The sequence below is a fragment of the Carassius carassius genome, chromosome 1 (assembly GCF_963082965.1).
Source record: "Carassius carassius chromosome 1, fCarCar2.1, whole genome shotgun sequence".
Lineage (NCBI taxonomy): Eukaryota > Metazoa > Chordata > Actinopteri > Cypriniformes > Cyprinidae > Carassius > Carassius carassius.
In genome coordinates this window covers 32,905,932-32,977,436 of record NC_081755.1, presented here as the reverse complement: position 1 = coordinate 32,977,436, position 71,505 = coordinate 32,905,932, and the positions used below count along the sequence as shown (strand labels likewise).

Here is a 71,505-nt window from a genome sequence, read left to right as displayed (position 1 = left end):
TTTTTATCTACAATACAGACATTTGGACATTACTCACATTATGCTTTGCCTGCGGTCGAGGGTGAGGCAGAGGGCTATCACTGCCAATCAAGTTAATGTCCTCCGTGGGGAGGAATTTGATTGTGCGGTGAGAGCTTTCAGTCGGTCCACATTTGATCCTCAGTCCAGGCTGGATGTGGTGTTTGTGGATGAGAGTGGAGTGGGTGAAGGGGCTGTTGATGAAGGTGGGCCAACAAGGGAGTTCTGTCGTCTCCTCATGGTCCAGCTCCAGGAGCACCATATTTTTGAAGGGCCTTCCGAATCACGAGCTTTGGCTCTAGACAGTGTTGGTATGTTTGCTTTCCACACAATCATCTTAAATGTCACTTTAATACTATTATATTAATATATTAATATTATTATATTATAACATTAGTCACTGGGTATCCTACACTAAACACTAATAAATGGTAATGCATCAAGACCTTACATTTTAAACAATTTTCCTCTATAGCTCTGCACAACGGGATATATAGGCTTGTGGGCCAAATGGTAGCAGTTTGCCTAATTCAGGGAGGGGTTTCTCCACACTTCTTCTCCGATCGGCTCTTCAGGCAAGTCTGTGGCCTTCCACCGCTTGCCCCTTCCATAGAAGAGGTGGCAGACCCAGAGTTGAAGGACAAATTGCGCAAGGCAAGTTTGTAAATTACTTTATACTGTAATATCATTAGAATGTTAGAACAGTCAAGCGGCAATGTACTGGTTTGTAGATATGACTCTTTTTATGAACTGGACCTGTAACTCTCACATCACACATGTAAAGAGGTTAAAGTGTTTCCATGCATTTATTTTAATAGTAGTAATTACTAATTAAATATGTAGTTTTAATAGATATATATCCATTGTCTATAAAGGACAAATGGATTTGAGAGTTTGTTATAACTTCAGAAATTTCCCATTAGTGAAGCATCAAATTCTCCTCTATTGTTAACATGTTAATAACATATTAAGAAGTCTATAAAAACTCCATAATAACCATTTGTGTCAACTACAAACTGTCTAGCACCCCCCAGCAACCGTTTAGAGCCACCTAGAAACCATATTGCAACATATTTCAGCCCTACAATATCGTACAGACATGGTTGTTGGCTCGTATGCAATCATGTAAAGCACCCTAACAAACGATTGCTGAGTTTTGCCACAGCAAGCACCACTCACATTTTCTCCAGAAAATGTAGATATCTGCCTTCCAGTTGTGCTTTACATTCCTTTCCTTCCTTCCTTCTCATACTAGATAGCAAGTGCTGGTACATTAGAGGAGGCCAGAGAGGCAATCACTGGAGCCACAGATGAGCTGTCTCTTATGGGAGCTTTATGCTACCTAAACTCCATGGCCCAGAGAGACGAACTGATGACAGCAATCCTGGAGTTTTACACAGAGGGCCGTATTCATGCCGCACTCCAGCAGTAAGTTATGGTTTAAGGAATGAAGAAAAATGATGAAGAGGAATTCTTTTGTGTGGCAGATGCATCAATAAGTCTTTATTCCAACTAAGAGACGTAATGAAGCTTGTAAAGCATTCAGATTCAGGGTGTGTGGAGCTTGTTTTTACCATGATAAGATTTCTTAATTTCGTACAGCAGTAGTGTGATTTTAATAAGTGTAGTGCTTGTGAAATGGACTAACTGTTTTTATAGTACATGCAATTCTATGAAAATACATGAAAATTTCTTCAATTGTGTTAATATTAAATTATTCTCAAAGAATTGCACATTGTACTTTCTGGAACCCAGATGTCATTGAGTGGTCAAATAGGTTTAAAAATGTTTACTCTGTGATATATTTAGTATTTACACAAAATATTTTTCCTACTACCATCTTTACTTTAGGTTCAAAGAAGGTCTAAATGCCCTTGGGCTCCTAGATGAGCTTGTGGCTCACCCAACAGTTTTTCAAGAACAATTTCTGAAAACTGATGCCCAAATTACTGCTGCTGACATTGTGGAGCTGTTCAAGCCACAATTCAGCTCAACAAGAGGCTCCCATAAAAGGAGACAAGAGACCAGGACCATTGCATTCTGGCGGGACTGGCTTCTGGAGGTGGAGGGTAAGACCGTTTTCAAACTCAGAAATTCACAAATTGTATTTTTCAACCACACCGTATAATTATTTTTGTTAAAATAATTCAAATGATCATAGATAATCGAAGAACTGCGATACAAGTTTTTAGTTTGGATAACAGTGATAAAAATAATAGAGTAAATCACTTTTTGAAAGTAACTTCAAATAAAAGTGCTTCAAATAAAGATTGTATCAATTACGTTGTTACATCAGCAGACAAGCAACTGTTTAAAGGTGCTATCAGTGATCTCGGTTGGCATAACCTCTTGTTGATGTTTGAATTATTATCAAACATAAGCTAGCTAGACCCTCCCTCCTCCTCATCCGTGCAATAACCCCCTAAACCCCACCCCACATCATTCTTGTCGGTTATTGGCTGGAACAGTCTGTTATGTTTCGTGATACAGGTCGAACTGTTTGTTGCTCAGTTTGTTTGAGCTGTGTTTGTGGAGCCTGGGCTGTCTACAGAGACCACGTTTCTTTACAGTGTGTTCAGAGGACAGGCAGCTAGCGGATAGTGATGAGATGTTTGCGGTATGTGAAAAAAATGTTTTAGCCTAAAAAACGCGTGACATCACTGATAGCACCTTTAATGTATTTGTCATTGTATCATTAATGCAAGAGATTGTTCAAAAATGATGATTCATCCAGTGATTAAACAAGTGAAGTCTTAATAAGAGAGTCATTGAATCATTCATTCAAACTTTTTCTTTTTTAATTTTTAAACTTTATTAAATTGACTGCAGCAATAAACAGTTTGTCAGAACCTTGAGTAAATTACTTTTATTTTTATTTTTTTTATTGTCTTTTCAGAATTGTGTGAGAATTGTGATCTATTTAAAAGAAAAAAAAACGTGATTTCAGAATCGTGCAGCTCTACTAAGTACTTAAACGAAAGAGTTTATAATCATACATATTTCTCATCACTTGACAGGTGGAGATGCAGCTCCAATTTCTCTACCTGATATTTTAATATTTGCCACAGGATTGGAGAGGGTTCCAGCAATGGGGTTTCAACCCCAGCCAGAGCTGTCCTTCCTCCATGAGGGTGATGAACGACTGGCAATGTACCCCACTGCAAACACATGTTTACTTATTTTAAGAATTCCAGTCAAGAATACCTATAGGGAGTTTAAAAGTGCAATGGACACAGGGATTGGCTGTTCAGACCAGTTTGGTTTCCAGTAAATGTTTTATTTTTTTGTAGACAAGTTTTGTATTTTATCTGAGTTCCTGTCATGTTTTGGTTTTGTTTCATGTCTGTTACAGTCCTGTTATAGTCATGTGATCCTGCCATGTGTTCCTCATGTGAATGTGTCATGTTGTCCTTGATTGATTGTCTTGATTATGTCTACAGGTGACCCTTGTCTAGTAATTAGTCTTGTGTATCTAAGCCCTCATGTTAGCCGTGTGTCTTTGTCAAGTATTGTTCCTGTATTCACTGTTTGTAAGTCTATGTTCACTTTTTTTTTTTTGAGATCCAGGCCACGGCATGCCTTTTTTTTATATTTGATCTTGTTCTGAATAAATACTTCACTTGGGTTCTTCAAACTTGCCTTCAGTAGATATTACTTACATTTGTTCCTTTGTAACAAATTCATGTTTTTTTTATTCCTGTTTAACGTGTTTGGATGTTTTTACTGAACTGTTTCCCTGTTCACCATTTCACACAATAAATAGGCTGAAATATTTTATATTGTTATAGTTTTATTGACTTTAACACATGAAAGAATTGTCTTATGAATGTTGCAGATATCAAGTAAACTGCATGTAAAATGAAACATCTAAACTAAATTGACTGGATAATAACTAGGATTCTGAAGCAGAAATATTATGAACATTTCAAGGAAAATCTGAATGTATTAGACAAAGCAAAACCAAACCTTAGCGAGATGAATCAGTGCTTAAAATGGGGAAAGAGAGATGTACTGTACATAAATACAATGTAAAAACAGTACAAAGAACAATAAAAAGGTTATTACAGAGAGTCAAGGAACCTAATGGCCTCTCTCAAGAGGTCCACTCCAAGGTTGTCTCTTGGTCCTCCCAAGGGATCAACAAGTTGCTGAAGTTCACCCAAGCGGTCATTGTCCAGGGTATATTCAGTCAAGGGGACCTCAACGCTGTCTGGCCAGTTAAAAGTGGGTACCTGAGGTGAGTGAGGCACTTCTGCATCCAGTTGAGCAGGCTGCTCATCAGCACCAAACACTCCTTGAATCCCAGTCAGATTTTGAGCCTGTAAGCGAAGACAGCCACGCACAAAGATCTGATATGGCGACATGTACCTTGCAGTTCTCAGGTGGTGATGGTTCCACTGATTGACAAAAAGATGTAAGTCCTGGTTAATTCGGGGAAGGTAGATGTAATGGAGTGCCCAAAGGTGCTTCTCATTGTTGCAGTCTACTACTCCATCATCTTCTAAAAGGGTGAAAAGTGAATGGTACACATTAACAACACCTCTCCAAACATCTCCCCACAGTCTCTCAATCCGCTGATTGTGGGTGCTCCTTCCCCTCAAAGCACTCCCCCTGTCAGAACCTCGAAAAACCTCCATGAAAAGACAAACGGCGTTGTTCTCTCCACCTTGGTCACAGCGAACTCTTGATGGCACACCATACTGGTCGACAGCCTCAACAAACTTCTCCATCACAGTGCTGCTTCGGTTGTTGTTTGAAGCTTCCAAAAATGTAACAAGTCTGCTAAAACCATCAATAGCCCCATGAATAACAATTCTCCACCTGAAAATGAAATGCAATATTAATACACTTGTTAAAAAAACATTGTCCTGACCTGAAGTATTTTATATATATATATATATATATATATATATATAAGAGGAAGTTACCTAATTAGCTTGTGGTTGCCATCCAGATGCCATAAAGAATTTGGCCCTGCAACTCGGTATGTCCGCCTGCGTAGTCTGGAAGACATGGCTCTGCGCGCAGCCCCTTCTGGGTTGGTCCGGAGCATACTTTGGCGAACACGCCTCCGTTGCACCAGCAGACCTTCTCCAAAAAGTCTTGCTCGTACAGCTTCTGGACCCAGTAAGTCATTGCCGTTGACCACCTGTTTGACTCTTTCATCCAACTCCGCATCAGAGATGTTTGTGAAACGGCCACGCAGAGATAGATTGAATGATCTGTTTAGGATCAAACATTTAAAGATAATTCTGAGTGTAACATTGATTTATTTTACTTAATTTTAAATAAATCTATATGATTTTAAGTTTGTAAGTAGTGAAGTCAAGCTGACAATTATCATTATGCAATTAAACAAAATTATGACAATACCATTGGGTTCATAAGTAAGATCTATGTTTACCCAAGACGTCGTTTCACAGTGCGACTTGAAGTGCCCAGTATTTCTGCAATCTGGGGTATGGTGAACTGTAAAGACAGTAAAAACTGCAGTTGTTCAGATGTGATGTGGCACTTTGGACGCCCAGTATGTCCCCTAACGCGTGGAACTTGATAACCAAGGAAAGCTGCAATAGAAAACATTGAATTAGATATAACAATGATTAGTGCTTTAACATCCACCTTACTTTGACTGTTTTTTTTTTTTGTTTTTTTTTTACACTTTATCCAAGTATGCTTTACTTTACACTTTATCCAACTGCATGATTTATGTTTTCCATTATAGTGTGGGTACATTGAACATTAAAACCTCTAATGTGAAAGTATATTTCTTTATCCATCAGAGTTCCGATATAGTCCAGCCCATCCACTAGTTTCTCATAGTGAAAAACAACAATACCACCAGGTTGTCGTTGCTGCCGAACATCTGCCACAAACTCGTCAATTAAATTTAAGAGTCCGTCAGCTAGTTGGGATTCACAAAGTCTCCCTCTTGCCCATTGAAGACTCCGTGCCATCATTTCCATTCTAGACAGAATTTAACAAGAAACAGGGCAATCAATGGATAGCCTTACCTTAATTTAAGTCAAATACAAAAATAGAGGAGCTGGAACAGATATTTCTTAATAATCAGTTGCCTTTTAGGTTAACTTACCTTGTAATTATTGTTTCAATAGAGTCCTGGTCGTCTGTTTGTGCCAATCGGGTGCACTCCCGAAATGCTCTATTGCAATCTGACAGAAACTGTCCCAGCGCCATTGTAATCCTCCTGAAAAGAAGTGTATTATAGTGTAATATAGTTACTTAGGAATAAAATAAGTGTAATATAGTTAGGAATATATTTAGGAAATAATGCTGATGTGATGGTTTCATCTATCTATCTATGATAGATATCTATGTAGCCTAGTTATGTCTGTCTGTCATCAACTCTGTATCATAGAATGGTAACTTTTCTTTCTGTTGTTATTTTGTAGATGTTTGTTGTAACAAAATGGCTTGAATGTAATTCTAGATAATTTAGTAAAACCATGGTTACTACAGTGATGGTTACTATGGTTTTACTGTATTGATACAATAGAACTGTAGTAAAACCATGTATCTATCTATCTATCTATCTATCTATCTATCTATCTTTACTTATTTGTTGTGTTATTCAGTTTATAATAAAGTTTATAATAACTGCATCCAATTTCTAGATTTTTTGTGTCATCATTTTATTTGATTAGTTGTGCCATAAAAGTAAAAGCCTTAAAGTATTTATTTTTTTTATATATATAATTGATATCGATTATTTAATTATCTTGTAAATACCATACAAATGTGGGGAAACTCTGGGGGAAAAAATGATTAAATGTGTTAAGACATAGGCTAGCCTATTCTAGTACTATTACTCGCTGTTAATAGACATATCACAGGGGGTTAAATGACCAAATATGTGAGTCGAAGAAAATGCATAACTCTGAAACATCAACTCTTATGGATTCCATGCAACGGTATTTTTGATGTATTGCATATAATGGCAGGCTGTCGCGCTAATTGCGAAGCAACAATCTCATGACAAACTTAAATAAAGTTAAAAAAAAAAACTATTTTCAACCCACCGTAATATGTTTAACAGTGTTTATTATAACCGAAAGCTAGTTTGTTCAAAGTTACCTGTAAAGAAGTGTAATATATAATTTGGAAAAACGATGTATGGATTCCCGTCTCTCTATACGATTCTCATCACGGGCGCTCACGGAACGGAAGATGCCAGGTGACGTAGGCTCATCGTATCCATGAGGTAAGCGCTTTTTCGCAATCTCATGAATAAATACAATAAAACGAAGGTGTGCGTCACCAAATTAATAGTCATGAGAATGATTACAAACAGTAACGACAGGCGGTGTCACCGTGACACAACACCTTTATTTTATTTGAATTATTCATGATAGAGTGACTCAAGCACTACGCTGAACATACCTCATGAGCCATCATGAGCAACGACACTGATGGAAGGGTAACTTCCAGGAAACTGAATAGATAGATCACGAGTGTATTAGCACTCCAAATCTATCCAACATTTTGGCGAGAATATAGATTAATCTCTTGTTCTGTGTAGTATTAATAAAATATTATTACTTTTGGTCCTATATTCATGATTTCACAATGTAATATCCATTGTAAAAAAAGAAAAGCAGAAGTTCTGTTTCATTTCATTTATTAAAAATTCAAGCCAATCACTTTAGATTATTATTATTACGCATGTGTGTGTGTGTTTGTGTTTGTGTGTAGTGTGTGTTGTAATATAACTTTGTAATATATATATATATATATATACATATACATACAGGCGCTTCTCAATAAATTCGAATGTCGTGGAAAAGTTCATTTATTTCAGGAATTCAACTTTACAGGTGAAACTAATATACACTTTTTACATGCAAAGTGAGATATTTCAAGCCTTTATTTGTTATAATTTTGATGATTATGGCTTACAGCTTTTGAAACCCCCAAATTCAAAATCTCAGAAAATTTGAATATTACATGAAATCAACAAAAAAAGGATTTTAAATACAGAAATGTTGGTTCTCTGAAAAGTATAATGCATATGTACTCAATACTTGGTTTGGGCCACTTTTGCTTATAGACAGTTTCACCTGTTAAGTTGAATTCCTGAAAAAATTAACTTTTCCAAGACATTCTAATTTATAACCACCTTTATAGCCTATATATATATATATATATATTATTTGTTATATTTTATTGAGCTTGTTATCTTCGAAAAATACTGCAAAACAATGCATCTCAAATCTCAGATTCTTCTAAATTCTCAGATTCAAGGCTTAATGGTGTTAACAGAAGGGGTTCTCTAACAAATAATGCATAGTGGTTCAATTATAAAAAGATACTTTAGAAATATGCTACAGTATAAGTATACATGTAAATACTGTTTGGAGAAATGTGTAAATATATTACACAATTTCTATTGTGATTGTGAAAATGGTCATGACTTTTAGGGCTTGAACAGTTATAGTTAACTGTCTAAATATGCCCATTTAAAATATGCTGTAATTATTCTGAAAAGTCATTGTTGAACATGTATTTTCACCTTAAAAACTGCTATTTACAAGCTTAATTTAGGTTCTCTGTGTTTGAGCAAGAGCAGCACCAAACCAGTAGGTGGTGCTAATGTCCCAAATTTAGGTACGCGTTAACACGCCATTTACGCGTTAACACGCAATTTACGCGTTAACACGTAAATACGCGTTAACGCGTAATGACGTGTTAACGCGTAAATTGCGTGTTAACACGTAAATACGTGTTAACGCGACAGTTTCACACGTTTTGGCCCTTTTGGCCTTCCATACGAGACGCTCCTCGTCTGCTGTGAGTCTCAGAGTAAACGCCAACTGTTGTGATTGGCTGATCTTTGGATTCGACATGTGGAACCCCTCTCAAAATTTTTTTTTTTTTTTACTATTACAGCTGTCGAGATTAACGAATCGTGGAAGTGTTGATTATATAACTATTTTTTTCAATCTTTTCCCATCACATGAAAGGCTTCGGTGATGAGCATTGAGTAGACAGAGTCTGTTTATCGCGTGAATGCTGTGATCTCATCATTATTGCAACGCGTTTTTCTCTCACAAAGTGCTTTCACCACAACAGCAATTACATGAATACACCACATGAAAACAGTTAGAGCTTCGTTGTGCAAGATAACAGCCTCATTCATTATAACGGCAGTTTGGGCAAGTGTGCAGATATACTCGCGATGTGTGATTGACAGCTCCGAAAAAAATAAAGGGAGCGTTCTTTGATCGCTCTCTGTAGTTAAATCACAATTGAAAGAACAAATTGGTTTCATGCTTCTAAGAGAAACAACGTGAATTTGATTGTTTAGTCACTGGCTTGATTCACTGATGCATAAACGGTATTAAACGATTTAAAAAGAAAGTCTGTGTGAACTTGAATAATTAGCAACACATCAGAAATCACTGATCACAGATCAGGAATTAATAAACACTGTTACTCAGTGTTTGTGGGGGTGCTGTCGAATCCATATTGTAAAAGTCTGTTTGTAACGCCTGTGCTGACATTGTGTCTGAATTATATGTAAATGTTTGGGCAGGCAAAGCAGAGAAAGGGGAGGTAACCTTTCCCCTTATGACGAAATAAAGGGAAGATTCCAGATCGGCCGTCTGAGCTCCATTGTTAGTTTCGTTAACGAAGAAGACGACGACAAATATTTGTTAATGAACAATTTTTTTCTGTTACTAAGATTGTGTTAAATTCTAAGATTCTGTTAAAAAAATTTGTTCTCACATACAGTGCACAATAAGTTCTCAGCGCTCAAATACACACACAGCAGTCTAAATGTGTTTTGTGAGTATCTCACGAAAATACAGTAGGTTATGGATTAAGTGAACGTGAACAGGTGTGTGAAAACTGAATGTGTGTCAGTATTTCATGCATGCCTTCCATCTCTAAAGGACAGCATTCCAAATTAAAGTAAAATATATTGCAGTAAAATATCCAAAAACCATATATTATGTTATATATTTTGTCCAGCTGATTACTAACAATATCTCTAATATTTTCAACTACTTGTAAATCATGAGAAAATTCCCATTCTAAACAGTGACACGGGGCAGTGCAGTCGCCTGTCAATGAGGTTAGTTACCCTTTGTTACCGCCTTTACTGACATAGAAACCATATGACAACAGTGTCATGGACAAATGCGGAAGTAGTGTCTAGTGTCTAGCAAACCACTAGCTTGCTTCAAGCAGTTCCTTATTTACTTCCTCTCGCACGTTTTATGTTGGATTGTGTTACTTATTTATGGAACATAATTACTGCTTACCATCTGCCACTAGTTCTGTCGACAAGGACAGCTCCCATAAACGTACGGGCCAATCAAACTACCCAAGAAGAGTTTGGGACAAGAGGAGACGCATGGTGTCTTTAGCCCCGCGTGAGGACGCGTCTGATCCATAGTCTGATCGCGTCTTTGCATCTGTTAAATCCATGGTTTATCTTTCCGTCTGATTGATGGCCATCAGCAGTTGGGTAGAAGACAAAAAATCCCATCATTCCATGCTCCTTATTATCGTCATCAAACCACGTGATTGTTATTGTTTTGGTAGTGCGTCCTCTCATGGCAGGTCCTAAAACTTGTACCTTTAAGTAAAACCTACAGTATCTGAAAAATGAGAATGAGATCAGATTTTAATTTGTATCTCTATTGTATTTGTGCTTCTTTAAATAATTAAATATATATATATATATATATATATATATATATATATATATATATATATATATTTTATATATATAAATTGCTCCTTTTTCACTTCTGTTAAAGGGATAGTTCACCCAAGAATGACAATTGTCATAATTTATTCAAGATTTTCCAAATTCAGTCCCTGATTCAAATTTCTCATAAGCTTAATTGATTTGGTCAAAAGAGAAAAGAATTAATGATTATTTTAATTTGAAAACTACATATAAAATAGTTACTAAAATAAATGTTGGTAACTACAGTTTGGTTAAAACTATTGACTAAAAGTTGACAAAAATACAATGACTTTTCGTCGACTACAACTAGACTAAAACTATGAAAGACTCAAATGACAAAAATGTGACTAAGACTATTAAGCATTTTCGTCTCAAGACTAAGACTAAATCAAAAATGCCTGCCAAAATGAACACTGTTGAGCTCTCATTTTCTCAAAGGCAGAGCAGGACACCCAGGGCTTGGTTTACACCTATTGAAATTTCTAGCCACTGGGGGACCATAAACAGGCTAGGGAAACTCATATTAATGTTAAAAAAAACCTCATAAAAGGTCATGGGACCTTTAACGGTCTTGGGGTGTAATGTTGTTATGTCTTTGTGCCTTAATTGTGATAGTTCACATATTAATGATGTTGTCAAACCTAAAACATATTTTTTTATATACTTTTATATCCATCCTGCAGTAGACACTATGGAAAAGATGCTGATTGACCATTATAAGTGATCAACTGCTCACGAGACTCGTTGATGTGAAGGAAGATCTCACGTGTGTGTGTGTATATATATATATATATATATATATATATATATATATATATATATATATATATATATATATATATTACAAAAATTATTTTTATGAATATTTGACGGGAAGTCTATATTACAAAAAAATATATAATAAGAAAAAAAAAAAAAAAAAAAACTTGCCAATACTGTAACCACAGCACTTGCTACATGTTGCAAAATACAACATAACTGCAGTACAGGGCATATACTCTACATGAAGACTTTAATGGCAATGAAAAGATCCTCATTGCCATTAAAGTTAAATTATTAAACCTAATTGTGGGGGCTTTTAAAAAAAAATGGTCATTAAAAAAATTAAATAAAAATAATTAATCAGACAGACTCAGAAGTTTTTGCATCTGAAATCTTCACATGCATTTCAGCGTATCAATGAACTGCAGTTACATGGTACATGTATTTCATTATCTTGCAAATCTAAAGTTGCACTTCAATTGGACCGCAGTTTTACTGCTGTTGAAAAAAAAACTGCAGTTATATACTTCAAATCTACAGTTATACTTCGTTGTCCTGCAGTTATACTACAGTTTTACTTCAATGCACTGCAGTTATTTTTTGTAAGCTAGCAGTTAGAAAGTGAAACTGAAAGTCATGGCATTTGCCAAGTATGGTAACCCATACTTGGAATTGGTGCTCTGCATTTAACCATCCAAGTGCACACAAACCGCATTGAGAAGTGAACACACACCCGGAGCAGTGGGCAGCTATATCCAGCACCCGGGGATCAACTGGGGGTTCAGTGCCTTGCTCAAGGGCACTTCAGCCATGGTTATTGAGGGTGGAAGAGAGCACTGTTCATTAACTCTCCCCACCACCTACAACTCCTGCCAGCACCGAGATTCAAATCTGCAACCTTCAGGTTACAAGTCCAACTCTCTAGCCATTAGGCCACAGCTACCTCTTGTTTGAAGGAAAAAATCATACATTGCTAATATATTTACACATGCACATGCATTTGGTGTACAGTCGTTGCCAAAAGTTTTGAGAATTACATAAATATTAGTTTTCAAAAAGTTTGCTGCTAAACTGCTTTTAGATCTTTGTTTCAGTTGTTTCTGTGATGTACTGAAATATAATTACAAGCACTTCATACGTTTCAAAGGCTTTTATCAATAATTACATGACATTTATGCAAAGAGTCAGTATTTGCAGTGTTGGCCCTTCTTTTTCAGGACCTCTGCAATTCGACTGGGCATGCTCTCAATCAACTTCTGGGCCAAATCCTGACTGATAGCAACCCATTCTTTCATAATCACTTCTTGGAGTTTGTCAGAATTAGTGGGTTTTTGTTTGTCCACCCACCTCTTGAGGATTGACCACAAGTTCTCAATGGGATTAAGATCTGGGGAGTTTCTAGGCCATGGACCCAAAATTTCAACATTCTGGTCCCCGAGCCACTTTGTTATCACTTTTGCCTTATGGCACGGTGCTCCATCGTGCTGTTAAATGCATTGTTCTTCACCAAACTGTTGTTGGATTGTTGGAAGAAGTTGCTGTTGGAGGGTGTTTTGGTACCATTCTTTATTCATGGCTGTGTTTTTGGGCAGAATTGTGAGTGAGCCCACTCCCTTGGATGAGAAGCAACCCCACACATGAATGGTGTCAGGATGCTTTACTGTTGGCATGACACAGGACTGATGGTAGCGCTCACCTTTTCTTCTCCGGACAAGCCTTTTTCCAGATGCCCCAAACAATCAGAAAGGGGCTTCATCGGAGAATATGACTTTGCCCCAGTCCTCAGCAGTCCATTCACTATACTTTCTGCAGAAGATCAATCTGTCCCTGATGTTTTTTTTGGAGAGAAGTGGCTTCTTTGCTGCCCTTCTTGACACCAGGCCATCTTCCAAAAGTCTTGGCCTCACTGTGCGTGCAGATGCGCTCACACCTGCCTGCTGCCATTCCTGAGCAAGCTCTGCACTGGTGGCACTCCGATCCCGCAGCTGAATCCTCTTTAGGAGACGATCCTGGCGCCCGCTGTACTTTCTTGGATGCCCTGAAGCCTTCTTTACAAGAATTGAACCTCTTTCCTTGAAGTTCTTGATGATCCTATAAATTGTTGATTTAGGTGCAATCTTAGTAGCCACAATATCCTTGCCTGTGAAGCCATTTTTATGCAACGCAATGATGGCTGCACGCGTTTCTTTGTAGGTCACCATGGTTAACAATGGAAGAACAATGATTTCAAGCATCACCCTCCTTTTAACATGTCAAGTCTGCCATTCTAACCCAATCAGCCTGACATAATGATCTCCAGCCTTGTGCTCGTCAACATTTTCACCTGAGTTAACAAGATGATTACTGAAATGATCTCAGCAGGTCCTTTAATGACAGCAATGAAATGCAGTGGAAAGGTTTTTTGGGATTAAGTAAATTTTCATGGCAAAGAAGGACTATGCAATTCATCTGATCACTCTTCATAACATTCTGGAGTATATGCAAATTGCTATTATAAAAACTTAAGCAGCAACTTTTCCAATTTCCAATATTTATGTAATTCTGAAAACTTTTGGCCACGACTGTATATTGAGCAGCAGACAATGTTATATCCATATACTAGATACATACCTGAGGAAAAATTCATGATCGGTGCCACCTAGCATGCAGGCGTGAAATAGCAGAAGGCTGCGGTCGGTATAATACTGTCTTTATACAGTGTATGGTGTGATAGCACCATTTGTCGGTGATTCGGCTCGCTTTTTCATATCTCACTCAGTGTATGAAACGCCCTTTAGATGAGGTTAAAGCAGGGGTTTCAAACTCAGTACCTGGAGGGAAAAGTCCTGCAGACATTCAACCCTAACTTAATGCACCTGATCCAGCTAATTAAGTCCTTCTGGCTTTTTTGGAAATTGTTGCATGTGTCGGAGAAGTGTTGGAACTATACTCTGCAGGGCCTTAGTAGCTCTCAATGAGTTTGACACCTCTGGGTTAAAGTGAGACTAAAATGAGAGGATGTGTGTGAGGTAGTGGTGAGAGTAGCATTAGATCATCTGCCCTTTTTGGACAGGTTTTCAATGAAGCACACAAGGTTTCTGAAAGTCCTTCTATAAAGTTGGGACCTCCATGTAAGGTGGTGTGGCTTAATGGTTTCAGCTCTGAGTCACAAACTTAAAAATGTAAACTGCCTTGGACTGACAGCTCTGCTAAGAAAAAAGAGTGGAAGTAGGCTGTACTAATAGTCTGTACTGGCCAGTGTGGTCTGTCTTTAAATGTGCACATTTAACCACAAGTTTCAGAAACCTTCAAATGTGTGAACAAAGTAAGGATATGCAGCAGCAGCACATTTAGAGCACAAGCTCTCAACGAAATTTCAAGAAGTCTCACTTAAAAAAGCAACTCGTTAACTTGATTTTACAATAAGCTGACAATGAATTTGTAAAGTGTAGTGCAAAAAAATGACTAGCATGTTACAGTGCACAACAGTTGGCAAAATGCTGAAAAACAAGTGCTAAATATGTAGTACAGAGAATATTTAGTATAGAGGGTAGCGGGTATTTTAAAGTCCTCAGTGGTTGGTTAGTTTCAACATGGACAAAAATATTGAGTCATTTCTCCTAATTCACTCTCTGAGAAGCTGAAGTGTTTAGTGAGAGGGGAAGGATCAGTGAAATGCGGAACTGTCTTAGCTCTGTTCGCACCAAGTTAGTGTCTCTCTGACGCAGAGAACATGTGAAGAGCTACAGAGAAAGTCATCACGCACAACGATCAATGAAAGAACAGAAATGCTGAGACTACTGCTTGATTTTACACTTGGTAAACAGTTTTTATATTAATATAATTTAATTGATCATTATATTAAATTATATTCATTTAATTATTAAATAATCATTCATATAAATTAGAAGGATCCTAATTTGGCTTTTTACAAATAAGTGAACTATTGGTTGGGGGGGGGGGGTGTAGCACTGTTGTCCTGCATAAAAAGCTGATTTTTGTTGCAAACAAATTTGTCATAATTATGTTATCACAAGCAATGTGATTTCTAATGATGTTTTCTAATGAAAGAACTTATGTTTTCTCCTTGACAGTCATGGTTTTGAATCTTTACGTGGTTACTGGTGAGTGATCCTCTCAATGTCACAAAAGCTTTGATCTCTATATTATTGATAAAGGGATAGCCTAGTTAACACAAGTTTGAGCAAATCTGAATTACTTTTTTTTTTCTTTTTTGGAATACAAAAAAGAGAAATGAGAAAAAGGAGAAATGCTCAAGACTGTGCTAGTCTTTTTTCCATGCAATTACAATGAAAGTTGACATTTTAAGCTTTTAAGTACATAAGCTGTCCATAAATGTATTCCAGGTCTTCAGAAACCATGCAGTACCTTTCTGTGAGGATCAAACTGAAATTTAATTCATTATAAACTGAATAAGCTGTTAATTGGCATGATTACTGAGTCAGAACTTGAAAACCGCGTCAGTCAGATTCCTGAGTAAATCGTCCAAGAGAATTTCCTAAACGTCATTTCGGGAGAAGAGAACTAATATAGTATTTCAAATAATTTCCGGGGGATGTAAGCAGCTGCACACTTTGCTACAGCAGTTGTTTTGGCATTCCTTAGCATCCCAAACTTTACCCATACTCATCTCCCAAGCATTAGTCCCACTAGGGCGTATATCTTAGCTCGAGTTGAAGCTGCTTCCTTGAACCCCTCCACTGTGGACAGCAAGCCAAATACATTTAACCTTAATAGCGTGAAGATTATATACAAACTTGTGTAAGCTTTTTTGTGAATTCAGCTATTTATTCAAATGGAACAAGCTGTTATTTCAATTCTATTGTTCCAGAGAAGAAAATAAGTTGTACAGGTTTGCATTGAAATGAGGGTGTGTAAATGTTACAGTGTAACAGAAAGTTCATATTAAGGTGAACTATCCCTTTAAAGCAGACAGCAGGTTGTTTTATTTGAGAATATGTGAGTTGAATATTTGCTTAATTTTCTCTGTTTAACAGGAGATCAAAACATCAAACTGGCCGGTGGTTTAGATGCCTGCTCGGGTAGAGTTCAGATTGACAATGGCACACAACTGTTGGATGTGTGTGGTGGCTCCTGGGACATTAATGCTGCTGCTGTGGTGTGTAGACAGTTAGAATGTGGAAGAGCCGTTATTGCAGATGCCCAGGCTTTTTTTGAGGTGGGAAATAGTCCCTTCTCGATTAATATCAGCTGTAAGGGAACGGAGTCATCCTTCACACAGTGCACTCATCAAAGGAATGAAAATCATTGTCCTCCGAGTAATTTTGCTGGAGTCATATGTTCAGGTATGAGGATTTAGTTTTTCCCTACATTAAAATGTTTATTTTCAAGAGTGCTTGTGTATACTGTAATCTGTGACATTTACAGTAAAAAAAAAAAAAAGTTATTAAAAATATGGTAGCAACATCTTAGGTTTTACAGACTCAATTTAAATTCACAGTAAAAAAACAAAAAAAAACTATTTTGTACATAACTAATTTAATGATAATAAAATAATAACAACATTATAAAGTACTAATATCTGTTTTATACTATTGTAATCAACTGATGACCACTAAATTCAGGTGGTTATGAGGAAGTCATATGATAAATCACAAACAGCTCATACACAAGCTGAGGACGCAATACTAATAAACAGAAGGTGCACAGTGTCATTCACATAAACACTAAACACCATCATGGTAACACTGTGGTTCCCAACCATGTTCCTGGAGGCCCCCCAACACTGCACATTTTGCATCTCTCATTTGTCTGAAACACCCATTTCAGGTCTTGGAGTCTCTACTAATGAGCTGATGATCTGAATCAAGTGTGTTTGATTAAGGAGACATGGAAAACATGCAGTGATGGGGGCCTCCACAGGAACATGGTTGGGAACCATTGTGGTAACGAATGATACTAAAATAATGCAGAAAACATTAATTTATCAACATTAGATGTAAAATAAAACCATAATACACAACTGATAAGAAAAAAGTAAAAAGAAACATAAAATGTAAAGGGAATTCTGGGAATGACAATTTATGTTTTTACTGTAAGTTACACAATGTTATAAGTTATACAATTGTTTTTCACTTCCAAGACTGTATTTTTAACCATATTTTACAGTAAAATTACATTAAATGTTATCACATTTATTCAGGGTACATAGTACAGAAACTTACTATTAACAGTTTTTACTGTAGCATTTTACTGTTAAAATTATGACCATGTTTTACAGTGTAGTTTAACAGCATTGGGTTTGACAGACTGTTAGTCTTTGTATTAGCTGTTGGGGGTTTTCAGTGATTCTTTTAGCAGGTTACAGTATGCCAGTAAAGTGATGTGCAGTCATATTTATAAAATTTCAGTGAGATTTTTCTGGGCAATTCTCCATTGTTCATTGTCAGTAATAGTGATAAATGAAGCACAGCTCAAACAAAAATCTCTTTCAAACTAAACCGCTTTCTGCTGCTCAAGTCAGCAAAATTACATTTATATGAGCAAACCTTTATTGTACTTAGGGAACTAGGGTTGGGCAATGTCTTCAAATGTGGCATCAGACGATGTCTACAGTGAAACATCGCAATGGATGATGACATCGGCGGGGTGAACAACTAACAATTCCTAACACCGTGTCTAAACTGGATGCGAGCGGTGCGACGTGAGAAAATACTATAGAACCACTGATCTATAATAGAGATTCATTATATATAGATCAGTCAATAGAACTCAGTATAATCAGTGAAGCTGTCTACACTGGGTGCAGTGCGGCATGACACCACAAATGGCTGTAAGTAAAATGCTGCCGCATTCTATTTATGACGTGCTGACACAAATTTAGACAAACTTTAGCTGATGTGGCTCGGTGCCATATGACAACTTTCGTGTCCGGTGTAGACACTGTGTAATGAGAGATGACTGAGAACAATGGGGAATGATTTGCAGATCCTCAGTACCACATATAATCTTGTAAAATGTGTGGTACGTAGGCTCCATAGTATAAACAGAGTACGCGCGATCTCAAAAGTAATAGTGAAACAAAAAAACAATCGTGCATTCAAAAAAAGTGCGGGGGGATCATCACAATGCCAGCATAACATCGTGATGTCTATCAGCCATCGGCGATGGACCGTGGCATCGTCTATCGGCCCAACCCTATAGGGAAAAATTCCCTCATGTGAAAATCCTGACAGCACAGATTGTGCAAAATTTTGCAAAGCAACAATAAATGTGACCGCACCTTGATTCATAAGCGAGCTGTATAATCAATTAAAACAAATAGCTGAAAAATATATGAATATATGAATAATTTGGCCATTTTGAAGATAGGATGTACTCTTGTTAATGCATTGAAATCTCTCATTCAGTTTCTTCAGTTATTATCATTGCTGCTGTGGTAGCAGCTGTACTGCTCATATTGTGTATACTTATAATCATTTTCCTGGTGAGGAAGAGACAAAAACAAAAGAAAATCCAATTCTCCAGTTCAAAAGGTGAGAATTATTTCAATAATGTACTTTACCTTTACTTTGGATGCCTGCAAATATCAATCCTAAAACATCTTTCCACAATAATAAAACTTTTTTTTCAATGTACTTTGTATCCCAAGATGCAGTTAATATGCAAGATGTGCTCCAAAATAACCAGAATGAAGAGAACGCTGAGGGTGACTACGAGGTTGTAGATATGGATGATGGTGATGGTAAAGATGCAAACTCTGACTCTGATCAGGATTATGTTAATGTAGATCAGAATGACTCTGATCCAGACTATGTCAATGTGGAAACAGACGATTCGGAACAAGACTATGTCAATGTCGATGTTACAGAACACAGAAGTACACTGGGGAATAACTATGAAGATTTTTGAACGCTCTTTGATGGAAAATATTACAGATTTTCAATTTTTCGCAGAATAAAGGATTTAGGACCTTCTGAATGGATAACAGCACTAAATCCCACAAAACAGTCCATTAACAAACAAAAGTGCCACATAAAAGCGGAGCCAGAATTTCCAGACAAGGAACAAAGTCAGCAGTGAAGTATTCATTATATCCAATAATCAGTGTCCAAGTATGAATAATTCTTTGTATATGAAGAGAACAAAGACACTTTGGTCATTATTAAGCACTAATAGTAAATAATATACTTATGATTTCTCTAGAATGTGAGTAATGTGAGTTCTCTAGTAATGTGAGTGTGGATTCCCTTTTCCTGTAGCAAAGTATCAGTATTTTTCTACTTCGCTGAAAAATGGTGGCACTAGCAAATTAGCAGTTGTTAACAGAGCTTTAGCAGCAAGTATGAACATTTATTAGTAGTCATGAAGTGTTTTTGACAGTTTTTCAAGATGTGTTCTATAAAGAAGCAAACAATAAGGAACGTCGTAGAGAGAAAGCAGTACCTGTATCCGTTCACAGTGTCATACAACCCCTCTGCTGTGTCTTCCTCTCATTGTTGTTAATGTTTGACACCCGCTAATGAGTTACTGTTACTGTGTGATGTCTGCCTTTTATTATGACTGCTCACTGGACAACAAAAAAAAAATTACATTTAAATTAAAATGTTTATACAACAGTTTACAGTTTTTTACGACTGCCTAGACACAATTTTAACAAGACTCATTTTGTCAAAACACTAAAAACAATTGACACACCCCCACACAAAAGTATCAGAACATTTCAGATCTTTTGCAAAATGAAACTGAATGAAATGTAAAACTTTACCATAATTTAACAAAACCCAGTTTTGGTACCATATGGCACACAGCTGGATTCTGTTTGAATTACTTAGACACTGGGCACAATCTTAAACACTTTTTTACATTTCTATTTTTAATGTTTTGTTTTGTTTGTTTTTTTTTTGTTTTTTTAAAGTACATAAATATATTGACCAAAACACAACACACGAGGCAAGTACTGCACATTCATGAAAATATTTATTTCTCACCGCACTGTAAAATCTTTCAGTACATCAATGCAACTACTGTAGGCTGCATTTTGCACTGAAAATCACAACATATTCCAAATACAATATACAGTAGTACATACACTTTTGTGGAGATGAGTAAACAACACCTCAACACCGCATCATCTCTTCATATAGCTGGGCATGGCCACTTCATCCATATCACAGTCAAGGTCCTCCCTTGCAAAGGACCTATTCTGGCATGCCACCACCACGATGACCCAGATATTCAAAAGAGCCCTCTGACCAAAGATGTTTCTGCCTATTCCTCTTCCTGCACCACTGCCTTTCATTTTTGTTGAAGACAAAAATTCACCTGTTAACTTTTTATAGTGCTTACAGCTTGGCTGTTGAGTTTACTGTTAAGCACCTAACACCTGATGGCCGTGTCTGATCAATATGTGTAGTATTTTAAAAAGGAGTGTTTTGATATGGCAAAGAAGTGACATTATGTTAGATTTCTGGGTCTAATGTAGAGAAGTGTGTTTAGTGTTTTGCAAAAAGTGTGAGAATGAGAATGTGCTTAATGTTGTGCATTGGGCTGAGGTTTTGCTCTTTGAGTTCAAGGTTTCACTAGCTGTGTGTTATTTTTAATTTAAAAAAAGTTTCGTGTTATAAAATTACACCTGCAAATATGCTGTAAATCTAGTTTTTAAATATCTGGATTAAGGAAATGTGCACTCTGTGTCCAAAAGGGCACTTCCTCACATGTGCTTCGCAGATTAATCAGTGTATTATTAACACATTCTGAGATCAAAACTATTCTTCAAATGTGTTTAAAAATGCATCCGGCTAAACCAGGAACATTATTAGGAAATCCCACTGAATGCTTCTCTTTAACTCCATTTTAGAGTACTCCCTATCTTATGTGGTTTCTTAATTCCCTTTAGTTATTCCTATCACATGTGGACAGTCTGTTTCACATCTTTTCAGAGATCATTTGATATTTTGCATATTAAGTCCTTTCATCTCTCTTTCGTTTATAGAGGCAAATTTAAACATAAACTCTAAAATTTTGCTTGAAATATTGGCTTAACACATTTGCTGTTAGTGAAGAAATACAGCATAGCAGCAGGGGTTTGATGTCAAACAAACCATTCTTGTCCCCCACATGACAACAGTGAAGGTCAGATGCTCTTTGAAGAAGCCACATTTTACTGGTATTTAGCACTTAGCAGTTTTGGCTTTAATCATATATATCATAAAAGGTGCTTTCTTCATACAGACTGTTTAATGGGTAAGGGCAGCATGAATGTTCATCCACAGTAAATTAAAATAAATAAATACAACTTGTTTTATTCACATATTCAAACAATAATTAGTGGTGTAAATTACCCTGTAAAAGGACACAACCTTAGTTTAGTGAAATTACTCATAATAACTGTGCAGTGCAGCAGTGGCAGTGCTAGGGCGGGGCTTGACAGGGCTTTAGCCGGAAACTTGCTTAGCTCCAGCACATCCCCCCAAGGATTTCCTAACGATGTTCCTGTTTTTTGGTGTCACTTAAGATTAAAGACCTATCAAAGATTAAAGATTAAAGTGCCTATCATGTGGCCTAGAAACATTTGATATCATTGGAAGGGTCTAGAAACTCAAGTAAGCAACATGCAAACTGTGCACAAGAGTTATGAGAGTGAAGGTCAGTCCTTTCATTATAGAGAAAGTGAAAGTAAAAAACTGACAGAGCTTTCTAATGCTGCATTAATGCCACATATTCTCTGAGACAGACAACGAGAGACTAAACTACTTCCAACATATTTTGACAAATATGCATAACTGTCTTAAACTATTCCCTTAATATTTCTCTTGTGATTTGCTATGATAAAAAAAAATGAAATATTTAATATTTTATGTCACAATATTAATACTACAATAATATTTTATTCTCAATACAGTATTATAAATGTTCATGAACTGTGTAAGTTAGTGGTGGTACAATATCTTTATTACACTATGTAATAAGTATGTTTATTGGTCATCTCTCATGTTTAGTTCCAGCTTTCAGGTTTTAGTTTTCCACCATTTGTTCTTTCTAAAACTGCAGTTTAGTCTAATTATCCTTCAGGGATGTTTGTGTTGCCTTGATTTGATCTTGACTGCTCTGAAAATGGTCTAAATGATGACTAAAATTGTTTAATGGGGCTCACACAGCTTTTAAAAAATGAGGAATCATGAAGAGAGTCAAGAAAGAACTACTTCAAAGAACTAGGCAATATCGGGCCACAGACCATAGCCTTTCCCTGCAACTATCAGAGTCTGCTAGAGTTCACAACGGTCACCGCGATTTTGCCGAGTAAGACATGTTCCTGGATCAACATATTTTGTTGATCCTGGATCAACATTACTGTCTAAAAATATAGACCTAACCCAATCCCTACACCTAAACCTCACCCTACTCATAATTTATTCCTAAAATCAGAGGGAAATGATAGGTGAATAACAAGGGTGTAGAAGCATCTAACCCTGATTGTAAGCCTAAATCTGAAATGTCTTGAAAATGTATCCCTCGATTCTGATTGGTTGATTAGAATGTTGATCCAGGAACACGTTGTACTTGGTGAAATCACATTCACCAGTGCACAACACACTCTGGGCAGGGGCGGAGCCAGGGGGGGGGGGCACTGGCCAGGGATACTATTGATTGGTCACTGACCTAAGCTTGGCCACATCTTTGGCCACTCCACTCAAAACTGCAGTTTTTGTCCCTTATTATGTAAGCTATAATGTATTCTGATGAGCTGATAAATGTAGGTCTTTATAAGTACCGCCGCTCCCTATACACAGAGTACGCATTTTGCGCAAGGCACCAACTCCCAGGGGTCACCATCTCAGTTGCTCAAAAAAAAAAGAAGAAATAAACGAAAACGCACCATTCCGCACTTCATCTTTGCTGCTGAATGTTCATAATTGATGGTTGGGCATCTATGCCCTGTTTAAAGACATGAGCAATCCGGCGCAAAGAAAAGAAAATGGAAGAAGGTAAAAAAAAAACAGGCATAAGCTTGACATTGGACTGTCTCTAAAGTTGCATGCAATATTGGTATACACTTTTATAAAGTCAATAGCATTTGAGGAGAATGACTTACGGTCATAAAAACAACTGCAATTGTTCATCTAGGTGTCAACTATAAATAATTTTTTTAATTTATTAAAATAAATTCAATAAAAAAAAATCATCTTTCTTTTTGTTTTGTTTTTTGGTTTTGTTACTTCAAATAAAAATGTACAAAGTATTAATACACTGTATTAAAGTTATAATTTACAAAGTATTAATACACTGTTGTTGTTATAAAAACTAAAAACTTAAAATGCATTATATAAAAATGATGCAATAACGATTGGTTAATAACACTGTTAAAAATACATAATTTAGGCTAATACAAAATAAATAATTTATGTACATAACATGTTATTACAAATGCCTGCAAAGCGAGCCAAAGGGTAATTGCTGCTGTTACACTTACAGGACAATCAAATCCTTGTTTAGGCTATTGGCCAAACATTTAATTCAAAAATTCACTTTTTGGCCACCTTTTTGATATAAATGGCACAGTCTCCATAATTTCTTCAACAACAACAACAACAAAAAAGCATGTGGACATCACAACCCTTATAAAAATAAACCATGGTTTTATCATATTCTCACATTATCACATTCTCTAAACAAACTCACACCCGTACATTTTCAAGACTCACAACTGTATTTTCAGCAAGCCATGTGTAAATGGGACAGTTGTCAGCTGCGCAGATTGCAGGCTTCGTGTGGGGTTTTGGTAATTCACACAGTATTTCCTATTAATTTTGGTTGGAAGTTACTAAAGGCAGGTCAGTCTTTTGCTTAAAGTTGCTTAACAACATTATGTAATCATGACGCAAAACTGAATCATTGTCTAGAATAACGAGATTACTCAAATCTCATTTCTAAATTTCCATAATTTCTGGATTTTTCACAGCTGTTTTAACTGCTTGATTTTAAATTGCACATTGCCTTTTGTGTTTTAGGATTATGCTCTTAAATATAAAGGTGATTCACTATTCCATATTAGGACCTTTTTGTCTAAATGGTTCCATGAAGAACCTTTAACATCTAAAGAACCTTTCAATTTCATAAAGCTTCTTTGTGGAGAAAGTCTACGTGTCTTCAGATTAAAAAAAAAAGTTAAATGATTCTTACATTTAGCAGACACTTTTACCCAAAGTGACATACAGTGCATTCAGGCTGTACATTTTTTTTGACTAGTATGTGTGTCCCCTGAGAATTAAACCCACAAACTCTTGCACTGCTAACACAACGCTTTACCACTGAGCCACAGGAACCACTTCTCTAAAGAATCTTTGACTGAGTGCTTCACCAAAAATGGTTAGTCTATGGGGAAAACCTTTGAGCACCTTTAATTTTAAGAGTGTGCAAGATAAATAAAGACTGATAAAACCCTGGCAGAAAATTATCTTCTGCTTTTTATTTTACATACTTTTTTCTTACGGTGTGCCTAACTGATCAACAATTATAGGTACAGGCTGTTTAATAATTAACAAAGTGTGCACCTATTTCCAGCTCTCTTGAAGGATGAAATCGCACCTCAATTGAACTTTTGTCTTGTCAACTGTGATGAGCAGTTTTGGAAAAAAAAATCTTTAAAATGTACTTTAGTCAATATGATTACAGGTGACAGTCACCAATAGAATGCAGGCTTAGCTGCACATTTAAACAGACAATATTCAAGCTTTTTTTGAAAACTGCAGTGTGAATAGGACATTTCACCTCACACTCGTGAGGCTGTCAATCCCAAACACTGATAGTGTGTACGTTTGTTGTTCAAACTTGAAAGTCTGATACTATAATTACCTTTTTTTCTTAACCAAACTAAGGCCCTTTGCTTTTAAAGTGATAGATTACCCCAAAATGTGTTTTATACCCCAAAACACTTGTTATTTTAGTGCATTATGGGATTAAATGAGTGCACTCGATAACGTCCACTAAGGTTTTGGACACAAAGTGGTCTAACCTAGTGGTTAGAGAGTTTAGAGAGTGTGTTCACGGTGTGTGTGTGTTCACCTCTGTGTGTGTGCACTTTGGATGGGTTAAATGCAGAGCACGAATTCTGAGTATGAGTCACCATACTTGGCTGTATGTCACTTCACTTCACACTAGTTAGATGCCAGATATTATTTATTAAGCTTTGACTCTGGATAATAGATTTTTGTATGACATAACTGTACCAGACCTCAAAAGTTACCCGGGCCCAGGACCGGGCAGTCCCTTCACCTCCATGATGAAGATGCAGGTCTTGTTTGTTCAGGTATGTTAAATGTTTAACATCTTCACACATTATTTTGGGTGGAAATGAGCAACAGAAATTTCATAAAGATTCATAAATGTCATAATCTTTATACATTTTTAAATAATTACATATTTATTTTGCAGGTGAGCTGTGGATGCCGACTCTTTCCCTGATCTCCACACATGCAGCTGTTTTTCCTGGAGAAAATATCCAGTTCAGTTGCACAACACCTAAACCAAGATGCAAGGCAAATGCGCATTCTTATTCTTTAGCTTGGGTTAAAGTAATTAATTTTACTCTGTCGGAACAGCAGCTATGCTAATGATGTCTCTATTTGTTTCTATGTTTTGCAACGGGGTAATTAGGATTTACACAAGCTCCAGTCTGTATCCTAAACACCTGAGAAGAGATGATGCTGACCCTCAGAGGACCCCAGATGATGCTTACCCTGAATCAACAAACAGAACTAACAAATATTGCTACAAGTGTGATTGCATCATATAATAATTGATGTTATAATGTTCATCGTCTGGCTGACTATGTCTTGTATGAATTTTTCTGAAAAATCCTTTCATATGCGCACAAACCGAAATCAGAATCAGAAACCTCTGTCTGGTGAAAGGAACGATACTTGCATTTGACTTGGCTGTGGAACAAGAGTCTCATGAAGCCTCTGAAGATGGTCTGGTTGGTTCTATTTGATGGCCAAAGTTGCAATCTCTTGAAACTCTGAGGTTGTTCTTGACTCTGTTGTGGTTGAGAGAGTCCTATCTCCTTAGTAAGCACATGGCTGGGCTGTAAAATGTGACCTGCAGGTCCGGCAGGCCACAGTGGAACTGCAGGCCGCAGTCCAGAGATGAAGATGCAGTGACTGCTGAAGAATTCCAGGGTTGACTGAAGATTAACTCCCCAGGCAGTCATCCCCACATGTCTTAATCCACAACAATCACACCGGTATGGTACCAAAAAAATCACCTGTGTTCTATCTAAATGACTACCATCCCATAGCACTGACTCCAATCATGATGAAGTGCTTTTAGAGGTTAGTCATGCACAACATCAAAACCTGCCTCTCCAGCACACTTGATCCACTCTAGTTTGCATACCATCCAAACCACTCTACAGGCAATGCAATTTCCTCCACCCTCCACCTGGCTGTTACCCACCTAGAAAATAAAGACTCGTCTGTCAATTCTTCGTTATCAGTTAGGAACCTAGGTGTGTTATTTGATAGCAATCTTTCATTAGAAAGCCACATTTCTAGCATTTGTAAAACTGCATTTCTCCATCTCAAAAATATATCTAAATTACGGCCGATGGTCTCAATTTCAAATGCTGAAATGTTAATCCATGCGTTTATGACCTCAGTGTTAGATTATTGTAATGCTTCATTGGGTTGTTGTTCTGCACGCTTAATAAACAAACTCCAGCTAGACCAAAATGCAGCAGCTAGAGTTCTTACTAGAACCAGGAAGTATGACCATATTAGCTCGATCCTGTTAACACTGTTCAGGAGGCAGACACACTCTTGCTGTTTAAATCTATATTAAAGACCTATCTCTTTAACCTGGCTTACACATAACACACTAGTACGTTTCTTATATCCAAAACCATTATTTTTTTTAGGCTGCATTAATTAGATAAACCGGAACTGGGAACACTTCCTATAACACCTGATGTCCTTGCTACATCATTAGAAGAATCTACGCTAATATTAGTCTGTTTCTCTCTGATTCCGAGGTCAGCGTAGCCACCAGATCCAGTCTGTATCCAGATCAGAGGGTCAATGCACACGGATCCAGTACGTATCCAGACCAGATGGTGGATCAGCACCTAGAGAACCTCTACAGCCGAAAGACAGCGGAGACCAGGACAACTAGAGCCCCAGATACAGATCCACTGTAAAGACCTTGTCACAGATGACCATCAGGACAAGACCACAGGAAACAGATCATTCTTCTGCCGATCTGACTTTGATGCAGCCTGTAATTGAACTGCTGGTTTTGTCCTGGTTGAGCCTGGTTTCTCCCAAGGTTTTTTTTTCTCCATTCTGTCACCGATGGAGTTTTGGTTCCTTGCCGCTGTCACCTCTGGCTTGCTTAGTTGGGAACACTTCATTTACAGTGATATCGTTGACTTGATTGGAAATGAATGCACAAACACTATTTAAACTGAACTGAGATGATGACATCACTGATTTCAGTGATGAACTTCCTTTAGCTTTCATTTTGCATTATTGACACACTGTTTTCCTAATTAATGTTGTTCAGTTGCTTTGACACAATCGTTTTTGTTTAAAGCGCTATATAAATAAAGGTGACTTGACTTGACTTCAGTCAGAATCCTGTTCATAGACTCCAGCTCAGCATTCAACACAGTAACACCACAACAGCTCATTAATAAACTAAACCTGCTGTGCCTTAACAATTCCCTCTGTAAAAGGATCCTGGACTTTCTAACTGGAAGACCCCAGTAAGTCTGTGTCACTCCACAAGACTGTGTTCTCAGTCTACTGCTCCACACACTGCTGACCCACAACTGCACTCCCAAGTTCAGCTCCAACCACATCATCAAGTTTGCAGATGACAAAATTGTGGTAGGTCTCATCAGCGACAATGATGAAACGCACTACAGAGAGGAAGTGGCAAAGCTGGCTGAATGGTGTGGCACTAACAACCTGTCCCTCAATGTGGAGAAGACAAAGGAGGTTGTGATGGACTTCAGGAGAAACGCTGTAGACCACCCCCCACTGACCATCGTCAGCTCGACTGTGGAGAGAGTCAGACGCACTAAATTCCTAAAGGTGTTCAACACAGGATCTCATCTGGACCACCAACACCATGTCACTCTCCAAGAAGGCACATCAGCACCTACACTTTCTCTGCCGGGTGAAAAGAGCAAGTCTCCCTCCACCCATCCTTACCACATTCTACAGAGGAACCATAGAGAGCACGCTGACCAGCTGCATCACTGTCTGGTATGGGAACTGTAGTGCAGCAGACCGCAAGGCCCTCCGGTGGACAGTGAACACAGCTGCAAAGATCATCGGTGCCCTTCTCCTCTCCTTCCTGGATATTTTCCTCACACAATGCTTCAGCAAAGCCAACAGTATCGTGAAGGACCCCACCCATCCCTCCCACAGTCTCTTGCAGCTCCTACCATCAGAAAGATGGTACCAGAGCATCAGAACCGGCTCCGCCAAAATCTGTTAGTAGTTTAGTTGTGTATAGGTACAGTGTGTAGCCTCTGCTTAGGATCACGTAAGATCGTTTGGGCATAATGTTGTAGAGATTCCTTTAGCCCTTTGACATTTGCATTTTATTAATTTAGACTATAATTAATCAGTTACAAATGTATCTGGTATGTGCATGCATTTTTTGTATGTTTCACTATTGCAGGAGCCTAGTTACAATTCTTTATTCGTATTATTTGGACTCTCAATGCTTATATTCCAGTATACGAATGTATATCTGCTTTAAGATCTTCATCCTTGGTATCAAAATGATCTGCTTTTTATTCCTCAATCAAATATGTACACTATGTGATCCTAAAATGCATCATACTATTTGTACCATAGTTTGGTTTACCAGTTAATCACGCCATGCAAATGAGGTGTCACAAAGGAAAGGACAAAGAAACACTTTCCTGGTGAAACTATATGCCTTGTTACTGGTCAATCCAACCAAAAGGAGTGCTACCGGAAAACCAGATAAAACCTCTTCCACACCCAAAAAGTAAGCTTTCTTAACTTGCGGTTCCATTAACATTCCCCTCACCTTTGAAAGCTTGCAACTTCGTTGATTCTATGTGAGCACTCTCTCTCTCTCTCTCTCTCTCTCTCTCTCTCTCTCTCTCTCTCTCTCTCTCTCTCTCTCCATGCCTTCCTTGCGTTGGCATCTATGTTTAACGTGTGTACTGTATGTTTGTGTTTAGTCAGATGTTTCATGTTCCCCTGTAGTGTAGTTTAATAAACATCCATATGAATTCACACTTGGTTGTCTGTGTTCGCTGCTCGCAGGACGAGGTCACTTTAACGTTCCGGTTTCGTTACATGCTTTGGGAGCAATGTATTAGTAGTAAAATAATTTTTGTGGCCAGAGAAAAATTTTTACTTAGAGTTAATAAACGATTAACACTTTAGTCGCTGTTGTACAAATGCATTATTTTACAAAAACTGTAGCTGTTTTACTGTTTATATAAAAATATGCATAATATATATTTTCAAGAAGGAACAGTAGTGCTAGGGCCCTATTGAAGGTGCAAAATCAGGGATTATTTTGTTTTATTATTTAATTTATTTTAAACTCCTATATATTCAATTTCAGAAATGGAAATCATTCAAGTTTGCATGTTTTAGCCTGAAGGTTTGACAAGCTCAAGGTTACAAAGTACAAGTTATTTCAGTTTTAGTTTAATTTTTAACTCGGATGATATTCAGTTTACTTTTTAATTTACCGCAATGTATCAGGCAGTAGCAATGCAAAAATATTTTGAATTACCTACAGGCCAGGTGAAGACATCACATTTATTAGGTCAAGAAAAGCTCTCTGTGGTGTAACTAAAAAGATAAATTAAAGGGGACCTATGAATTTTTTTTTTTGTTTTAAATCATTAAAAATATATATATTTATAGTAATGTATATCAATCGTGCACACTACATTGATGATCATTATTTGTTATTAACAGCTAAAGCATGATCTCTTCTTCATATGTGTGACGTACTTTAGTGCCTACTGGGCTGTTGGGAACTTACTTTATTTTAAAATAGGAAGAAACAGCAAAGTTAAATGGCAGATAAACTTAAAAATCACCTTAAGATTTCAAAAATACTTAACTTTTTTTTTACCCCATTAAATCCTAATTTGAATCTCTCAAATACCTTTAAATGCTATTAGAATGTTTTAAATAATATAATCTTATTTTAATACTTATATTTTTTAATTAGAAAATTATAAAAAAATCGAGGTTCTTGAATTATCCTGTTTATTCGTTTATTTTAATAAACTTCCTTTCTTAACTCCATAGAGAAAATGCTTACAGACCTAAATAGTAAGGCATCAAACATAATTAGCATATTAAATATAATATAATATAATATAATATAATATAATATAATATAATATAATATAATATAATATAATATAATATAATATAATATAATATAATATAATATAATATAATATAATATAATATAATATAATAGCGAATGAAGTTTGTTGTTTTTCCACGTCTCATGTTACGCTGAAATGTAGATGCTACAAAGAAAGACGGAAAGAAAGATGGAAGGAAAGAAAAGAAGAAATCAACGCGGAAGTTGAAAGCAGCTTCATCGAGTCCGACCAGTTCGACCAAAGGTTCGACAGCGACAGGCCGCCTCTGATTGGTTGACATACCGAATTGTGATTGGTTAAGGTTGTAGTGGCCTGTGATTGGTTAACGTTTCAGTTCCATTACATACGTTAACTGTTGCGTTTGTTGCCTAGTCAGTTTTGTGCTTGTTTCTGTTCTTACTTTGTTGTTAAACCCTTCCTCGGGATCGCACAGATTCTCTCCGCTGAAGCGGCGATGGCAAGTCAGGTCAAAAGCGATGAATCCGGTAAGCTGTTTATCAAGTAATCCTGTAAGAAAAGTAACTAAATATTTGGACACAGTTAATGTTCACGAAACGCTGCAGGCTTCATTTCCTTATTCCTGCACCTGAAGTAGTAACGTTAGGTGGTGTCTGTCTAAACATGAGTCAAAAGTAATTGCGATCATACACGTCAAATATGAGTCCTCTAGCTCAATAAATCAATTCATATGATGTTTAAGTCACGAATATGTTTTATTTTCTCTCTCCTTAGGGTCTGTGGAGAAGGACAGCGCTTTAGCGGGACAGACAGGTAGAATTGAATCCTGTTTATAACTCGTGTGTGACCTGAGTAGAAAAATGCAGAAGAGAGAGAGAGAGAGAAAGAAAGAAAGAAAATGTAATTTGCCTATGTAAACTCTACAATGCTTGACAAACCAGTTGTGAAGCCTTTGAAATTTAGCCTGACCAGGTGCTCAACAAACATGCTTGACCTTGGTGTGTTTTCAGTAAACTTTAGGTCTTCATTTTATTACACCGCTTCTTCTTTTTTAAACCACAGTCACTCCAATATCTTTCACTGTGGTTTGAATCCCTGTGAACATTTAAACATTTCATATTATTGCTTTGCAAGTCATATTTTTAGTGGTGTGTGTTGATTATGCCTTTTCTTTCAGTCAGAGAAGACGAAACCGAAACCGATAGCATTAATCAAAGGTGAAAACCTCATTGTAACCATGTAGAAATTGTACAGTTTGGAGTTCAAGCATATTTATGATGTTTTATATCTTGTTTGTCAGTTTGGTCCGCCTGAATCCTGATGAGGAGTATAAGATGGATCACAAGAAGCGAGGAATGGCTCTGATCTTTAACCATGAAAATTTCTACTGGCAGCTCAGGTTGAACAGCCGCTCTGGCACAGAAGCAGACAAGCAGAATCTTGCTAAAAGGTATTTGGCAAAGTAATCAAAAAGACATAATGATAGTGCTCAAATTGTTATATGGACACCAGACAGTAACAGTATCACATGACCACTGTCACTGAGATCTGTGTGACTGTCACTGTGTTGGTTGATAAAGAAACAGTTGTTATTATTATTATTATTTATTAAAGTAACAAAAAAATAACTAATATGTCAATTTTCTTTCATATCTGTTGTCAGATTTCAGGAGCTGGGGTTTGAAGTGAAGACTTATAATGATTACAAACGGGAAGAAGTTTTAACCATAATCAGAGAAGGTACACCTCAATACTTTCTCTTGTTTTGAGAAATGGGAGCCCGACTAAAATGATCAAGGTTAAACACAGCAGCTTATCAACAACATCTTTGGCACGGTTTAAATTTTGAAATATAATTTGATCAAACAAAAAAATTGTATATCATGGAAAAGTTATTTAAAAACGGCACACTTTTTTATATTCTAGATTCATTGCACACAAACTGAAATATTTCAAGTGTTTTTTTATTATTATTATTCTGATGGTTACAACCAAGGATATTACAATTTTTTAATTAGTTTATTTTAATATTGTTTTCAAATTCCTATAATTTCAGTTTAGTTTCAGTTAGATTCATTAATGGTTTTGTTAGTTTTGGTTTAGTTTTTTTGTAATCACATTGCTATTTAGTTTTTATATGTTTTAGTAATTATAGTTTAGCAGAGTTAAAGCTGCAGTAGGTAACGTTTGTAAAAATGTATTTTTTACATATTTGTTAAACCTGTCATTATGTCCTGACAGTATAATATGAGACCGATAATCTGTGAAAAAAATCAAGCTCCTCTGGCTTCTCCCAGTGGTCCTATTGCCATTTGCAGAAATACACCACGCCCAGTAAGAAACAACCAATCAGAGCTGTGGTCCGTAACCTTTTTTTTTTTTTGTGTTCAAAATTTACAAAAAGTATAAAATAAGCGAGTAAACCATGAATCCATTTTTTCAAACCGTATTTTTAGCCTGTCCTGAATCACTAGGGTACATCTATAACAAGTGTTTATATTCGGACTATTTTAGATTGCTTCGGGAGTATCGCAGCGGAGTAACCCGGTACCTTTGTGATTCTCCATAGACATAAACAGAGAGAAGTAGCTCCGGCTACAATATTCTTTCACAAGACGCAAGCAGTTCTGTTTATTAACCGCTAGAGCATCAAAAGTTACCGACTGCAGCCTTAACGGAACACTTCTAGTGTAGACCAAATCAAGACATTTAATTTTAGCACCACTTAATAATGAAAATATAGTAAATATTTACAATTGAACAAAAATATGCAACTTGTATGCATAAAATTTATGCATTCATATTCATTCATATTAAAGATGTAATCTTGTTAAACTTGCCAATAGTTTACAAACAACAAGCTAATCAAGGTTTTCAGAGTTGCAGTTGAGTTTTTATTCTGCAGAACAATAATCCCACAGTGCTGGTTTTGAGAAAACATGTTCTTTGAAATAGTCATTGAAACTCTGTTAACTTTGGTTTTGTCCATCTGTGTTTTCAATGCACACAATATTGTATGCCCTGCCTCTACCATTATGAACGTTAACAATAAGAAGAAACAATCTAAATTGCTTTGAAACTTAATACTACTAAAAACTAAATGGGATATGGTTATTTAAATGATGTTTGCGCTTTACTTTGACAAGCCAGTCCAGCGCACACGTTTTAGATGAGTCACTTAATCAATCCCATAAAGCCCTATTTTTACACAGGACACAGCAAGCTGTGAAAACACCGTGCACTGCCGCTTTCTCTCATTCTGGATGTGTTTTGTACAGTCAAGGCGGTGCTCGTGTAATGGACTTGAGGATGAACTTTTTTGATCTACTTTAGATGTTGACTGCTGTAGCTTAAAAAGTTTTTAAAAAGCTCTACTCTTGATTACCACAAAAAAAAGAATAATAATAATTTAACTCTACTCTCAATTTAAAAAACATATTTATTCCAGTGCTTTCAGTTGTAAGTATAATAATATAAATATTAAAAAGTGTGAAATTAATCACACTGTTTCTAAATTATTGCTATAGCACTGATTGGTGTGCTAGAATCAACTTAATCACTAACTTGAGGGAAAAGTCAAAACAGCATGGCACATCATGCTCTGAATCGAGTGTAGGTTTTGTTTAATCCAGTGTTCCTTTGATTTCAGCTGCTGCCGCTAGTCATGTAGATGCAGACTGTTTTGTCTGTGTCTTTTTAAGTCATGGGGAAAATGGTCACATCTATGCCAATGATGGGCAGATCCAAATTCAAGAAATCACTGATTTGTTCAAGGGGAATGAATGCCGTAGCCTTGTAGGGAAACCCAAGATCTTCATCTTGCAGGTAATTTGTCCTTCTTCCACAAAATGTCCTTTGCAGTGTATTTACAGTAATGCAATATGAATACACATTTCACACCTCTTGCAAATGCATGAATTTATTTGAACTCAAGGCTTGTCGCGGTGACAAACATGATGAACCTGTGGCTCCAATGGATGTGGTGGACAGTCAGCCGGTCAATGAAGTGGTTGTGGATGCTGGAGCGCTCTGCACCCTTCCAGCAGGAGCAGATTTCCTTATGTGCTATTCTGTTGCTGAAGGTCAGTGCTTTACTTTCATTTGTCTACTTTTTTTATTTTTACCAATATTTGTTGACAGTGTACTTTAAATACTGGATTAAATGCAATTTACATCCTTGATTTTAGTTATGTCACTTTAAGCAGTCACTGAGATTTTCAAACTGAGTTTTCTTCTTCTTGTAAAGGATATTACTCTCATCGTGAGACGGTGAGAGGCTCGTGGTACATCCAGGATCTGTGTGAAATCCTGAGGTGTTATGGATCTAAACTGGAGTTCACCGACATCCTGACACTTGTTAACAGGAAGGTTTCCATTCGCAGTGTAGAAAACTGCAGGGATCGCTCTGCGTTAGGCAAAAAACAAGTGCCTTGTTTTGCTTCCATGCTCACGAAGAAGCTGTTTTTCAGGCCAAAGAAATAATATTAGTGTTAGGGACTTTTTGTTGGTAAAAATGCATGGGATTATTTTATTTTATTTGACTTTAGGTTGTGCTCCTAAATATAAATCATTTTCAAAATGGAAATCATGCAGGTTTGACAAGCTCAGGGTTACAAAGTACAATTTTTTTTTTTTTTATAAACCCATTAATGATGATAGATAATTAGGTTTCACAGTTTACACTATAGAAATAGAAAAAATACTTAGAATTACCTGCAGGCCAAGATCAAGAGTTTTTAGTGCAATGAAAACTACTTATAAAACTGGACTAAAGAAGAAATTTATGTCTATCTATCCTGCATACTACATTCATGATCATGGTCTGTCATTCGTAGCACTAAAGCATGATCTCTTCATCTCTGAGACATGTCAGGGTCTGTTGAGAACTTACTTTAGTTTGAAACTGGGAGGAACCGTACAAGAAACTCCAGTTAAACGGTTTTAAAAAAGATACTTATCTACCAGCTTTGCATAGACACTACATGGAGCTAAACGGGGTTTTTATTATGGTTTTGGTTTAAATATTTTATCGTACATGTTGTGTCTGAATTGTTGAAAAGCGTGACTTTTAGAGATCCGGCCACAGAGACACTACACTTTTACATGTTTCTGACATCAAATATTTTTGACAACTTGACTTTTGGTGTTGAGATTTATCACATAGTTAAAACTACAAGTAAATATATATGATAAGAACTGAATGGTTTTTACACATTCTTTACTCCGATCCGTTATCTTGGGAGTGAAATTTATAGTATGGCCGTTTTAATGTTGTTGCAAGCCTCATAATATTCATCTCTTTGATAATGCAGGTGTTTCTTTTAGAATGAGGTATTAATTTCCCTCGTAATGTGACGGCTTTCTGTTCTGTTTGAACATGGATTATTGGGAAACTTTCTGTTGTGCAACATTAACCTTTGTTGCATGTGCAGTTGTCAGAATTGAGTAGGCTTGCCTCTATATTCAAATAACATTCCTCTGCATTGAAGGCTTGCGCTATATTTGCTAATATAGCAAATCTAGGGTTATAGTGTAGGTTTCCCTAAACTGTTAAAACGAGTTGATTTAAAAAAAGAATATATATATATATATATATATATATATATATATATATATATATATAATAAAATAAAATCTTAGAGGGTGCTTCAACTAAATAATTGATTATTTGTATTAAGAATGCTTTGCAAATAAATCAGCAGTTATAATGTTATTGTGGTGAATACACTAAAAATGTTTTTTTTTTTTGTTTGTATCAAAACCATGCACTTCTACTAAAATAAAGAGATACACTAATGTACACTAAATCACTGTGTAGTGTTCAGTTTTCAACAAATGTGTAAATAACTTCATTTGTCAATGTCTGTAAAAAAGATTACCCCTTTTTTAGAAAACGGGTGGTTTGCTAGAAAAACACTTTTAGTGTACAGCGTGCTTAACTTCCAGGTTTTTGTATGTTTCTAACATGTAGGTTAAGTGTAATGTGAAAGTAATGTGTAATAGTCTTGTTTAAAGAACCCTATACTTTGTATTTTGCGGTGCATTGTTATCAAAGACTGAGAGCAAAAGGAAGACTTATTAGCATATTTATTACAGACAGATGTGTACATTAGATGCAGAGACACTGAATACCTCATTCAGGCATCAAACACAAAGCGAGCCGCATATGTCTCCACAGATTATGCTTTACAATCACATGATCCAAACCGTTCCACCCAGAACCTCTACTGATCGCTTCAAACAACAAGAGCAACTTTCCTAATGAATGTGTGCTAAAACATATTTAAGCCCTATCTCTGGAAAAACAAGTGTGTGATCGGTCAGTTAAATGATGGATGTGCCACTTGCAAGAGCTTCATGGATAAAAGCAAATCAGGAGACGTTAAATGATTTACAGGGAATGTTTTCTACACAGCAGGTAGTTTCAAAATCTCTCATTGAAGAAAAGTGCTTAGATGTATTCTTCATTACATGAAATACAAGAGCTATTTAATTATCAAAATATATACGGTATCATTTGCATGATTTTATTTTATTTTTTTGGAATGAACAGTTGGCTTTTATTTATTTTGTCTCTCACTTTGATGTGTCTTACCATTTAACTGGAGTTAAATATGTCATGATTGCCTTGCCACTTTAACCGTTTAAAGCATTAATTAAAATATTCTACATATCAGTCCATTTAACTATTCAAATGCATTGCTGCTTCAAGCCATGACATTTTTCAGATATTTAAATGGCAACACATTCACAAAGTGCAGTATGTGTCCTATTTCGTGGACTTTTTAGAAACAAATCATTGGTCTTCAATATAATAATAATAATTCCCAGATGTACTATAAGCAATAACAGTTAAAATAAATTAAAAAAAAATATAAAAAAACACAACTTTATATTGACCTCTCTTGTATGGAATTGATTAATTTGTCATCTCGAGTCCATGTAAAGATGACAAAAGTTATCAGTCTATTTGGTCTCGACTGATGATTAAGAGTCCACACAAAGCCAGATCTATTGCACTTTCCCAAAACCTATTCTTAACCTGGGAACACAAAACACTCTAAATATTAAAAAAAACAAAATGTCTCATATTTTCATATTAATTCTTTAAAATCAAGGGTTTTTTAATAATTACTGTACCTATTAGTGTTCAATAGCTACCCATGATCATCTCTGTGAAACATTAATGCCCACTAACAACAAACTTTAACAAGCACAATTAGAAAGGTGATGAACTGCTTGTCTAATGATTATCTGTTACACATTGGAGCAGACAGATTCACACACACCATCTTTACAACCCAAATGGAACGAAAGAGTCTGTATCATGGAATGGGCTGCTGATTGCACAGAGAAACAGAAACAGACAAAAAAAAAAATCACATGTAAGGGAAACCAGCATCTCAGTAGCGTGTCGTGTACCAGTTGTTATCAGTCATCTGCACCAGTTCGTTTACCACATCCAGCAGATTGCGGTTGTGTTTCTGTAGCAGACGCTGATTTAGCGCTCGGTCACCAAAGCCCATCTCTACCAGCACGGCCATCATGGCGTCATGAGAAGCTGCATCTTCTGGGAGCTGCACAACACAAAATATTTCTTACTACTACTGATCTATGTCCTAAATGTTGCACCATACACTAGGCAGTCATACATGCCCTTTACTGTCTAGAGTTATTTTTATAAGGCTATTTTGTCACTAAGTGGCAAAATACATTTTGATCCTAGTTAAATCAAAATCAGTCCTGTGAAGCATGATTTTTTTAATAAACCATGTATAAAATTACATCAAATAAAAAAATTCATTTTTTCAATTATAATGAAAGTAATTAACTATATAATAATTTTTTTCTTTTCTTTTTTAATATAGGACCAAAAAAAATGAGTTTTTTCAGTATTTCACACCATTGCCACATTCATAATATACTTTGTGAATGTAAAAGAAGTTTGAAAGTTTAAAAGGAAGCTTCTTTCAAAGTGTTTTTCCATTCTGCAACCTGTGTGAACCGCTCCCAAACTCACCTTCTCAGACCCAGTCTGTCCAGTGAAAAGAGCTTTGTAGGCAGATGCTGCCACGGACAGGGCACCCTTCACCAATCCACCGGTGATGCTATTAGCCCTGAGGAAAGACAACAAACAAACATAATACAGTGAATGTCCTGGCTGCACTTCCATGAGGCAGAACGCGTGCTTGTGTGCAGTGTAACTCACCTAAGATCTTCTGTTTCAGACTTGGCAGATGCTGTTGAGTTCTCAGGGTCAGGTTGATATGGCTCAGAATCTATATACATTAAAATAATAATAATAATAAAAAACGGTCACCTTTCAAACTGAGCTGTTTGTGTCTTTTATCATATTGTCCACTTTGTATTATTTGAAAAATGCACTAATTCACAACCTGTGATGGTTTATTATTTTAATATCCCATTTTGATTCCACTGACCTTTCTCCTTATCTCCTGACTCTGCAGGGTTACTCTTCTCCTGCTCCTCTGCTGCATCTTCCACTTGCTCTTGTATCTCTGTGCTGAATAAAGAGATTGCTAAATTTAACATCTCACTTAAATCAAATTATGAGGATGCCGTTAAAGAAATCTAGGTTGTAATGTGGTGTAGGAATGTGTGCATACAGAGACTTAAGCCAGGATATTGTGAAGTCTGCATGCTTCAAATGGATCAAGAACATTCTCAGATGACCGATGTCACAAACTTGATCAGTGACCAAGAAATGTTTTGCTACCTTAGCACCTCTTTAGCACTGTCAAAATGTTTCTCTGGAGACATGTTAATTATACATCACTGTTTCAGTCAATGATTTCGACCCTGCTGTTTCTGTTGGCAAAAGTTTGGTGCATCACTTTTAACTGACCTCTGAGCCCAATCTATTACTGCTGATATGTCCTCTGAATAAACTTACCAGGATTTGACAGAGGGTTGTGGTGCCACTACAATCACAGGGGTGAGCGGCACAGCATCCAGAGTCTGGGAGGCACAGAGCATGTCATTAGCATCCGCACTAACAGCAGCAGCAGCAGCAATGGGGCTCTGCAGCTCTGCGATGTCCACTGATTCTAGTTTGTCCCCCTCTGCAGGCTCTTCTCCAGGCTGCGACAGGGCTGAGCTGTACATGGACTCTCCTAGTGGACGGCTGGTGTCAAAGCAATCAGGGAGGATGATGATGTAGTCTTCTGATGACGCAGATGAGGTTCTGCTGCGGGTTTCCTTAGCTGCTTCTGTGTCCTTCACTTGCTCTTTCTTCTCCACTTCCTCCTCTCCCTCTTCTACCAGATCTCCACCTGCAGGTTCCACCAGGATCGGCTCGATGTCAGACTCGTGACCCTCATCTAAACATAAGAACAATCACTTTAATGGCTAGAAATTTACTGTCCTTGGTTTGAAGCTGTTTGAATCACCTTTAGACAATTACAAAATGTGCAATGTACAAAATGACACTGGTCAGAATGAAATATTCTCTAAGCCCTGTTACCTGTGCTGATGAGCTCTGCTGGAAGCATCAGCAGAGGAGCAGCTACATCAGAGCTCTCTGTCTGTGCTGAAGCAGGGCTGGAGATTTGTGTTGTTTCTACTTTCAGCGGGGCTGGAGCAGATATTAGCCCTGTTTCTGAAACCTTTTCTGATTTCCTCTCACAGAGTGACATTGAACCTTGCGGGGCTGGACGCACCACTTAAAATAGGAAAAGTAAATGTTAGAAACACTTTACCTACATTCTACACAAATACTGCTAACAATGTGCATAACTGTTCTACTGATGTTAAGGTTAAAAACAGAATTTTGATAGAAAGTAATAGAGGGTTCATAATAACAGAATTTATTTGTAAGAGAAATCCTTTGTAACATTAAAAATTACTTTATTGTAACTTTTGATCAATTTAATACATCCTTGATTAATTAAAGCATTCATTTTTCACAAACCTTTAGCTGGGCATCTCCCACAGAGCACCCCATGCTCAACTACTTCACGGGTCACTTCAAGAGTGAGAGAGCGGATCACAGACGGACTAAACAAAGACTGAAGCCCAATGATGCTCTCCTCCCCTTTCTCTTGTGCTGGGATGCCCTCTAACTCTGTGCCCTGGGCCACATCTGTGAGTACGACATTAAAAAAGGTTCACAAATATAAAAAGCTACACAATCACTGACAGAAATACAAAGACAAAAAGTGCAGAAAAGTTGTGCTTTAATGTTTACCCAGGATTCTGCTGACCCCTTGGGCTTCTGTTTCCTCTTGGATGAGTCCCAGTGTTGGTTTCTCCTGAAGAGGTCCATCATGGGGCAGAGGCGATATGCATGGCGTAACATCTTCATAAACACATACAGAGATGCAGAAAGAGACAATAGTAGTAAAGGCTGAAATCTATACAATTTATATTAAAATGTTACTGTTTATGTTAATGAATATGCATAATTCATAAAAGTTGTTCATTCTGATTTTTTTAAACTTGTTACAGATTTGAAGTTACCTGCAGGAGTGTTGTTGGGCACGCTCTCCAACTCTTGTACGATGTTGATGTCCAGCAGTTCAAAAGACAGTAAGTCCTGAGTGAAAACAAAACAGAGAGTGTGGAATTGACAATGGAGTCAAACTTTCTTCATGAAACATGACAAACATGATGGGTTTGGCAATACCTGAGCTGTGAGTAAGTCCACAGAAGGAATGTAGAATTCCTGATCACAGTCCTGGTTTACAGACAAAGGTAGCTGTTCCCTTGAGGCCCGGCATTTCTCCTCCCTCTCAAGAGTGCACGAAGACTTCTCCTGAAAGTGCCAGACAGGGTGAAAATGGCCACAAAAAAAATTTAATGACTTAACAAAACTAACAATCTGTAAAATCTATACTGGCCAAAAACCTAAAATATATTATATTTGGGCCTCATAATTATTTTTTTTTTTTTCCTTTATATTTTCAATTTATCAAATTAGTTCAATCCACATTATATATATAGTTTTCTAGTTTAAGTTTCAGTTTTTATATCAGTTTTAGTAATTTCAGGGCTGTGAAAGTTAATGCTCTAACTGGTATCATTTAAAAATGTTTACCAGCATTTTTTTTTCATGTTTAATGAAAATGGGCTGTAAAGCTTGCAAAAAATGGTGTAAGTTGTGGTATAATGTACCCATCACAAGCTAAAAATAATAAACTAAAAATAAATTGTGCCTGTTTTTAGTTTTGGAATCATGAATGTGTTTTATTACAGTTTGTGTGTTCCTCCAGAACTTTGCACTCTGTCTGTCTAACTGTTGTTTTCATTAGTACCCCCAAGGTCTGCTGGTAGGTTGGTTTTTAAACAATCACTTAAAATACAGACAGTGTCTGTTCAGACTTTCTCATCCTTTGAGGTACAGTGTGTGGAAGAACAGTCTACCTCTTCCGAACTGTTCTGTGCGCTCATCGACAGGCCATCTAATTGGGACAGCGCTTTCACGAACGATTTTTCTGAATTTTTAATTTCTTTTGTTTTGGTGTATGATCTGGTTGTCTTACCTGTGGGGTGACACAGGGAGACACCAGTAACCCATCAGCACAGATGGCTGTCGGAGCATGTGGATCCACGACGATGCTGCACCAAACACGCGGTCCAAACTGCTCTCCTCTGTGTGCCAGGCGCCAATGCGATGTATAGGTGCCCTCTAACGTCGGAGCACAAAGTGCCACACTGATGACACCCACCTGACCTGGCTGTAATGTGGGCACTGCAACCTCCCGCCATCTTTCACCAGAGCCCACTGCCAAGTTCCCCCACATGAACTTTAACTGAGGCCAAAATGGGACACAATCAGGTTCAGATTTTTTATTGTGTGTGTGTGTGTATACAGATTTGTGTATGTCTGTTTAAGAGTCAAAGTGCACCTTGGTCTCAGAGTCCCAGCACACTCTGCCACTGTTCTTCATCTTCCAGTATTTGATTAACTTGGTCCCAGGACGCAAACGTGATCCATCAGGCAGGTTTTCATCCAGGAGTAGAGCTGTCATAGCTGGCACAGCAAGTGGGCATGGACGTTTAGGGCGACTGGAACCAAGACAGTATAAATTAAATGGCATCTTATTATCATTAACTACATTTAAACTGTTGTTTTCAGTATATTACACTATAAATAAAAAAGAAAAACTTTCTGGTGTCAGCTAGCTAAATGGCTACATTAACACATGACCTCCTATATTACACGTTAACATGGCTCAGCCAGTAAAAATGGGGTAATAAAGAAATACTACTGTTCTCAAACACCAGAAAACATATTATGACGTTGACATTCAAATGTAAGAATAACATGATGGGAAAAGCTGACAAGAAGGCATCAGTTATTTGTTTGTGGAAAAATGATTCTTAAAAATAACTTCATATGAGTTTGGAACATCATGAGGTTGAGTAAATGAGAGAAATTTCAATTTTGGGTGAACTATCCCTTTAATATTCTCTTCTTCAGGAGGGAAAGGGGTGTAAGGGGCTCTTACTCTGGGCTGTTTGCCTGTGCAGCGCGTGGCTGGAGCAGGACGGGTGAAGAGCTCCCTTCTCCAGCAGTGCTCCACTGCAGCCCTCTCCTCTCCATCCTCAGCTGCTTCCTGATTTCCTTCACCTCCGCCTTGAGCTGGCGCTTCTCCGCTTTAAGACGCTGCTTCTCGGCCTTACGAAAGCTCCGGTCACCCCTTCTGTAGAACCTTCAGACGGAGAAAAAGATATGTCCAACTATTCTGAACTTCAACACCAAGACATGCCAAAGCAGAGGACAAAAGCCCACCTGCTGTGATCTGGTGCTGGGGAGCCGTGCTCAGGAATAGACAGGGGAGTTCTGGCTCTCACAAGGTTGTGGCTTGGATCATGTGAGAAGCTGCAAGGCTCACACAGAGTGCAGGAAGTACACACACTGTGCAGAAAGAAACCAAAACACAATGAAATACAAAAATGGAAACAATATTAAAAGGCACCTCTTTTAGGCATCCTGTTATACATTATATTTCTCACACGATCATAACATGTGTTTCCATTTGAAATGTACCAAAGGAGCAATTATTTTATCATAAGATCCAGATACAGACATCCACCTCACAGAGATCACCCTTACCTGCATTGGTATCCGCCGCCCGCGGTCTGGCCCCGACAGCTGCTGCAGGCTGGAGCTGGATTTGGGGCCCCAGGGAGAGTGGATGAGGTGACCTCAGGAACCTGAGCCTCTGCTCCCACTGGTTTATGGATGCAGCATTGTCCAGAGAACTCCCTACAAATCTTCTCTACTGCCTCCCTAACCACCTGGTCCTTAAACTGTGGCAGTTTTCATATTTTGAAGAGAGAAAAATAGAGACAAACAAGTTTTCTTAGCAATATTAGGGTTTGTCTCCACTGCTAAAAATATCGGAAATTTAACTTAAAGGGGTCATCGGTTGTGACATGCACTTTTACAAGTGTGTACACAACCACCTTATATTGATAAAGATCCATTCATCCATGTTTTTTTTTTAAATCTCATTAAATAATTTCCCTTTTCTCAAATCGCGCCGATCTCAGATGCTTGTCTGCGTGATGTCACACAGACCCAGGCCCCTCCCACAATTTTTGATTGACACTAGCGTTTACCTTAGACTATAAAAAAAATATAGACAGTCACAAAGACTATAAAAAATACAAAAGCAGTTCACTCCTATAGTTATGAATGGGAGACACTGCATTGTGCAACATGGCGGGATAGTCCTACCTTCTTAATGAAAGAGCCAGTTGATTGGTAAAGTCATTGCATCACTTTAGCAGCCATTAGAGACTCCGGTTCCCATAGAAATGTGAGACTGGACCAGCCGAAATGTATATGCATTGGCTGGTCTAGCCCCTCAAGCACGGGGCCCGGTGTGGCTGCACCAGCTGCACCCCCCCAAGGACGGCCCTGCCCCCATTCATTTAGATAGGACTTGGTCTTGTTTGAGAAGCCCGGAGGCTTTGCAAATATAGTGGCCGAATAAACAGATTTCCTTGAAAGGGACTTTAGCTGTCATCATTTACTCTTGCCATTATTATTTTTTTTTTTATATTTATTTATTACTCCTGACATCTGAAGACGCAGTGGATTACCTTTAAAGGGAATACTCCCCCAATCACCAAAATGTGTCTAAGTTTGCACTAATGAGTCATGATCCTGCCTCACCTACAGAAGAAGTTAGTATAAGGTTATTTTATGAATCTTTGCAAATCCACAAACCCCACAGAAGAGAGGGGGAGGTGAGCAGAGCTCATTAGCATTTTAAGGGACAACGGGTTGACTTTGACAGGATAAATAGGGTGTTGTTATACACTACCATTGAGAAATGTTAACCAAAGTATGTTTTAGACTATTTATTAAGACCCTAAAGAATCACATCAACTTGTGGAAAATGGGCGTCCGATTACCCCTTTAAAGGCTTAGTTTACCCAAAAAGTCATTATTTACTCCCCTTGATGTTGTTTCAAACATCTATGAATTTCTGGTCCCCAGTGACTCCCATAGTATTTGTTTTCCATACTATGGTAGTGAGTGAGGACAAGTAACTGTTTGGTTATCCACTTCTTTAAAATATCTTCTTTTATGTTCAACAGAAGAAAAAAACCCATACAAAATTTTTCATTTCTCAAAATTTAAATGAAATGGAAATAGCAACCGATCTTTTCTTTTCCAGAATGATGTACATTAGAGTGAAACTTCAATCCATTGGCTGTTGAATGGATGGAGGCAGATTTAAATACAAACTTGCAGTCGACTAAGGTTTATGCAGACAAAATGATTGGTGAAGTCCAGACAAAAGTCTGCCATTGCACCAGTTATGACTTGTTAATAAAAATTGTGAGGTCAAAACAAATATATATATTAAATTTTTTTTTTATAAAAATCTGCACCATTCAAGTATGGTGATTTGGTGCTCAAACATGAATAATGGTTTGTCCGAAATATGATCAATAACATGCTTTTAATATAGATAGGGTGGATTTTTATTTCATATTGGTTTTAATGTCTTGTTTCTCATACCTTTTCCATGTATGAAGTAAACCAAGCAGGAGGGGTCTTATCTTCTGCCTTCCCACCTTTGACTTCATTCACAATTACCTTTAATACAAAAGCAGGATATAAAAATGTGTCAAAAATGTGACATACCAGTCATTAACTTACAATGGTGGAAATTGTAATAATCATCAATCTGGAAACACATTTTGGGAACACATTTCATGCAAACTACAATAACACTGTAATCAGAATTGAGTTACATTATTTAGTTTAAGGATCAGAACATGAAGGTTTTATTTAGATTATAAAAAATATTATAATGCATCATTCCAAATAAATTGCAGGCTAGAAATTGATACAACGATAGTGAACAACTGTGGCTACTTCTGTGATTGTGCAAAATCGTTTGGTTATAAGATCTTACCAATCCTTCCTCTGGGACTGCAGCCTGAACTTTGCGACTCACCACTTGTGCCAAAGTAGGGCAGTGCTGAGGAGGCCTGAATCCCTTCTTGGGTTCTCCAGCAGTACCAGGTTTTAGCTGTCCCAAGCCCACCCCTGACCCTGGTGGTGGGCCCGGTCCTGGCACTGTGGCTCTACTGCCCCTCGTCTCATACACATTCATTTGTAGTCTGTTCCCCTGTCTTGCAGCACTCTACAATTACAATCAACAGCACAGTACATCAATGTAGTGCATGTCCTTTTGGACATTTGATTGCAAAACAATGGGTTTAACACAGTCACAATAACAGGCTGAGCACTCCAAATTATTGGTTCTCAACCCTTTTTTTTTGTCTTTTAGTATTTTAATCAAGTTGAGGTTTGCTGCTCTAATTGAGTTATATGCAGTAAACAGTAAGTAAGCAAAATAATAATAATAATAATAATACCTTCAGGGCTTCTTCATATTCCACTGAAAAAAATGAATCCAATCAATGCTATAACATATTCAGGATGGATGTAAATATATTGCGTTTTTATTATACAAAGATTAAGACATTTTACTTACATTGGCTGTTGATTGATACCTGAAACAAACACAATTATTATTGGAATTATTAACTACTACTACTAATAATAATAATAATAATAATGTTGTATTATGTAGGTCTCATGTTTTCATTGGAAAAAAAAGAATGTTACTAACAGTGTGATGCAAGAAACATCACAAATATTTAATTCTTCATCCTCACCTCTTCATTTTCCTCATCGAAATATGTCAGTTGTAAATTACACAGGCCAAAAGACCTCTTCACCTGAACAACAAAAGATAGCAAAAGTCAACACAATACCAAAAACAATAGAAAACCTAAAAAGGGATTTTGACAAGCTTAGTTACTCTGTGACGAAAAACATTTAGAATCATGTATTTTATTTTTATTTTTATACATTTGAAATGTATAAAAATAAAAATAAAATACATGATTTCTAAATTTTGAATAATGACAGTTACTATACTGTTTACTACAGTTACTATAACAATCGAAACCGACCTCTCATCCGGGCAACCTGTTTTTCAGCGGTCTCTACCAAGTAAGGTAAATGAGTAACTTTCACCTCAGATTACCATTTTATTAATATACTTATGTGGTAAGTAGCTTTGTACTAGAGTCGTTTAAAAACATTTACCCCTTCTGAGTGATATTTAGACCCTGGCTGGCCTATGGCGTTGATGAACTGCTGACTGTACGTTATTCCAAACTGACATGATTACACGACGTTTTGAAGCAGACCAGTAAATTAACGTACATAAGCTTGAAACAGATTTGCAGTCAGTGTTTCAAAACCTAGTTAGCTAATGTTACATACATGAACAGCACTCGGGTATCTACTCGTCTATCAAGCGGTGTAGTAAGGGAGCTTGGTATGTTTTGAGTGAGTCAACATGAAGAGCTTAGCACTTAGCTAGCAGGATCTACAGCCGTGACAGGTGTTCACTCTCCTCACAGTGTGCCAAACCCCTTTGTGATTATGGTCTAATCGATGGACATCTGCACCCGTCAGATATAACACACTTTCTTAGATGTAACGTTTAATACGGCTGCTATTTACATTCGTGGGCTCTCGGTAAAATGGTTGCTTGGCCCATTCTTTCTAAATGTTTACGCCTTTAGGCCATTCCGCTCGCTGAAGCAGCACACTGAGTAGTGATCGTCACAAGAGATGTCTAGTAATACTAACGTTACTCTAATCGCATGAGGCAGACATCGGATGACTTCATCAAGGTGAGTGGTCAGACTGACCTCCCCTCACCATCTTCTGCTTACCGTGGCCTCCATAGACTCCCAGCTCTTCGTCTCCGAGCCAGACAGCAATAAACTCTTCGCGTTCCCTCGGAAATTCACCTTCACATTGATAAAGAAGTCCATGGCGAGAGTACTATTTAAGGCGTTGCATAGGTGAAAACTGAACAGCTTTGATGAGTTACTGTGCCCTGGCTTCTAGATTTCTCTGATCAAAATGGTCCTCTCTGTTTACATCAGCGACGTAAACACACACCCTCTGCGTCAGCTGACAGGAAAATGCCTGACGTCATTCAAAGTGAAACAATCTAATGGGCAGAGCTGCTTCATTTTTACTCGGTTCAATTGGAAACCTGTGAATGTTAACGTGAATATTTACTTAGGACACTATTTACAAAATGCTGTTAATTAGTTGATCCAGAAATAATGATTTTAAAGAATAAAGTTTGTTAGTGTGTGGTGAAGGGATAAACCGCCTATATCTATCCAGCAAATGAACTGTGTATATTTACTTTCCCAAAGCTGTACGTAGTTAGTTGATTATTAAAAAAAAAAAAAAAGCCAGTCCTGTCTTCTGATTTGTCAAAAGTTTACCAGTCGTCGATATGTAATAACAGCTATGACGTGAAGCATCACTGCGCAACACCCATTGTAGATTTTTGTTATTGTTGCATAACAACGTTCTGTTACGTAAAAGAATAGAATGTTTCTTAATGAATTTGAGAGTGCATTACAGAGGTAATGGTATTGGGTTTTTTTTGGGGGGGGGGGGGGGGGGGGGATCAATGCTTGATTATTTGCACACTATAAATCTAACACAGCCCTTATCAATTTATTTGTTGTAGCTGTGTTGCTTACATGATATAACTTTTACTTTTACAAACCAACAAGAGTGGTCGGATGTTAAATTGCACAATTACATTCAAAGTCTTACAGTACTAAGTGAAATTCTTAATGTGGTGTACTGAAAAGTAGCTAAATAGACCAGCAGACAATGCATTTACGTTACAGAATGTTATTTTAACAACATAAATGATTAAACACATCTAAAACAACAACTTATGACCCTCTAAGGCCCAATCCCAATTCTATTTTATACCCCTTCCCCTGAAAATATTCCCCTAAGGATTGGGACACCACTACCATGACGTCAAACGCCATCATTCGTCGTCTAACTCTTACAATACACACATATACTGGTGTGCTGGTGTGCATTAGAGCCTTTAATTATCGTTCTGTATTAATGAGCTGCTTACTGACACAAACATATATTGGAAATCACCACTGATCTATAATATAGAACTGGATTGCTCATGACCTCATGAAAGTGAAGCCGCAGCGCCGCCATATTGGTAATCCCTAGTGTGTGTAAATGTTCTATTGAATTAATAGGAAACTGTATGATTTTAACTAGACAACATCACCTAACAAGTCAGCATTTATAAATCTGAAGTATTTCTGTACATTATTACAATGCAAACACCCTAGACATGTAAACGGTTATTTTTTTAAAGGTCGCGAATTTCAGTAGCAAACATCATGAACATGATAAACATCAGACAGACATGACCTCAACATATAAAACAAACGACAAAGTGCTCTTTCTGAAAATTTATTCAGAGAAAAAACTGACTATATACATTATGGATTTAAAGACATAAAGCTTTATTTCCCAGATAAAGTAGTAAGTTAAGCTTTTCATTTATAGAGCAATATTAACAACATAACTGTATTATCCATTGTAATATATTCAGATACATTTCCGACACTAATACGTTTATGATTAACAATTCCTGAAAAATTATGTTCATAAAGAAATAGGCTATATTTTGAGTTGGAACAGTTACCTGTGTCGTCAGTGCGCAGCAGACACACCCACCAAAATGATTTGAATATATCGCTTATACTGCCCCAAAAGACCGTAAACACTGCAGATAACATCTGAAGTAAAGATGAATTTACATACACATAACATAAAAACTAATCCCATTTGACTGATTTGCTTCTGTTACGTTCCGGCTCAAGGAAGTAACAAAATAAAGGGATCAGAGTCCAAAAATTAAATTAAACAAAATATTTATTTTACATCTAGGGGTTATATGAAAAAGAAAAAAGATGTTCGACAAAAAATAAACAAACAATAAAGAAAAAATCAATATGAAGGTCCAGCTCCTGAGCACAACTGCAGGACAGGGGACAGAACTCCTTCCCACAAAGGACAGCCATCTTAAATACTGCTTTGCAAATTCGACACAGGTGTGGATCCTTATCTGGCAACCTATAGGGAAAAGAGAAAACAACAGAACAAACCCAAAACAAAACTGAGCCGTAACACCTCACCCCTTAAAAAAAGGGAGAGATTCTCATTAGAAACTCTACCTTATACAGGTTCCAACCCCAAAACATGCGTACAAAAGAACAACCTACCCGGAGTTAGGGTGAAGTTAGTATCAATTATTAACCATTACAACTCCCCAAACTCTACCCTTCTTTTAGTTTCAAAAACCAGCAATCTCCCGGCACCTGGAAAAAGCCAAATTAAGGAATTAAAAAACAAACGGGAAGAGACGAGAAGTAGCAATAGTCAAGAAACTTATTCTCCCCCACATGGGGCACGGGACAAAGCGTCAGCTAAGATGTTATCTACGCCTTTCAGATGACGAATCTCCAAGGCATAAGGCTGTAAGAAAAGAGACCACCTAATAAGACGCTGATTCGGATTCCGCAGAGAGTGAAGAAACGTAAGGGGGTTATGGTCTGTGTACACCACAGTTGGCATAGTCCCACAAGACAAATACACCTCAAAATGTTGCAGGGACCAAATCAATGCTAACGCTTCTTTCTCGATGGTAGAATAATTGGTCTGATACGAATTGAATTTTCGTGAGAAATAGCTAACAGGGCGATTTATGCCACTCTCATCAGCCTGCAGCAGAACAGCTCCCGCTCCAACCTGACTAGCATCCACCTGAAGTTTGAATGGTTTATCAAGTCGAGGAGCCGTCAGGACAGGGGACGATGTGAGCAATCGTTTAACATTCTCAAAGGCGCTTTCACATTTTGGAGTCCACTCAAATTTTGCCTTCGCTTGCAACAAATCTGTAAGTGGGGCAACAACAGAAGAAAAGTTCGGACAAAAACTTCTGTAATACCCAGCCATTCCTAAAAATCTCATCAATTCACGTTTAGTCTGAGGGCTAGGAAATTTGTCAATCGCTATGACTTTAGCACGTACAGGTCGCACTTTGCCCATTCCGACAACCTTGCCCAGATAAGTCACAGTCGCCCTGGCAAACTCACACTTTGCCAGGTTGACTGTGAGTTTGGCATCAGACAAACGCTCAAACAACGCACGAATTCGGATGAGGTGTTGATCCCATGTGTCACTAAAGACAACAATGTCATCCAGGTATATAGCACAACCCTCTAAACCAGCGGTCACTCTGTTCATTAAACGCTGAAATGTCGCTGGGGCATTTCTGAGACCAAAGCTCATTACGGTGTAAGAATATAATCCAAATGGTGTAATAAAAGAGGAAATTTCCTGTGCTCGGGCGGTCAAAGGCACTTGCCAGTACCCTTTGAGCAAATCAAATTTACTGACATAGTTAGCCGATCCAACTTGGTCAACGCAGTCTTCCATCCTAGGCAAAGGATATGAGTCAGGTCTAGTTAGGATATTTACTCGTCTATAATCTGTGCAAAAACGCTGAGTGTCGTCTGATTTTCCTACTAACAAACAAGGCGAAGCCCAATCTGAAAAGGAAGGCTTTGCTATGTTGTTTTCAAGCATGTAATTGACTTCAGCCTCCAATTTCTGACGTTTGTCAAATGATACACGATAAAATCGTTTTCGGACAGGTTTAACATCACCTACATCAATATCGTGTTTAATCAAGTGTGTACGAGAAGGAGTATCTGAAAAAAGAACAGAAAATTCAGTCAGCATAGAATTTAACTCAAAGCGTTGTTTGCAAGACAAATGTTTTACCCATCCTTCTAAGTTAGCCAAGGTCTCAGAGTTTTTTAGGCGAGGTTGTAAAATGACATCATCAGGTGATTTCACATCCTGTTGCACGTCACCTACTTGACTCAAACTAGCTAGGGCAATTGGGGAAGGAATGACTTCAGGAGCAGTATTACGAGAATAGAAGGGTTTTAACAAATTCACATGACACAACTGGGTATGTTTCCTGCGCTCAGGGGTGGAAAGAATATAATTTTGATCAGACACTTTTCGAAGCACAGTGTAAGGTCCAAAAAACTTCGCAGCAAAAGGAGAATCTGGTAGAGGAAATAAAGCTAACACCTGATCTCCTGGACTAAATATGCGAATCTCAGACTTACGATCAAACCAGCTTTTCATCTTTTCCTGAGTCTTTCCCAACTTTTCTTTTGCCAATTCCCCAGCCAAAAATAAACGTCGACGAAAACCCTGTATATACTGAATCAGACTCTGTGGTGGCTCCTCCGGTAAAGCAGCATTATTTAGTACCGCCAGGGGTCCCCGTACACAATGTCCAAAGACTAACTGATTGGGACTAAATCCCAAACTCTCCTGAATAACTTCACGTGTAGCCAACAATAACCAAGGTAGACCTTCCTCCCAATCACCTTTTAACTCAGTGCAATATGCCCTCAACAAAGATTTTAACGTCTGGTGAAAACGTTCTAGGGCACCCTGACTTTCCGGATGGTACGCACTGGATTTGTTGTGTCTAATACCAAGCTGCCGCAGAACCTCTTGAAACATGTTAGATGTAAAGTTTGTCCCCTGATCACTCTGAACAACTTTTGGAATTCCAAAAATAGAAATGAACTGGGATAAGGCTTTTACAACTGATCGTGTGGTGATTGAACGCAAAGGAAATGCAGCAGGATATCGAGTGCTCTGACACATCACGGTCAATAAATAAATGCTACCAGACTTTGAAGGTGGTAAAGGACCAACACAATCCACCAGAAGATGCTGAAAAGGCTGTTCCATAACAGGTATGGGATACAAGGGCACAGATTTTATGGTTTGGTTTGGTTTTCCAGTCAGCTGACAGATCAAACAAGTCTTAATATACTGCCTTACATCACTCTTAATACGAGGCCAGTAAAAATACTGCAGCAAATGTTGGTAGGTCTTATTTACGCCCAAATGATCAGACACCCCGCCATGAGCAGAATCCAACACTGCATTTCGCAAAGAAACAGGCACAACTACCTGTACAATTGGTTCAGTCAAACCTCCCTCTGTGTTAGAAGTCCACTTCCGCAATAGTACCCCATTTTCAACGAAGTACCCATTAACGGAACTCTCTGCTACATCAAGAGTTAAAGCAGCATCAAACAGCGAGTTCAGAGATGAATCCTCTTTCTGAGCAGACACCCAGACCTGATGGGGAATAGAAGGCAAAGCAAGGAGACCAGGCACTACCCTCTTAGAGGTAAACAAATCCTTCACATCACTTAGCTTTGCGTCGGCTGATTGTTTATGCATTGCACGTGTAAGTGCACAAGACACAAATACCTCTGGATACTGCTGGGAGATATCAGTGTCACCCAATGGAGCAGGACAAGTAGCAACCACAGGTGGAGGTGGAACATCACGCCATACACGGTCACCCGCCAGATTATTCCCCAAAATCACTGAAACTCCTTCCATTGGTAATGAAGGACGGACTCCCATCACCACTGCTCCATTTACTAAATCAGATTGGAGAAACATGTTATGTAGGGGTACAGACAATGTTTGCAATCCAATGCCGCGAATCAGCACACTGTTTCCTGTATTGGACTCCTGAGTAAAAGGAAGGACAGTTTGCAAAATGAATGATTCTGAGGCACCCGTGTCTCTGAGAATCTTAATAGGAACCTTCTCAGTACTTCCAAGCAATGAAACATAGCCTTCTGTAATGAAGGGAGCATACCCAACATCTCCAACATTGCAAGGTACCACTGGTTTCTCCAGACTCTGTAAAATATCAAAACAGTCAGAATTATTATCTGTCTGAACAGATGAAATAGCAAGAGCAGGCTTGGGTTCAGATTTAACACGCATCAGTTTTCCCTTAAGTGCTAAACAATCCTTTTTCCAGTGTCCCTTTAAATGACAATAAGCACACTGGTCATTTTTATCAGCGTAACTTTTAAAATTCCTCTCACGCTTATCAGACAAGGCATGACGGGTAGTTACACTCTCTGTTGGACTATCACTGAACTTAAGCCTACTTTTCTTGACTTCACATTTATGAGTGAGTGCATACTCATCAGTAAGAATAGCAGCCTCTTCTGTAGATGTAACATTTCGATCAGTCAAAAAGATGGAAACATGCTCAGACAAAGTGCTTTTAAACTGTTCTAACAGGAACAACTCATGAAGATCTTCACGACTGGTTACACCTGAAGCAGCACACCAGCGATCTAACTGGATTTTTAAATCTCTCACAAATTCACAATACGTCTGTTCTGCAGGTTTTCGCATATTTCTAAATTTCTGCCGATAGGCCTCTGGTACCAGCTCATAAGCTTTCAGTACAGCCTCTTTAACCTTATGATAATTTTGACTATCACGAGCATTTAAAGAAGAATAAGCTTTTTGTGCCTTACCGGTTAACACACACTGCAACAAAGACTGTTCAGAATCTGGCCATTTCATAACATCTGCCAAACGTTCAAACAAACTGAAGAATGCGTCTACATCAGTTTCACTAAATTTGGGTATCAGCTTAATATTATTGGCTACATCCAACCCTTTTCTGACCGAACTGGTTAGACCACTTGTACTGTCCCCCATTTTACCCTCACCAATTAACTGAAACCGCAAAGCCTCAACCTCCAATTTGCGAATTTCAATTTCACGATTCAATTTCGCCTTTTCTATCTCTAAAAGCATTAGTTCTTTTCGTTGCTCAAAAGAGAATGTGGAAGCAATAACTGAAGATTGTGCAGCACTATCATCAAAACCAACAGGCTTATCAGGAACAAAGACCTCTAACTTAACTAGAGCAGCTTTAACAATTAGTGCAACAGACTCCTTTAACTTTTTTTCTTTGGTGGTTAAACAGATCTCATACTTAGCGGCCACCTCCAACAACTGTTCTTTCGTTAGTTGATCAAACAATCCCTCACTAGGAGACTCAAAAAATCCATCTAAAACAGTAGCCATTATCTTTTTCTATTCAGCAGAACTCATAATCAAGTGATTTAATTTACAAACACCAAGTGATTATTTCCCCTACTCTCTCTCCTCCCCCCTAAAATAACTCAACCCTAGTCTTCATGCCTTCACCAAGAGTCGAGTATTTTTAAGCACTCAAATACCGTCAAATGTATAAACTCACGGACAAACCAGTGAGACATACAATAGCGGCAGTGCTCTCAACTCAGCGTCAGCACAAAAACAACAAACTAAAATAAAAAAAAAATCAACGCAATGCGTTGCTAAACCTACCGGGGAACATCACCATTAGTGTAACAAAATACAGAGTTCGCTGACAAATTACCTTTCAACAATATTAGCTTACCGAGTAAAGTACACATACATAACAAAATCCTGCCAGAGCTAACGTTACACTGTACAGCCTAGAGAGAAAAAAAAGTTCTTACAAGGGAAACTCTTACAATAAATCAATACACTCACCATACGGTCTATTTCGGTTACCACTTATTTTCTCTTCAATTGAAAACAAATGAAGAAAATGCACCTTTTTAAAGACACCGAAAACCTCTCGCGCACATTTCCCAGAAACAAACAAAACATCCACTGTTCATTAGCGCTAGCACGCCAAGAAACACGCAGGTGAATCGAATACCCGTAAAATACGCTCCGCCTATAGACCACACAGGCGCTAGCAAGAATTTTACAAGTAATACGTTTTTTTTCTTGTTCTTACCAATAGAAGCTGGACCTTCCAAATTCTACCAAACATTTGAGGACGAGCCCCCAATTGTTACATTCCGGCTCAAGGAAGTAACAAAATAAAGGGATCAGAGTCCAAAAATTAAATTAAACAAAATATTTATTTTACATCTAGGGGTTATATGAAAAAGAAAAAAGATGTTCGACAAAAAATAAACAAACAATAAAGAAAAAATCAATATGAAGGTCCAGCTCCTGAGCACAACTGCAGGACAGGGGACAGAACTCCTTCCCACAAAGGACAGCCATCTTAAATACTGCTTTGCAAATTCGACACAGGTGTGGATCCTTATCTGGCAACCTATAAGGAAAAGAGAAAACAACAGAACAAACCCAAAACAAAACTGAGCCGTAACACTTCAAATAGAGTTATTTTAGGACAGCGGTTTGAATGTAACTCAATGGTGCTCTCTGCTGGTAGGGATTAGTAAAATGGCGGATCACTGCCAATGACACTTCCGGTAGCTTCAATTTCAGTTGGCAGTTTAGAACGCGATGAGCGAGCCAGTTATATATATATATATATTAGTGGAAATCACGCAGCTCACACCACCAGGAGAAAATAAACTTGTCAACGCCGCCCAACGACTTTTATTAAATACAGTTTAAATACTGAATCGCTAGATTATATTTACCAGCGACGAGAGGATACAATCGCTGTTTTTAAGTAAACTCACTCTAAAAAGATAAACACAGACGCGAATACACGCAACTTCCATTTCTCTCTCTCTCTCTCTCTCTCTCGAACAGGCAATATTTGAGAAAATGGTTTAGCGATTTCCAATTATCAATGTCATCACGCCCCATCAATGTCTACGGCAGTTATCGCCCTCATCAGACCAGGCGGGAAGGTGCCGCCATCTTGTAGCAGAACTTCACTTGTGTTAGCATCCCATTGACTCCCATTCATTTTGGCGTAACTTTGACAGCGAATAACTTTACATCTGAGGCGTTTAAAGACTCCATTTGTCCATTATTTATTTCTAAAGATACACGACAATGTATAAAGGGCTCCATTACCTTCTATGTTACATTATGGCCCCGTAGAAACAGTTTTTGTAAAAATAGGCTAACGGTTGCGTCATAACCACTCGACTCTCTGTCGAGGAGGAGGAGAAGCTCGCAGGCAACCGGGGAGACGTCAAGAGAGAAGCCCATAGATACCAGCCCTGGCGTTACATTTTAAAATACTATACAAAATAATTAATCAGAATACTTACTCCTGCTCACTCACGCCAAAGAACTCCCCGCTCAAGCTCGCCGTCTGTGCAAGATTAACGATGGCAGTTTGCACGCACAGCCACTAGAAGATTTACATCTGTCAGACAGGTTGCTGACGTCATCAAGCTTAGTTTGAGTCTGCGCGTCAGAAACGGAAGTGCTAAAAATCGCTAAAAATGGTCTTCACTTGTCTCAATTGAGTTCCAATGGGGTCGCTGTGTCCATTTCTTTTACTGTCTATGGATCAGACATATGCTGTGGCACTATCATGCAGTCTGTAATGATATGACGTTAGCAAATATTAGCGATTTTTGGCAAACATTTCTTTGAGTAACATGACTGTTAATATGAACTCACAATTGAATGTAACAAAACAAATTATTACTTTTCGTTAAAATCTTTATTTATGCCAAAAAGCTTACATTTATGTATCTTTTTGTTCGCTGTAGCAGCCATGTTGCCGAGATAATTCATACCCCTTCGTTTGAAGTGTGGTCCCGAAAAATCTTCGTTTGAAGGGCTACCTGGCCCTTCCCCTTCCCCCTACCCCTCCAACCAAAAGAGAATCGAGACAAAAAGGGGAAGGGCTAAGGGGTAGAATTGGGATTGGGCCTAACTCTAGCACTCTCTATTCTAATTCTTCTCTAATCTTTTTGTATTCTTTTTCTTTTCTTTTTATTTATTACACAATGAACAAAAGCAAAAAACACTCGCTTGCTCTGTTCTTTTTCTATTCTTTCTGTTTTTTTATTTATTATATAATTTTAAATAGTGTGTTTTAAGCTAACTGAGACTTGTTATAGCATGATCATTGCTCTCTTGTTGAGTTTTATTGCTTCCATTGTCCTCATTTGTAAGTCAATTAAAGTGTCTGCTAAATGACTAAATGTACATGTAAATATAACAAACTTTCATTGGATGTAATTTGTCTTCTTGATTAAAAAAATTTAAGTAGACATTATTCAGTACCAGGCTATATATACATTTACATAATTTTACTTGTCAACTGAAATTACTGTGCTTCCTGAAAAATAAAGCATTTCTAATAAAATCAGAGAGGTATATATTAAGTATTTCCATAATGTTTATATTAATGTTTCAAATTCCCAAAATGGTTATTTTTTTATTTCTCTAACTTATGTGTAGTCTGCAAAGTTCTGAAGCTTCACTTCATTTATTCATTGCAATCAGGTTAAATCTCTCTGGGAGAACTTAACTTGTTATTTATCTTCTTTTATAAAATGTGATTTAAAATTTTCACTGAAATATGTATTTATGTATTTTTCTGGCTGTGACAATCAATCTTGTTACATTTATTTTTTTTTATTTTTTTTTGCATTTAAAATGTTTATCCATAAATCCAATTTTTTTGTTAACATGTTACCTGGATTTGATGTCTTTATTGCAGAGATTGTGCTGATTGTTAAATCTGATAAACTCATTGATAGAAATGAGAATAACAATTTTCTTTAGGCTTATGACAATATTTTTCTTACTGATGGATTGTCATAGTTGTTTGTTTGACGTTATGTTATTGTTTCACTTATGTCATTGTTATAATGTTATTTTTTAAAATGTATTATTAATTTTTTTTAGTAAGTTTCTTCTAGTCAGCATGTGTGTTGGGTACTGTATTATCGCAACAATTATTGTAATTGCCAGATTACAAGATTTGATAGTAACAGTTTTTGTAATTTCTTCCTTTCTGGCATTGTGCCCAATTCTGCCCTCCACCCCCCTAATATTGATAAGTTTAGGGTTAGGTGTGGGGGATTGTGGGGGAGGGGTATGATTAAGCAATCAGGTAGCGATTTCAACGAGGGGGGTAATAATTTGGCAGGGAGTCGAAAATGGGCACAACACTGGTAAATTGCTTTCATCGTAGCATGACTTTCCTATGCCTTCGTATTTGGATTGGTGTTTTAGGTGAAAGCAAATTACGTCATACAGTATGGTGGAAAATGTCTTGTTTTGTAAGTTGTTGCACACTGTACACAAGTTTGTCTCTTTTATCCGCATACCCATGTTTTTGCTCTTCAGTACTCTTTGTTAGCAGAAATATTTTGCGAAAAAGTTAATTGTGATTTGACCAGTTTCTCTTTTCTCTTAAAACATCTGTTCTCTGTATCACTTTGATAATCACTGATTAGTTGCGTAATTTATTGATCTATATAATCGAAGTAGGTCAAAACATAGTAGGTGTGTCTATGTGTTTATTTTTCATTTGTGTTTATGTTAAAGTTTACTGAGGGAAAAGAAATCTATTTTTTCCAAGTAAAATCCATGGCAGTAAAATGTTATGACCAACAGGGGGAACCAATTCCATTGGCTTTTGGCTTGATTTTTTAATTTATGCATTTAGCAGACACTTTTATCCAAAGTGACTTATAGTGCATTCAGGCTAACATTTTTTAACTAACATGTGTTCCCTGGGAATCGAAAAATGCAATGCTCTACCACTGAGCCACAGGAACCTTTGGCACAGTATTGTGTTTTTAGATTAATACATTTATTATGTGAATTTAATTTCAGTGTTTTTGCTTAGCTATTTTTCTTCCTATTTGTCTTTAGCTGTACTTTATCCTAGATCAGGACAGAGCCAAGGAATGCAATTTTTCACATAAAAAATTCCCTACTCTTTTGTCCTCCCCCTGTGATGGGAAAACACATAAGAGATGTTTAAACATAAAACTTAAACAATTGTGATGCAATTAGACAGACAAGACCAGGTCAGACATGAATCTCCAGGTCACACAGAACATCTGTGTATATCATGTGTGCAGCACGGACTTGTGATTTTAACCTTAAGTCTTCCTGAGAAAGAAAAAAAGCACATTATCCTGAGATATTAGAATATGGAGTAATTTAATCTACAAACCAAAACCAGATTCAATAAAAACTTTTCGCAGTTGGAATTTTAATATCAAGTTGACCACTATTTAATTATTAATAATAAGCAGATTCTAATTTCAGTCCCTACCGTGATTAAATATGGTAAACAAATCATATTCTTTATAAATATACAAACCCGATTCCAAAAAAGTTGGGACACTGTACAAATTGTAAATAAAAACAGAATGCAATGATGTGGAAGCTTCAAATTTGAAAATTTATTCATAATACAACATAGATGACACATCAAATGTTTAAACTGAGAAAATGTATAATTTTAAGGAAAAAATAAGTTGATCTTAAATTTCATGGCATCAACACATCTCAAAAAAGTTGGGACAAGGCCATGTTTAACACTATGTATGTAGCATCCCTTCTTTTTATAACAGTCTGCAAACGTCTGGGGACTGAGAAGACAAGCTGCTCAAGTTTAGGAATAAGAATGTTGTCCCATTCTTGTCTAATACAGGCTTCTAGTTGCTCAACTGACTTAGGTCTTCTTTGTCGCATCTTCCTCTTCATGATGCACCAAATGTTTTCTATGGGTGAAAGATCTGACCTGCAGGCTGGCCATTTCAGTACCCGGATCCTTCTTCTACACAGCCATGATGTTGTAATTGATGCAGTATGTGGTCTGGCATTGTCATGATGGAAAATGCAAGGTCTTCCCTGAAAGAGACGATGTCTGCATGGGAGCATATGTTGTTCTAGAACTTGGATATACTTTTCAGCATTGATGGTGCCTTTCCAGATGTGTAAGCCGCCCGTGCCACACATACTCATGCAACCCCCTACCATCAGAGATGCAGGCTTATGAACTGAGCGCTAATAACAACTTGGGTTGTCCTTGTCCTCTTCAGTCCAGATGATGGCGTCACAGTTTTCCAAAAAGAACTTCTAACTTTGATTTGTCTTACCACAGAACAGTTTTCCACTTTGCCACAGTTCATTTTAAATGAGCCTTGGCCCAGAGAAAATGCCTGCGCTTCTGGATCATGTTTAGATATGCCTTTTTTTACCTATAGAGTTTTAGCTGACAACAGCGAATGGCACTGTTGATTATGTTCACCGACAATTTTTTCTGGAAGTATTCCTGAGCCCATGTTGTGATTTCCATTACAGTAGCATTTCTGTATGTGATGCAGTGCCGTCTAAGGGCCCGAAGATCACGGGCATCCAGTATAGTTTTCCGACCTTTACCCTTACGCACAGAGATTGTTCCAGATTCTCTGAATCTTTGGATGATATTATGCACTGTAGATGATGATAACTTCAAAATCTTTGCAATTTTTCTCTGAGAAAATCCTTTCTGATATTGCTCCACTATTTTTCACCGCAGCATTGGGGGAGTTGGTGATCCTCTGCCCATCTTGACTTCTGAGAGACACTGATCCACTGAGGGGCTCTTTTTATACCCAATCATGTTGCCAATTTACCTAATAAGTTGCAAATTGGTCCTCCAGCTGTTGCTTATATGTACATTTAACTTTTCCGGCCTCTTATTGCTACCTGTCCCAACTTTTTTGGAATGTGTAGCTCTCATGAAATCCAAAATGAGCCAATATTTGGCATGACATTTCAAAATGTCTCACTTTCAACATTTGATATGTTATCTATATTCTATTGTGAATAAAATAAAAGTTTATGAGATTTGTAAATTATTCCATTCCTTTTTTACACACAATTTGTACAGTGTCCCAACTTTTTTGGAATCGGGTTTGTAAATTGGTTAGTGTATAATTGTAAATATAAATAGTGTATAATTTTACAACATAGCTAATATCTTTGCATTTTATCTGAATTCGCAAACACTCCACATTTAATGTACCACTTCTCTGGTATTATTTGAAATTGAAATAGACAAAAATATATATAGCTCATGGAGTACATATGGAAATTGTCAGAATATGATCATACAACAGAGTGAAGAATTAACAAGGGAGCAAATCTTGTTCAGTAGACATTTATGTAAGCATGACTTTGCAAAAGTGTAATTTAAGGAAATGTCTCAGGGAACCCTCCTGTTTGTTATCTGATTTCTTGGCCAGTATCCAACCCACCCACCCATTGGGGTGAGATGAATAAACTTCATGGAGTCCTTGCATTAGCTATTTTTGTAATATCCAATTAAAATGGGAACTTAAAGATATTGAAGATATCTTGGAAATATCATAAGGTACAAATGCTATCAGATTTTTTTGTTGTAACTTTTGTTTAAAGAATGTTGTCTGTGTGGCATGGTCTGGCCAAGAGAGTATTTGTATTGTATTTTGACCCTCCGTTAAGGGAACTTAAATTTGGAATGGTCACACCTAATTTTCCTCTGGCATTTCCTGTTCCCTGCGTTCTAGTAATTCAAATGTGTTTCTAAGAACTAGAGAGGAAGTCTGAATCAAAGCAATTATCATAAATAATAATAATCATTTTCTTTATAACTCACACCTTATCAAGATATCTAATTATTTTCCTGAAGCACAAATGCAGCATGTCCAAACAAATCTGAGAACTGTTGAGCAACATTCTTCCTCTCCTCAATTCAAATGAACTTAGATTTGAATGATGAAAACCATGGAAAATAACTAATGTTTGCAATTCCACAGGCTGTGAGAGTTAAGCGAGTGTTCATTTCACATTGCAACATTGCTTGTTCAATATGCTTGCTTCACACTTAATCCAATACTTAGTCCAATAGTACTTTAGTACCAATTTAGCCAAAATTCTGCAAGTAATATATATATATATATATATGATACACCATTTAATCAACTTTTGATGCCTATCCATTAACAGTTAAAGGTTAATTATGTTATACTAGATTCATCCAAATGTCAAGAAACGTTCACATGAAAAGCTACATCTGACATGCTTTTAAAAGTTGCAAATTCAAATTAGAGTGCCGCTGAAACCTACAAATTCAAGAATCACTAAATTAAGCACATTTGTTCAAGCACTTACAATAGAACTGCAGGTGTAAAATGAATAAACAATTGCATTAAAGCTCTGGGGTCGTGTGTGGACTTTAGGGGAGCAGCCCAGGTGGGTGTGGTTATATTTACTAACAGCACACTGTGGTGTCTGAGACCCATTCTGCACTCTCACGCTCGAGACGCGAGCCTTGCCTTCAAACTCAAGAGGGTCTTGGTCGCTACAATAATGAATTCTCTCTTAAAATACTTACTAATACTTCTGGGACTTATCTCAGTGATCATCAACATCGTGTTGATATGCTTAAATTCAAATAGGCTTCCAAAATGTATGTCCCAGCAGCGGCAAGAGTCCCTACAAGTGACACACTCGGATAAAAGTCTGGTTTTTGCGGATCTTACAGCAGAGGAGTACAAGTCTGTTCGCGACTACATGTGGTCCCAAAAAGAATTAAAGATCTCCCATTCGTTAACGGCAAAGACTTCGGAGAATTTCCTCTTTTTAATTGACCTCTTGCTCCCGAGGAAGGCAGATGTGCTGCGCTACTTGGACTCCAGCGGACCGAAGCCCGCACGCGAAGCGAGCGTCGTTGTGTTCTATGGCGAGCACGGTTACCTGAAGGAGTACGTGGTGGGACCGTTATCTGGTCGACTGCAGCATCGTGATGTGACTCAGGAGAAGTACAATACTTCGGAGTTACCCTTCACAGCCCGCACGGCGACAATCGGAGAGTATGTGCAGCTCTTCACGCTCCTCAGTCAAGTTTTCAAAAAACTTGAAAAACCTCTGAATGAAAGTTTTGGTTATATCCCAAGAAAAAGGATGCTGCTGCCGTATGAAGGCATGCCGAGGGGCATCAAAGGTGGTGACCGCAAGACCTGGATCTCTTTTTTCCGCGATTTCAGTGGCATGTACATCCATCCCGTGGGCTTCGAGATGCTGATCAATCACGAAAACAGCAACTCGTCCAAATGGACTGTTGACAGGTTGTTGTACAACGGTCAATACTTTGACACCATTGATGATTTTATGTCAAAATACGAAGCTGGTGGTTTAAAAAAGATAGTCTACAAAGAAATCCCAAATCACGCTTCGCTGAAGCCAAGGAAGAAGCCTACTGGTTTAGGACCACAGCAGTATTACCTTAAAGGGAAACGTTTCAGCGTTAAAAACAACCAGGTGATTTATCTGGACTGGAGCTTCGCGTTTGGCTTGAGCTCTCTGACTGGGATGCGAGTGTTTGATGTTCGGTTTAAAGGAGAAAGGATTGCGTACGAGCTCAGCGTGCAGGAGGCGATGTCTGTCTACGGCTCTGTCACGCCTGGGATGATCCTCACGAAGTTCCTGGACTCAAGTATCGGGATCGGTCGCTTCGCTCACGAGCTCGTGCGTGGGGTCGACTGTCCGTACGCTGCCACCTATGTAGACACGTACCGCTATATTGACACCAACGTCACGCAGCGTTTCAGAAACTCTATCTGTGTTTTTGAACATGACATTGGGCGACCTCTGCGGCGACACTTCTCAGATTTCTTTCATAACGGGTTTGGTGGGATGGCAAACAGCGCTCTGGTGTTCCGCACCATCACTGCTATAGGGAACTATGATTACATATGGGACTTTATTTTCTATCAAAGCGGCTCCGTGGAAGCGAGAGTTCACGCCACTGGCTACATATCATCCTCCTTTACGGATGATGGGAATTTGCAGTACGGCCACCAGGTTGCAGAGAATGTCCTTGGAAATATCCACACCCATTTTATCAATTTTAAAGTCGACCTGGATATTGTAGGTAAGGGCTAAAATTAACAAGCACATTTAGGCTACTGAAGTTATAGTAGGCCTAATTACTTTTATTTACAGTCACTTTTAATTACATTTTACTAATGCATGGAGATATCAGCTACGGTGCCTGTAAGGTGACTTGTTCGGTTTACTTAGTTTTGTCGTGGCCACGAAATAATAACTTGTGGGAACGTGATAATATGTCGAGGCCACGAGATATTAATTTGTGGGAACGTCATATTAAACGTGCAGTATGGAATTGTTGGCCACCAGGGGTCACTCAATCAAAACAATAACATGAGACGTACTTTGATGACGTCGGAAAAGAGCCTAGGCTCATGGGAGTTGTTGTTCATTGGAACACGCGCTCTGTCGCTCCCCACATTCCTCACTCATTTTAACTGAGGCCGGCGACACACTGGATGCGTGGCGCAAGCGTCTCAGCTGTGTGGCGTGTCAGTTTTTAATTCGGCTCCCATGTTAATAGGTTAGAGCTTGCAGACTGCCTGTGTGAGCCACGCGTCTCAGGCGCGGCTCAAGGCGCGCGGAAAATGCGTGCTTGCTAGAAATAGAACCGACACCTATTTTTCACGCGACACCCACGCGTGTTGGAAGCGTTTCCAGGCAAAATATAATAGGAAAATATGTTTATATGTAATTTTGTACACAAATACATATTAATTCATGACATTTTGATGTTTAAAAAGTCTATAGGTTGACATAAATTCAGATACAAATGTAATTTAAAAAATAAATAAATAATTATCGATTTTCAAATATTGCACCTGTCAAACATAAGTCTATTTTGCCGTCAATACTGTTGACGGTGTCCTTTATCAGTAGGCTTTATATTTATGTTCAACATGAAGTATAGATATTGTTGTCATGAAGACAAGAGCCTGGTCTGTCGGCGGTCTCCCTCTATGTCACCTACAGCAGCAGCAGCGCGCCAGGCTTCTGGCACGCAGCAGAGACGCCACGCAGCCAGTGTGTCACCGGCCTTAGTATTTTGACAATCACGTATTTTTGAACGGAGAGATATATGAATTATCAGACCCCTATCAAATCAATATTCCATCTAGCTAGTAGTAATATATGTTAAAAAAACACGGTTGCCTTTCGTTAATAATTATAATTAGGCTACGTTTATACTATGATATCGAACAAGATAGTGAACTGCATTTGAAGCTACTTTATCCAGCTAGATATAGAACACATGTAGATTTACATTATACTCTACATGAGATCTAGTCCGTCTGCGTTTTACACAAGACATCATCGTTTCACAAAAAATACGGATAGATATAACGTTAGTTAGCTGAATGGATGCATACCTGTTTATTAGAATGCAAGCATCTCTCTGTAGTTTCAGCTTGTCACGAAGCTCTCTCTATCTTGGAAATGCAACTCCAATATTTACCCGTGTCTCGTTTCATCTTCGTCCCAAAACCTTCTCAGGTCATTTATTTCACCCGTACGTTTGCGCTTCACAGAACGTGCAGGCAAAGCATAATCATGATCCATAAGTAAGTTATTGATTGAGGTATAAATACGAATATAAATATAAAATATAATAGTATCGACCAAGGCTAGCTACTACTTTTTCTTCTTCGTCTCGTCTTTGCTTCTGTTCACCTTTGTATTTGGCGGTTCCGCAGGAAGTTAGATAAACTTCTTCTTCTTCTTCTTTTTGATTTTTAACGGCGGCTTGCAACCAACTTAAATAGGTGCATTACCGCCACCTTCTGCTCCGGAGTGTGGACCAGAGTTTTACAATCTATTCACCAAACCCGTTTCTTTAATAAAATCGAAGAAAACTTTACTATTTATTTCACTTGCCCATTTTATTAAAACCTTAAAATTTATTTCCTGCTTTACCTTCTTTCTTAATTCTTCTATCATTATTCCTCTTTCTTGCTCATATCTTCTACAATCAAGAAATACATGAGTTACTGTTTCTTCAACCTTACAGATTTCACATAACCCGTTTGGGTGTTTCCCTATTATTTTAAGTGTGCTATTTAAATTTGAGTGCCCTAATAATATTCTGCTGAAAATAATCTCTTCTTTCCTTGACTTACCTATACTCTTTATACTTTGATTTACCTTGTTTAATAAACTGAAAAGGAATCTACCCTTTGTCCCATTGTTCCACTCTACTTGCCATTCTTCTATCAGTTTACTCCAGATTAAAACCTTCATCTCTGATTTACTTAATGGAACTTGTAACTCTATTATATCTTTCTGTAAAGCTTGTTTTGCTAATATATCCACTTCTTCATTTCCCCTTATTCCTATGTGTGCTGGAATCCACATAAAACTGATTGATATACCATTTTGGACAATTCTTGAATGCATATGTAGTATATTAAAAAGAATATCTTGATGATTAGATTTGTAAGATCTCAAGCTCTTCAAAACTGAAACTGAATCTGTACAAATTAAAACATTGTCAGGTTTTATTTCCTCTACCCACTGTAATGCCAAAAGGATTCCTATCAATTCAACAGTATAAACTGCCAAATGATTTGATGTTCGCTTTACTCCACTAATCCACTGATTACTAGTAACTTTGACTAAAAAAGCAGCCCCAGTTGTTTGATGTTCTGGATCTTTTGATCCATCTGTATATACTTGTATATGTCGAGGATATTGGGCTCTGATATATTCTGAGAAAGCATATCTAAAGTCAACTTCTCTTTCTGTTCTTTTAACCTCCAGCAGATGCAGATCTATATGAGGTGTTATATAAACCCATGGTTCATAATCCTGGATTTCAACTGTTGGACTCATCTTGATATTATTTACCTGTAATTCTTCTGCATAAATTTTACTACACCACCCAAAGCTTGTTAAACATCTTACATTTTGTTCCCAACAATTCTTTAAAACCACTTTTGTAGGGTGTTCATCTTTATGCCCCTGGAGGTTAGCCCAGTAATTAATCATTAATTGTTTCCTTCTAATCTCTAGTGGCATCTCTCCTACCAGGACTTGTAAAGCTGATATGGGTGTAGTCTTTACTGCTCCACAACATTGTCTCATTGCTTGAGCTTGGATTTTACAAAGTTTTCCTAACAGGTTTTTTGATGCAGAACCATATACCACACAGCCATAATCAAAAACAGACCGAATCATTGCTACATATATAGTTTTTAAAGAAGAAAAACTTGCCCCCCATTCCACTCCACTTATACATCTCATGATATTTAAAACCTTCTGACAAGTTAGATAAACTAGAGGGGTCAAAGTTTATATGACGCCATAGACGGGCGACAAAACGGAAATAAAGAAACGTGCCGTGTCTTCTAATTAAACTATAATTTTCTCCGGATTTTAAAGTTCGTGGAAACTGTCGGGATAATGTAAGTACACACAAAAAAAATATATATATAACATAGATATAGTGATATCTGCTATTTTTAAAGCAGAAAAATTACATATTGTGCCTTTAACTCGTGGGAACGTCATATTATGTCGTTGCCACGAGATCATTTTGTCGAGGTAACGACATCCTTATGTCGTGACCTCGAGATGCTATGTTGAGGGAACAACATCCATTTCTCGTGGCCACGACTTCTTATGTTGAAGGAACAACATGTTTTTCTCGTGGCCACGAGTTTAATGCGTAAACAAACCTGCGTGACCATAGCATCCCGGGATTATCAGAGATGGATTCATTCATATTTTATCTTGAATTAAGTAATCATTATATTAACCATATGCTTTGGCTACCAGGCTGTATTACATGCGATTGTCAGCATTCAAATTAAGTTTATCATAAATAAATATTACATGAAGTGCATAATAAAATATAAAAACTTTTTTTTAGCCATCCTACAGTCTTGTAAGTCCATTAACTTATAGTCTTTCCCCCTTAATATGTGTACATTATTATTATTATTAGCCTATTATTATTGTTTTTATTGTTATTATTATTATTATTCTTTTTTTTGCTTCAATTTCGATCTCTTTACTTAACATTCTGAATACTTTTGTAAATAATAGCTTACTGTAAATGCTCGACATTAACATAAAATGTCATAATGTAAATGCTTAAATTTTATATGTATAAATAATATAATAATTTCGTAATTCAAAATAAAATATGAATGAATCAATCTCTGATAATCCCGGGTTGCTATGGTCACGCAGGTTTGTTTACGCATTAAACTCGTGGCCACGAGAAAAACATGTTGTTCCTTCAACATAAGAAGTCGTGGCCACGAGAAATGGATGTTGTTCCCTCAACATAGCATCTCGAGGTCACGACATAAGGATGTCGTTACCTCGACAAAATGATCTCATGGCCACGACATAATATGACGTTCCCACGAGTTAATATGACTTTCCCACAAATTAATATCTAGTGGCCACGACATATTATCACATTCCCATGAGTTATTATGTCGTGGCCACAACAAAACTAAGTAAACCGAACAAGTCACTTTACGGGCACCGTAATCAGCTGAACATTTCCATTATATAAATAAACTTAGATGCTGCCATGTTGTGACATCTTGTATGAGAACATTTGTAATATTTATAGACTTTTCAGCAAGATTGTCACTAAAACAATTCAGAAAACCATAGAAAAAAGAAAAAAAAACAGACCATTAATAAAGATACATGTGACAGCTTGCCAGACTGTTGCTCCATTGAGAAGAGCCAGCTGACGTATAAGTCCCAGAAATGTCACCCACACTCCTTCTGGCTTCTAGCACACTCCTTCTGGTATTTAAAAAAATATACAGATACATTAAGTAAGGATATTAATGCTGTTTGCTCATCACTATTTAGAAATCATTTTTCATATTATCAAAATGATACTTATAAGTAATGTTATGGACAAATAACTATCCCTTTAAGAATTTCATAAGGTTTTTTCTTCTGAGGATTCCTTTCATTTTGGTCACACTGAAAACTATCTCGACTCACATAGAACTGACAATATAGAAACTCCAAGTTAAATTCCATCAGCTTGCAAATAATAGCATGGGAAATGAAAAACTTTTAAAAGTCACAAAACAGTTTTACAAAGTGTTCTTTCTTTTTATAAAGGTGTGAAGAATATATTTCAGACTAAAGACATGGTGTATAAGGAAGTGCCATTACCTTGGATGCCCTCAGAGAAAGCAAAGATACCACAACTGGTGGAGCAGCAAATCAAGACAGAAAAAGAAGCAGCGATGCTTCATGGTGCCAAAACCCCCCGTTACCTTCATATAGCCAGTAATCAGACTAATAGCTGGGGCCACCATCGCTCTTACAGGCTTCAGGTGGTGAGCTTTGCTGGAGATCACCTCCCTGAAAGTGAGTCCACGGAGAGGTCCATGTCCTGGGCTCGGTGAGTGTTTTGAGTCATGCACACAATGCTGAGAGGAAGTATGTTTCAGATGTATTATTTATTGCTTTAGCTTCTCTCCCATTTGCTTTCTTTCTTTCTTCTAGGTATAAAGTTGCTATAACCAAGCATAAAGATGAAGAGCAGACTAGTAGCAGTCTGTACAGTCAGAATTACATGTGGTCTCCATTTGTTGACTTCAGCAAATATATCGAAGATAATGAGACGATCGTCAATGAGGTATTAATGGACCATTTAATCATAATGTTTTTATTTATCAGATGGTTTTATTTAATGCAAATAATATCTTAAACCTCATTATGTCTCCTAAAGGATTTGGTTGCGTGGGTGACTGCCGGTTTCCTACATATTCCGCATGCAGAAGACATCCCCAACACGGTTACTGTAGGCAATGGTGGCGGCGTCATCCTTAGGCCGCATAACTATTTCAATGAAGATCCGTCCATCCACTCACCTGATGGAGTGTATTTTGGGCCAGGCTCTGAGAGTGACTGTCAGTACAATAAAATGGCGTGTCTGGAAAAGGATCAATGCAGTTCCACACTGGAGCCGTTCACTTACCACGGCTTTGAAGGTGTTATGAAGTTTGAATAGGGATCTTAATTCAGATTGTAATATATGTATGCTGTTACAGTCTTGTTAGAAACATTTGCAGTATATTATATAATCCATCCTCACTCACTGATAGTTATTTTGACAAGCAGTTTCCTGCCTTTAAAGCTTTTTATGTAAATATTATGAAGTTTGTAGCAAAATGATTGTGTGATGTGATTAGTTCAGACTATTAAACTAGTATATTATTTAGGTTATATCCTGCCTTTCTTTATGCAGTGTAATTTTGGCCATTTTCATTATACTGTGTAAACTCTATCTAAAGAGAGATTTAGGAAAACTGAAATAGACTGATAAAACACCTCACCTAATGCACTCTTATTTTTATGGAAATGTTCATCCATGCAATAAAATGTGAAGGGTGACCACTACATAGTTTATTTTTTGTTGTAATTTTTTCATGCTTTGATTTTTAAATGGCATAATTGTATACAAGGTTCGTATAACATGCTAATAATAAGCTTGTTGTCTGCTGTTTAAAATGCTCAAGCTCTTTAAATTCCAAAGGATTCTGATTGGCTGTCAATATTTCTGTGGTTCACTAGCTAGAAAAAAATTATTATTTTTTCATATTCATCATCCTTTCCTATAAAAATGCATGTTACCGATGAGAAAATGCAGAAACTCTAACCTGATCCAAATGTTTTTATAATGGACGAAAGTTTCTGAGGCAGTGTAAACGTGATTGACATTCAATCAATGGTCATAATATTTTTTTATGGTGCAAAAAATCTCGGACTCTAGGGATAGGCGAT

At 37.5% G+C, this 71,505-nt stretch overlaps 4 protein-coding genes across 6 annotated transcripts; 3 read left to right on the top strand and 1 right to left on the bottom strand.

Annotated features, from left to right (window-relative positions):
• The first annotated feature begins 15,152 nt into the window (after window positions 1–15,152).
• On the top strand, window positions 15,153–20,079 carry LOC132146334 (scavenger receptor cysteine-rich type 1 protein M130). The gene is made up of 5 exons (XM_059557006.1): window positions 15,153–15,298; window positions 15,574–15,603; window positions 16,498–16,806; window positions 18,871–18,996; window positions 19,113–20,079. The coding sequence occupies exons 1-5, from the start codon at window positions 15,268–15,270 to the stop codon at window positions 19,370–19,372; spliced, it is 756 nt and encodes a 251-aa protein (XP_059412989.1). The 5' UTR covers window positions 15,153–15,267; the 3' UTR covers window positions 19,373–20,079.
• Window positions 20,080–31,192: 11,113 nt separating this feature from the next.
• On the top strand, window positions 31,193–36,398 carry LOC132146286 (caspase-6-like). Its single transcript, XM_059557003.1, has 8 exons — window positions 31,193–31,348; window positions 31,596–31,634; window positions 31,999–32,038; window positions 32,122–32,271; window positions 32,485–32,561; window positions 34,471–34,646; window positions 34,756–34,903; window positions 35,068–36,398. The coding sequence occupies exons 1-8, from the start codon at window positions 31,318–31,320 to the stop codon at window positions 35,301–35,303; spliced, it is 897 nt and encodes a 298-aa protein (XP_059412986.1). The 5' UTR covers window positions 31,193–31,317; the 3' UTR covers window positions 35,304–36,398.
• Window positions 36,399–37,907: 1,509 nt separating this feature from the next.
• On the bottom strand, window positions 37,908–48,303 carry nbr1b (NBR1 autophagy cargo receptor b). 2 transcript variants are annotated; one of them, XM_059556995.1, is made up of 21 exons: window positions 48,066–48,303; window positions 46,992–47,054; window positions 46,808–46,826; window positions 46,689–46,711; window positions 46,223–46,453; window positions 45,823–45,900; window positions 43,900–44,096; window positions 43,576–43,701; window positions 43,292–43,495; window positions 42,689–42,848; window positions 42,323–42,592; window positions 41,467–41,595; window positions 41,301–41,376; window positions 41,029–41,139; window positions 40,753–40,923; window positions 40,306–40,503; window positions 39,736–40,162; window positions 39,263–39,345; window positions 39,031–39,100; window positions 38,842–38,938; window positions 37,908–38,398 (listed from the first exon to the last, which is right to left on the bottom strand). In XM_059556995.1, the coding sequence occupies exons 1-21, from the start codon at window positions 48,165–48,167 to the stop codon at window positions 38,225–38,227; spliced, it is 3,009 nt and encodes a 1,002-aa protein (XP_059412978.1). In that variant the 5' UTR covers window positions 48,168–48,303; the 3' UTR covers window positions 37,908–38,224. The 2 variants fall into 2 exon arrangements, with proteins under 2 accessions (XP_059412978.1, XP_059412980.1); XM_059556997.1 differs by having other exon boundaries at window positions 46,265–46,453.
• aoc2 (amine oxidase copper containing 2) lies at window positions 47,271–71,288 on the top strand. 2 transcript variants are annotated; one of them, XM_059556999.1, is made up of 4 exons: window positions 47,271–47,336; window positions 69,835–70,120; window positions 70,225–70,357; window positions 70,451–71,288. In XM_059556999.1, exons 2-4 carry the CDS (start codon window positions 69,864–69,866, stop codon window positions 70,730–70,732), a joined length of 672 nt encoding a protein of 223 aa, XP_059412982.1. In that variant the 5' UTR covers window positions 47,271–47,336; window positions 69,835–69,863; the 3' UTR covers window positions 70,733–71,288. The 2 variants fall into 2 exon arrangements, with proteins under 2 accessions (XP_059412982.1, XP_059412981.1); XM_059556998.1 differs by lacking the exon at window positions 47,271–47,336 and adding an exon at window positions 63,140–64,780.
• Window positions 71,289–71,505: the final 217 nt, after the last annotated feature.

Bases quoted from the DNA above. Each gene is read 5' to 3' on its own strand.
- LOC132146334 (XM_059557006.1), top strand. From the start codon at position 15,268: ATGCTGAGACTACTGCTTGATTTTACACTTG. The intron at 15,604-16,497 runs GTGAGTGATCCT...TCTGTTTAACAG, and splicing joins GAATCTTTACGTGGTTACTG to GAGATCAAAACATCAAACTG. The intron at 16,807-18,870 runs GTATGAGGATTT...TCTCTCATTCAG, and splicing joins TGCTGGAGTCATATGTTCAG to TTTCTTCAGTTATTATCATT.
- LOC132146286 (XM_059557003.1), top strand. From the start codon at position 31,318: ATGGCAAGTCAGGTCAAAAGCGATGAATCCG. The intron at 31,349-31,595 runs GTAAGCTGTTTA...CTCTCTCCTTAG, and splicing joins GGTCAAAAGCGATGAATCCG to GGTCTGTGGAGAAGGACAGC. The intron at 32,562-34,470 runs GTACACCTCAAT...CTTTGATTTCAG, and splicing joins TTTAACCATAATCAGAGAAG to CTGCTGCCGCTAGTCATGTA.
- nbr1b (XM_059556995.1), bottom strand. From the start codon at position 48,167: ATGGACTTCTTTATCAATGTGAAGGTGAATTTCCGAGGGAACGCGAAG. The intron at 44,097-45,822 runs GTATGAGAAACA...AAACTGCCACAG, and splicing joins TTACTTCATACATGGAAAAG to TTTAAGGACCAGGTGGTTAG. The intron at 38,399-38,841 runs GTGAGTTTGGGA...TGTGTTGTGCAG, and splicing joins GACAGACTGGGTCTGAGAAG to CTCCCAGAAGATGCAGCTTC.
- aoc2 (XM_059556998.1), top strand. From the start codon at position 63,217: ATGAATTCTCTCTTAAAATACTTACTAATACTTCTGGGACTTATCTCA. The intron at 64,781-69,834 runs GTAAGGGCTAAA...CTTTTTATAAAG, and splicing joins AGTCGACCTGGATATTGTAG to GTGTGAAGAATATATTTCAG. The intron at 70,358-70,450 runs GTATTAATGGAC...TGTCTCCTAAAG, and splicing joins ATGAGACGATCGTCAATGAG to GATTTGGTTGCGTGGGTGAC.